This window comes from Micromys minutus (assembly GCF_963924665.1).
Source record: "Micromys minutus genome assembly, chromosome: 11".
NCBI classification, from domain to species: Eukaryota; Metazoa; Chordata; class Mammalia; order Rodentia; family Muridae; genus Micromys; species Micromys minutus.
In genome coordinates this window covers 36,318,830-36,389,740 of record NC_137980.1, presented here as the reverse complement: position 1 = coordinate 36,389,740, position 70,911 = coordinate 36,318,830, and the positions used below count along the sequence as shown (strand labels likewise).

The window sequence follows — 70,911 nt, the reverse complement described above, 5'->3', positions numbered from 1 at the left end:
CTTGCTTTTCCTCTGCAGCACTGTCGATGATCCCCAGGGCCTCCTGCTCAGTAGGCAAGTGTTCTGCTACCGGGCCATGACACAGGTTGTCCTGTATAGTCCAAGATGGCTTTTTGTTTTGGTTTGGTTTTGGGACAGGGTGTCTCTGGGTAACAGAGTCCTGGCTGTCCTGGAACTACCTACCTGCCTCTGCCTCCTGAGTGCTGGGATTAACGGTGTGGGGACACCCAGTCCAGGATAGCTTTGAACCAGCAATTCTCTTGCCTCTCAGAGAGTGGGGTCTACAGGCCTAAGCCATTATGCCCCACCAAAGCGTTGACTTTCTTTTATTATTTTTTTTTATTTTTATTATTTGTGGTGTGTGTATTGTATATGTGTATGGTGTATATTGTGTTTGTGTATGATGTGTATTATGTTTGCGTATGATTTGTGTATGTGTGTGGTGTGTGTTTGTGTATATGTGTGTGTATAGTGTGTGTCTGTATAGTATGTGTGTGTGTGGTGTATATGTGTGTGTGTGTGTGTGTGTATGGTGTGTGTGTGTGGTGTGTGTATGGTGTGTGTGTGTGGTGTGTGTATGGTGTGTGTGTGTATGGTGTGGGGGGGTATATGTGTGTGTATGTGTATGTGTGCATATGTGCATATGTATACAGTGGCCAGCAGAAGGCATCAGATTCCCTGGAGCCAGAGTTTTAGGTAGTTGTGAGCCCCACAGTGTGAGTGCTGGGATCTGGACCCAGCCCTCAACACAGAGCACAGCTCCTAACGTCCGAGTTCTCTCTCCAGCCCATGCATTGGCCTGTGATTAAAAATTGCCACAATTTGGCTTAAAGTGACTCTCATCTGTCATCACAGTTCAGTGAGAACTATACAGTAGCCTGGGATCCCATGAGCACACATTGACAAGGCTGTGTCCCTTGCAGAGGGCTCCAGGCTGGATCCCCATCCTTTGTCTCATGGACCAGGTCTAGGCATGGTCAGCTGTGGGCACAGCAAACATCTGCCCAAGGTAGCCACCCTCCTCCTGCCTCCTTGGTAACCCTTCCAGAAAAAGTGACCGGAGGCCCTGGAACTCCCAACCATCAACTTCCCTCTCTGCTCAGGCTAGAAAATGTCCCCTGCTGTCATATGCTAGGAACAGGTGGGGACATCTGGGAAGGCCAGGACAGTTCCCCATCTAATGTACATAATCAAAATCCCTTCTACAAGTCTCCTCTCCCATGGGATTATACAGTCAGCTGGCAGAAAGGAGGGCATACATATCCCTTACTCTTTTTCCTTTTCAGATTTGTTATATGTTCTGTGTATGAGTCTTGACATGTATGAGTATTGCGTGAGTGTAGCACCTGCAGAGGTCGTTAGAGGGCGTCAAATCTCGGACCTGGGCTTGCAGATGGTTCTGAGCCACCATGTGGGTACTGGGAACCGAACCTGGATCCTCTCCAAGAGCAGCACTTGATCTTAACCACTGAGCCACCTCTCCTGGCCCAAATCTTCCAATTCTTGTCCATGCCTTTAATCTTAGCACTGGGAGGCAGAGGCAGACAAATCTCTAAGTTTGAGGTCAGCCTGGTTTACAAAGTGAGTTCCAGGACAGCCAGGGCTATGCAGAGAAACCCTGTCTTGAAAAAACAAAGTAATAAACAAACAACAAACGAACCATTTTCTCCCCTAATTGCTTCTGTCAGTGTTTCATCACAGAGGTCGAACTCAGACACAGCACCTTCTCTGGTACGGATCAAGGCTGGCCGATTTCTGGAAGAGGTTCTTGCCCCTGATCCTCTGAGGTCTCTTAACTCCATTCGCTCAGTGCAGACCACTCTCAGCACCTCCTTCACAGTCAGGGCGGGGACTTCTACACCCTGCAGGCTTCTTTGACATCCTAAAATGCAGACAAAGTTTGCACTGTGGATAGGACCTCGGGACAGGTCTGTGTGGTCCATCTGTGACAGAGAGCCTGGAAATACAGGAGAAGGGGGACATAGAAGCATGGGACACAGGCACTGGGCTGTGCTGACTTCATTCTTACCCCGTTCAAGTCAGACATGACCCTGGGCCCTGGAAACCTTGTGTGTTATTTTCCAGGACGCAAACATACTCGATGGGGCTCCTGGGGTGCCCCTCCCCTCACTTGCTCACTCATGCCTGCTGCTCCACCAAGGTCTAGCCTGCAGGTGCCCAGAGAACTCTGGCCTGCTTCCTGACCAGCCCCTCCTAACCCCCTATACCCAACTCACTGATCCTCCTATAGAGCTTCCCTACCCTGAGGGCACAGATGTCAGTTCCAGGCTGCTAGGAAATTGAGATCCATTACATTCAAATTTTGCTTGCAATTTAGTGAGCAATACACAGTCCTGGTAGGGGAGGGGGACAGAGTGTGTCACTCCTGGAACCACGATTTAATTTTAGTCCTGTAGATACCACGATGAGGTGATCCTTCCCTACCAGCAGCCCTGCCTTTGCCTCAGGACTGTGGCACCCACTGTTCTCATTCCTGACATGCTCTTCCCTCTCTCCTGCCTTCTGTTGACCAGGATCTCCCTTTCTTACTTCCTCCTTGGCTCCATGTCCTGTATCCTACCTGCTAGCGAACTGCCCATCAAGTGCCCACTGAGGGGGATGGGTCAGCAAGGGTGTCTGGGATGTGCTCCTGACCAGCTGCTCTCTCGGAGCCTAGCATTTAGACTCTTTTGGTCAAAAGAACACTGAGTCACATACACACTGAGGGCCAGAGTGTGCCCCAGCAGCTTCAAGCATGTGTGGGAAACAGAGCCTGGCTCCCAAAGTGGATAACATCCCAGGCAGGGCTCAGTAATGAGGGAGTTCCGGGGTGCAGGGGCAGCAAGAGAGAGAGTGGGAGGGAAGTTCTCTGTGGCTAAAGCTTGGCAAGGGGAGCCAAGAAGACTGGAGACTTGGTGGGGCCCTGCTGGAAGTGATACGTGTGACATACTGTGCCTCTAGTTTCCCAGGGACTCAGGGAGAGAGCCCAGAAAGATGGTAGCTCCCAAAGGACTCTCCCTTGACAGCCAGAGCCTTACCACGCATGACCTTGCCGCTGCTGGAAATGTATTGCCTAAGTTTGAGGTCCCTCCTCACCCTATTCCTCAGAAAGCCTGTCCAGGCTGGAACGGAAAGGGCCCCTTCCTTCCCAAGCTTTACTCTAAAAGCACAGAAGACCTGACTGGGGACCTTCCCTTCCACGAGAGACCACTGCTCACAGTCAGTGTCACAGGCAAAACCAGGACGAACTCTTGGATATAAGCCAGCCTGCCTGGTACTGCCCCAAATGACCTGAGGACATGGGCCAGGAACTAGCCATTGAACATGCCAGCCTGCCCCCCAACTCCCACAAGTCCCTCAGGAAGGGTGCCCAGAGGCCCAGCTGAGGAGAGTTTGTGCCTCTCCAGGCAGATGAACTTAGAGCCAGCCGGGGAGTTCTGTGTTCCGGAGTCATGTCTTTCTGTCCTAGATGGTCTTTTCAAAGTCATTGTGTTGGCTGGCTCTCTGAGACACAGCTGCATGCTCTTATGTACATGTGACTTCATGTGACCTCATGTAACTTCATACAACTTTGTGTGACTTCATGAGACTTCATGTATCTTCATGTGATTTCATTGACCTCCTGTGACTTCATGTGACCTCATGTGACCTCGTGTGACTTCATGTGACTTTATGTGACTTTGTGTGACTGTCCACATTGCTGGATCATGAGGATAAAGAGTACAAGCTTGCCTGGTGTGCTGGTGATTCTGTCATGCACCCTTCATGGGGTCAGGACCCATTGTTTTTGCCATAAGCTGAATGAATGGCCGCGCAGAGTCTTTGGAACATCTCGCTTGCCACCGCCGAGTTCCAGGACAGCTAGGGTTATGCAGAGAAACCCTGGCTTGAAAACAAAAAACAAAAAACAAAAAACAAAAAAAAAAAAAACAAAAAAAAAAAGCCAGAACAAAACAAAATCAAACGAAAATGAAGCAAACTTGGAGTAGATTATAAGATTTTTAAATACATCCCCCCCAAAACGTGGGTGTGTGCTTCTCAAGAGACTCATGGGATTTATGCTTTTGTATGTGAGTCTGAGAACATGTATGTGCATCATATGTGTACAGTGACCATGGAGGGCAGAAAAGGTCTTGGTCCCCTGGAACTGCAGTTATGCACAATCCTGAGCTGCCACACTCAGTCCTGGAACAGAACCCAGACCTTCTGGAAGAGTAGCCAGTGTGTCCCTAACCACTGAGCTATCTCTCCAGCTCCTTGATGTCTTTACAGTAGCCATGTATAGGATTTGGGGACTTTTGAAGCTCTCTCTCAAAGGGTGTCTGAGAGCCCACTGGCGGGATTGTGCTGCTGAGGTGAAACCCTGGTCACGGGAGGATGTGTGTATTGTATACAGTTCAAAGTCTGCCTGTGAGACCCTCAGAAAGTTTATTCCTTGTAAAGGAGTCAGGCTGGATACAAAGGTCAGACACTTAGGCCTTAAGCACAGCTTGTTTCTATTTTTACAGTTTTTTCCAAAACAGTGTTTCTTTCTGGCTGTCCTGAAACTCTGTAGACCAGGCCGGCCTCTGCCTCCCAATCTGCTGGGATTAAAGGTGTGTACCACCATGCCTAGGTGACTCCTGGAATCCTGGAGTCTTGTCCTCAAGAGGCTTCAACCTGACTCTAGAGTGAGGGGCTCTCTTATCCCTTCCCACACCTCAGTCTCTCTTCCTGCCCAGAGGCTTCTAAGAACCAAAGCCTGATCTGATGACCCTCTAAGCTGGTCCCCAGCAGAGAGCCCGCTCTGCTCTTAGGGTTCACTCAGGGAACCCTGCTGGTGTTGCAGAATTAGGTTCCAGCTGTCCCCAGGAAGCCCCTGGACACTCCTGCCTTGCAGTGAGCCTCCCGTTTGTGAGAAGGCCCCAGAACTGGAGGGGTTCGTTTCTCCATTTTCTATCCTGGGGCTGAGAGTGCTCACCGAGGGCTGAACCGCTGGCAATCAAAGCCACCACTTCCTTGCACAACCTATGGCTTATATTTACAGCCTCAGTCTCTCTGGCTCAGAGTCCGGGTGTGGCTGGGCCTGTGGCTGCTTCCTGAGCTGAAGGAAGTTTCCACCTGCTTCCTCTCATGCCTAGGCCAGAGGCACCTGCAAGCTGTGCTAGCAGCAGACCGCACCAAGCACCAAGCCTCCTGCATCTCCAAGCCTCGTGAATCAAAGACTATGTGTCCATGCCTAAAGGAGGGAGTGTGGCCAGGGCATTCCTTCCTCCAGGGACCCTGTGTCTCCTGAGGGTCTTCTAGCCCCCTGGCATGGTGGACCCAGGGTGGAAGAGTAGAGGAGCTAGAGCCCCTGTCCTTGTGAGTCCAGAGCACAGTTGAGGGGGAAGTAGAAATTAAAATAAGTGGTAATTTAAGAGAAAGCCAGGGGCTGATGACTGTTTGCCTAGCATGTACAAAGCCCTGGGTTCGATTCCCTGTGATATATAAACCAGGCATGGTGTATAGCTGTAATCAGGGTACTAGGGGGTAGGGGTGGTGTTGGCAAGAGGGTCAGAAACTCAAAAGTTGACTTTGGGGACATAGAAAGTTTGAGGCCAGACAGGCTGGACCATTAGGAAACTTTAGACTTTTTTTTTTTTTTTTTTTTTTTTTAAGGGAGTGGGCAATATGGCTCTGCGGGTAAAGGCACTTGCTTGCCATCAAGTGTAACTTCCCGGGTTTGATCCCAGGACCCACACAGTGAAAGGCAAGAACTGATTCCCAGGAGTTGTCCTCTGACCTCCACATCCACACCATGACTTGACCTACCTAATAAGTAAATAAATGGTTAAAAAAACAAGAAGAAGAAGAAGATAGGGAGAGTGGAGCAGAGACCTCTGGAGTGTGTGGGAGGAGCTCAAGGCTTAGAAGAGAGAAGTGTGGTGTGGTGGTGGTGGGGGCGGGGCTGCCTGGCAATTGGTCAACTGCTGGAGATAGTTGGGTTCAGCCTGGAGAAGCCTCTGTGGTCACCACAATGGGAGTGACTCCAAATATGGAGAAAGAGCTGCTCTGCCCCCCAGAGAGGCACCAGCCACGCATAGATGGTCACTCTGCCTGGTTAGGCTAGGGTGACAGCAGGAGGGAGAAACAGAGACCGGAGGTGTTTGTGTAGCTCAGGGATTCTCCCAAGGAGTCAGTAGACACCAGTGAAGTCGGGAGCTGTCTGTCACAAGCACAGGTCAACTACTGGAGGCCAGGGACACGAACACTGCCGCAACCCCCCCCCCCCCAATCCCACAAGTTCCCAAATGCTGGAAAGCTGGGTGGAGAAGGCTGGTTTCAGGAGCTTCAGGGATGGGGTGGGGGTGGGAAGGAGTGTGCATGGGTGTGTGGGGACCCGAGGTAGACAGGATGGATGCCAGTGTCTCTCACCCAGGAAAGTGATGAGCTTCACACTTAAGTGCTGGCGGCTTCCAAGAGTGGGCCAGTAATCCCACCAGCATGGGCACCTCGCAAGGAGCACGTGAGCCCACAGAACCAGGGAAGAAAGAAAGAGTTCCCTCACAAGAAAGGGTTCCATTACTGTAGTGAGTGGTGGAGTTGGTTGCTCTGATCTCTGGTCCAGAGACTTCCAGGAGACAGTGGGGGGTGATGGTCCCTGGAACCAGGAAAAGCACAGGGTACACTTGTGGCTCTGGATTTGCTGATCCAAGAGCAGGAGACAATTCCTTTGTCTCAGCTTTGGTAGCTTCGGTTTGTCATGACCAGTATCAATGAAGAACTCACTCAGTCACAGGGTAGGAGGGTCCTCTGGATGGTGTGACTGGGGCAGGCACTTGGCCTTCCCACAGGCTCAGAGGGTTAAGGTATTTGCCACCAAATGACCTGGTGGATGTTGTCCTCTGACCACCACATGAACTTCGAGGTGTGTGTTGCCCTCCCTATAGGAAGAAAGAAATGAATGAATGAATGCATAAATAAATGGATGTAATACAAACTTAAAGACGTTTTTCTCCAGGGGCCCTGCCCTGTGACATTGAGAGATGGAACCCCAGAGGTCGTACAAGCTGCACATCCTGAGGGAATTCTGTTATTCTGTCACTCAGAAGGGGGCACAACCTGCAGCAGGAAAAAACAAGACCTGCCCACGGTGTTTAGTCAGAAGTGGAAACAAGGAAAGCCACAGACTGTGTCAAAAGGAGACAGATTTTGAGGTTCAAACCTGCAGGATCAGACATGCGCCATGAAGCTTCCCAGTTTCTGACTGGCCACCCCATCGCCTTGTCCCAGCCAAGCAAGCAACTCAGGAGCAACAGTGTTCTGAATGGTACTATATAAAAACAGGAGGGGTAGGGATGAGAACCAGCATGAGGACATGGGTTCGAATCCCCAGGCCCCATGTGATATCACATGGGTCCCTGGCTCAGTGGCCAGATGGTCTAGCTTCAGGTTCAAAGAGACCTTGTCTGCAAAACGAGGAGAATGAGAGAGGAAGATGCCTGACAGCAGCCTCTGTGTACTTCCCACATGTACCCCCCCACATGAATGTGTGTGCTCGCGCACACACACACCACACACACATACACATAGAGATACACACAAAGACACACACAAACTACACACAGAGAGAGACACACACAGACACACACAAAGACACACACACACACACACTACATACACACATAGAGATACACACAGAGACATACACTACACACAGAGACACACACACACAGACACACAGACACACACACACACACACACACTACATACACACATAGAGATACACACAGAGACATACACTACACACAGACACACACACACACACACACATACATACACACACACGACCAGACAATACAATCAGCAGAAGACAGTGAGAAGCTCAGGACCCTCACATGTCCCAGTGGTGCCCACACTCTACAAAGTGCTGAAGCAGGTCAGTTACTAGTGCCTCATAACTGTTCATTTATCTTCTTTGTCATTTTTTTGAGACAGGGTGTCATGTAGCCCAGGGTGGTCTTGAACTTGGTAAGTAACTGAAGATGACTTTGAACTTCTGATGACCCTGCCTTCTCTTCCACAGTGCTGGAATCAGAGGTATGTTTGGTACTGGGAATTAAACCCAGGGCTTCCTGCAAACTAGGCAACACTACCAATCCAGCTATAGCCACAGTTCTGAGTTACGGTGCTTTTAACCACACTGTTTTGTGTCCTTCCTGAGAGCTCCAGTATGTTGATGACCAGGTGACACGGTGGAGCCAGGGTTTAAAGCAATCTAGGGAGATACAGACAATTTACAGGAGGGTGATGTCACCACGAGACACCTGCAAACAAAGAAAAAGGGGGCCGTTTTCTTTCCTCTGCTTGGCAGCAAATGCAAGCATGCTTCTGCAGGCATGCCGCAGCCTGCAGCTCTGGGATGTGGACATTGCAGTCCCTGGAGATCTGCCTTTGGTGGGAGGTTCAGAGGGGCTGGGCCCAGGCACTGACCCAGGCAGCTCTCTATGCCCTCTATCCTCACAGAACCGAGTGATCATCCTGCCCCTGGGAACAACTGGACAATGCTCAAACCCAGGGCTTCTCCTTGCCAGTGTCTGCACAGTCCTCACGGGAGGAGAGCAGGGTGTTAGAGTCCAGAGGTTCTCCCCCCCTGCCCCCCACCTCTCTGAGGACACTCTCTGATGGGCTCCCTGCCCTCCTGCAAACAAGATAGGAGGGGACAGCTCACTCAGGTGCCAGAGAACTTCCTCACAAACACACTGAGGTCAAACAAAACCAAGGTGAGGGTTGCTAGGGTTGCTCAAAGCTCTAAAGGTTCCTTCCAGGTTCAAGTTTGGGAGCTATGGCCAAAGCCAGCCTCAGGAACTGAGAGGGTGACCCTGGCAGTGAGGCTCCACCTCCCCCAACGCTGCACTATTTCCTGAGAGGTTGGAATCCATTTCCTCACCATCTCCTTCCTCTTATCTCTTCCCCACTTACTTCTGCCTTTTCCTTCATTACCCACATCCCCACACCCACCCAGAGCATCAGCTCTGATATCTGCCCCCCACCTTCCCTGCTCCCATCTTGCTGGGATCTTTCCTCATGAGGTGGGCTGCCTGGCACAGGACCCTCCATTTCTAACTGTTCTTGCTCAAGATGAGAATGGATGCCTGCTGGCCCTCTGAGGGTCAGGACCTGGCTGCCTCCTGCAGGTGCCTGCACATCTTGAAGTCAGAGCACTGTGGGGAGGGAAGACAGCTGAGGAGCACCAGGGAGAGGCAGCCTGGACCTTTGTCTCTCAACATACCCTACTCCCCATTATTGCCCCAGCATATACCCCGCTGCACACACAGCTCCCCTCCACTTTATAGATCTGACATTGGAAGGCAGGGCTTACACCGGATGTTTTAGCCTCAGGCAGGTCTGCAGGGCCACAGGTCATGGGAGGGGGAGGAGGAGGAGGACTTGGGGGGTGACAGTTTTAGCCTCTCCACTACAACAACCCTGTGACCTGTGGGCCAGATGCTACTGCCACAATTAGTATTAATAAAGCTGCCATAGGACATGTGGGCTGTGCTGGGAGCAGCTGCGGTCCCACAAACTTGACCTACAAGTTCATTCTTAGAGATTAGCAAGGCGGCTAGAAGACAGAGACACCTTCTTAGAGGGCAACCACCCTAGTTTCTCTTCCCTCCCAACATGGTGGGATTTCTCTTTTGTTCAGAGTGCAAACTCAGGCTAGACTTGTCAGTTTTGTTCTGCAATGTGACACATGGCACCGTGCCCAGCGGGTGCCTGACTGGCAGCAGGGATTGTGTTCAGAGAGGTCTGGTTCCTGGGACCCTTAGCGGATAGAACCCTTGGGAGACCACTAAACCCATGATGACCCCTGCTGTGCAGTGTCTGAAGCTGGAAGCCCACATTCTTACTCTGTGTGACCCAGGGAAGCTGTGTCAGCTTCTCTGGGCTCTGTTCTCTGTGTGTACATGGTAGCAGTCCCTTCTCACCAAGATGCACTTGTATTCCAGGAGGCTGCCATGGTGCCTGGTATCCAGCAAGGCTGGCTACTTACTTCTATGCCTTTTTAAAGATGGCCTACTAGCCAAGTGGACACAGTATCTTTTAAGCCATGGAACCTTGGGTCTCAAAAGCAGGCTTAGGGGACTCTAACTCTGCATAGGGGACATTTGCTGGGCCTGTATCAGCTGCACAACAGTTCATTGTCACTGTTGGGCAGTTACATCTGGAGCCAGAGATTCTTTGGCCACCCTTTCTTTCCCAGGCCAGGCAGGGGCAGGGCTCAACAGAGGGCACCTGTCCCCTCCCTTCCCCTAAACTCCAGCTGGGCTGGCCAGGACAGGTACTGAGCATTTTGTTTACCAAGAAGGGAGAGTTTCTTGAGAGACATCCTAGCAGGTTGTCAGGCAGTAGAAGGAGACCGTACGGAGGAGGGTGAAGGGGTAGACAGCAGGTGGGAGAAGACCCCAACCCTCCACATGTACCCAGCCAGTACAGCCACCAGCAGCTTTCCTACCTGGTCTTGGCACCAGACAACATAAACAAAAGTACTCCATCCCTTCTGGGGCCTCAAGTTCCTCTTTGGATAAGGTTGCCCTGCCCCTCCTAGAGATGGGGGAAATCACAACACCCAGAACCCAAAAGCCTGAAGACACAGAATGCACGATCTTGTGGTATTATTAGGTTCCCTGCTTCAAGACTGGCTCCCAACTGCTCCCAGTGAAACCCAACTCCTGCACGGACCCCCATGGTCCTCTGCCTTTGTCTGTTCCCTCTTCCTGCCTACTCTGTTTCAGTCACACTGCTCACAAGACTGGACCAGGCTCTCCCTGCCTCAGGGCTGTGTCTTCTGCTGAAACACCAGCTTCCTCCTCTCCTAGGACCGACCCCTACTCACTTTGGGGTCTCAGCTTAAAAGTTACCTACATGGGGTGGCCTTCCCTGCTGGCCTTCTTTGAAGCAGTATCTACTCAGGCTGGTTTGCTGTGTTGTCTCAGGCTTAAGATGGGGCCTGACCCAACCACAGGACACTCTGCTTAAGTTGTCAGAAAGTAAATAAACCAAGGGCCAAGTCCTTGGCTACCATGTGCAAGGTCCCAGGTTCAATTCCTCAAACCAAACAATGAAAACAAACCCCCTTTCTTCTGAGTCCCAGGCCCCCTTTATCAGGCCCCCAGGGAGCCCTGAGCTCCAGATCTTTCTGAGACAGAACAAGGTGACATAGAGAAGTCTGTTGGTATAGCTGGCCAGTCCTCAGACCCAGGGTTCAGAAGCTCAGCCATGCAGCCAGCATGCCTGTTCTCCTGCATCCTTGGGAGCCCCCTTTCTGTGTAGACAAAGGCACTGCCCCCTCCACTCCGTAAGAAGGTCCTAGTAGCCAAAGCTCTCTGTGCCTCCTCTCTGGTGCTGCACTTGCTGGGACTCCTCTCCCCAGGAGAGGAGACTCCAGCATACTGTCAAAACTGTCAAACAATTTCCCTGCCAGGTCTTTACAAGAACCCAAGGCCTCAGTGCCCAGTGCCAAGCACCCACTTAAGACAATACCTCCAGGGCTCTGGGTCTGCACGGCGCCCGCATCTCTCCTCAGCCTTATATAGGCAAAGGCCAGGGAATCCCTGTCCAGGTCTGGGATGGAGTCCCGAGGGACTCACTGATCCTGGAGCTCCCACCTCTGAGTCTGCCAGCCTCCGGCCAGGTGGGTGGGGGTGGCTGCCCATCCGGTAGCACTAGGGTGAGTCCAGGGCCTTCTGGAGTCCCAGTGACCAGGGCAGCGCAGTCTCTTACCAAATAAGGCCTGGGCAGCGGGGCTTGGCCAGGTTCTGCTGCTTCTCACTCTGCCCCAGCGCTCACCAGCAGAGATTTGCTCACACTGGTTCTAAGAGCCTGCACTGCAGTGACACCCGGCTCTCTTTGTATCCCTTTTGAGAGGAATGTACAGTTGGATGTTTTGGCAATGTTTCACTAGAGCCCTGAGAGCCGGGAAGTGCAAAGGCCCTGGGGTCCTGGCTGCATCAGGGACCTTAAAAATGGTCGAGGCATGACACCCCCTCCCCTCCAAGGATGCAAAAGCATCTGTCTCAGCCCCTTCCCAGCGTCTTCTCTGTAGGGCTTAGGGGCAAGGTTTGCCAAAGGACAGGTGTAAGTAGCTGGTTTCAAAGGCAAACTGAGGTCTCTGGTCTCACCTGTGTCTGCAGCGTGACACAGCTGGAGAAGACTTCTGCCATCAAGCCACCATGGAGGAAGTAGACCCTCCGGTGGGGCCAGTAGGGGAGGATCTGACCAGAGGACCTAGGTGAGACCAGCTGTGTTTCAAGCGTTCCTGTGGGCATGGGATTTCCTGCCCACCTATCTCAGTTCCTGCAGGCAACTCTGCCTCCTGGAGCCTCAGTTTTACCTTCCTTACAATGGTTAGATCTAAAACAAAGGAGCTGGCAGAGGGAGGGATCCGCTTTTCCTGGGAGTTGGGAGTGCAGAGACTCCCCTGTTCCACATCACCCTCCCCAACCTCTTCACCACCCTCCAACTTTCTCATGGTCACAGGGTGCTACTGAGGTATGCCACATCTCTCTGAAACCCCCAGAACAGGAAGTGTGTGGGAGGAGACAGTCCTGCTGTCCCAGTGCCTGTGGGAAGCTGTGTGTGTGTGTGTGTGTGTGGTGTGTGTGTGTGTGAGAGAGAGAGAGGGAGGGGGAGTGGGGGGACTATGTGCACGTGTGTGAACCTGTGTAGATGTGTGTACATATCTGTGTGCTTGTGGGCAGACCTGTGTGAGTCTGGGAGTGTGTCTCTGTGCCCATGTGTGAACCTTTGTGTATTTGTGTAAGAAACTATGTACACGTGTGTCTATGTGAACCTGTGTGCATGTGTGTGTGCATCTGTGTGACCCTCCAGCCCTCAGCACCAGGCCACTTGGTCACTCTAGACTCCGACATGGCAAGTAAGTTCTGCAAGTGCCTGTAAAATGACCCTGTGCCACCTAGCAGTCGGGCCACCCAGCCCTCGCCAAGAGTGTCCTGGCCACTCTGTCCAAGTGCAGAAAGGCCAGCAGCTTTTTGAAGCCTTGGGCTCCAGCTAAGGAGTTGAGCACTGTATTGCAGGTCAGTGTCTGGGACTGGCATGGCCAGATGCATCAGCTTGGGCAGGGCTGAGTTCTGGAGGCCAGGAAGGGCAGGGGTCGTCATTGTGGACTTACTAGGGCAGTAGGCCCTGGTGGCCCTAACAAGCCAGGCCCAGCCACCTGCCCTTAACAGGACAATTAGAGACACACATCATAGTGAAGCACCGGAAGGGGGATTTACTCAGTGTGGCCACACTGAGAGAGCAAGCAGAGGGGTCCGGTGACCTCCACGCCCATCTTCAGGGTCCTGGTACAGGGTTTAGGCTTAAACACAGGGCAGAGAAGGCACAGCTAAGGAGTCTGGTCAAGGCGTGTCCTGCCCGTCACTGACCCATCACTGCCCCCTCCAGTCTCTCCGTCTCCTGCAAGGCGGGCTGACAGGCTGCGCGACTGTGGACTCTTCCTGGAAGACAAGCTTCTGCTCTGACGGCTGCAGCCTTTCCCTCCCCAGCACGGATTCCAGGGACAATTCCAGTGTCTTGGGGTGCATTGGGGTGCATTGTCTCAACAGTCTTGTAGCTCAGAGGAGAGGCTCACAGCATCCTTTTAGGACACCATGGCTTCTCACAGGCTTACCATACCTAGCCTACAAGACACCTTTCTTAGGAGCTCTGGGGTGAGTTCCTTCCACTAGAGGAGACCTTGCTTTTTTTTTTTTTTTTCTAAATATCTCTGTGGTTGACAGAAGTCCCCCCACCCCCCGTCAGCACTGAGGTACGCACTCTGGAACCTCTTGGATATTACTCCGAAGCGTATCTGTAGTTATGGGGGCATGGCACCTGCTCCCCAAGACAGAACATGGCTGGGTTACAGGTCCTAGTGCTTAGGGAGCACAAGCGTGGAGAAGCTGGAGGACAGACAGCGGGACACACCCCCACCCACAGGATGAGCTCTGGGTTGCACTGTGTGGGGGTCAAGCTGCTGTGAAGTCATTGGCTCAGGTTTTTACATGGGAGAAAGATCCATGGGTGGGCTTGGGGATTTGTGGACGCTGGCCCTGTGCTCTGCAGAAGCATCCAGCCAGCGCGGCTGCCACCTTCCCAGCATCCTTCTAAAGGATGGACATGGAGAAGAGCAATGTGATCCCCCCAGACCGTGGACCCCAGAGCTGCTGAACCAACTCCTGAGCTCTCAAATAAACGTGTCCTTTCAAGTAATGAGTCAGATGAGATATATTTAAGTGAAGGCCCAAAGCCAGAGCTTCCTCTGGGAGCTAGGAGTGGGGGGGGGGGGTAAGTGGGGAACTGGACAAGCTGAAGTACGTGTGCCCTCCTGCAAACAGGCCTGTTTTCTGTCTTATAGATGTGGACAGCGAGGCTCAGAGAGGCTGTGTGAGTTATGTCAGGCCACACATTATATGATAGCCTTTGGCCCGTAAGGCTACCGACTGTAGAAGCAGAGATAGAAGCATGGCTGTCATTAGCTGTGAAATCGAGTTCGGGCATTGCCTCTGACCTTGGGTGGAACCTTTCACCCAAACTTGGGTTCCCTCTAGATCCAAGAATTGAACTCTGACCCTTTCCAGCTACCCTCAGTTTTAGTGTCTGTCGAATGGGAACACTTACTACTGGCTCTTTCAATTGCTGAAGGAGTGTTTGCCAAGCACCTACTATGTCCTGCTGACATTGTGTGCATGATATTCTAGGTGCTGGCACGTGGCTATGCATCAGACACTCACCACATTGTGAGTGTGGGGCTGGGGGCAGGTGGTACATCAGACCAGAGCCCTTCAGTCAGCTGTGCCGTGAGCAGGTCCTGGCTCTGCCTCCACCTTATATGGGGTGGGGGTAGGGGACACATTGCTGAGGAAGCAGAGAGGGGGACGAGGCAGAGAGCAGATCTGTCGGTGTAGGGTTGGGGTGAGGGGAGGAAGGGCCAGAGCTTCCCTCCCTCCCATTCATTTTAAAGAAGACAGGAAATGGCTGGGGTTACAGCCTAGCATGCACAAGCCTCTGTGTCAGACCCTCAGTGCCACATAAAACTGGCTGTGGTTGCACGTCCTAACATCGGGAGATAGAGACAGGAGGTTCAGAAGTTCAAAGTCATCCTCTGCTACATGACGAGGCCAGCCTGGGCTGTACAACAATAGCTAAACAAACAAAAACCTCAAAGCCCCACAAACAAGATGAAAAAGGGCTGTGAGGAAGGAGGAACACATCTAGGTAAGGTGCACCCCCCTGTCCAGGGGCAGAGGCATGTGTCTCTGCCTATAACCCGCTAGCGTTGTGACAACAGTGGTTGTGATCCAGGCACCTGGGGAGTCTGTTGGAGAGTCAGAGGTCCACAGGCTTTCCGGTGTCTGGAGGGGAGAGAAAACTAGGCTGCAGGTGTGTTATGGTCTGGTCAACCCCTAACTTAAAACCTCACAGAGGAGGGCTGGAGAGATGACTCAGCAGTCACCTGCTCTTCCACAGGACCTGAGTTCAAATTCCAGCAACTACCTGGTGGCTCACAACCATCTGTAATGACATCTGATGCCCTCCCTCTTCTGGTGTGTCTGAGTTCAGCTTATATATAATTACTAAATAAATATTATTTAAAACAAGCAAAAATAAAAAGTCTAACGGAGGACAGGACAGGCGCAGTTACCCTGCTCACTCACCCCGACCATGTGTAGACCCTCGGTCACTTGGTGGCGAAGAGTTGACAGATGGGGAAACTGAGGCTCCAGAGTTGAGATCACTAGCCTAAGGTTACAGTTCATAAATGTTGCTCTGCAGCCAGGGGGTGTTGGGAGAGGACAGAAGACAGGAAGAGGGGAGGGGCGGCCCCTTGTCTGCCCAGGCTTCTAGCTCCTAGTTCTATCTGATTTCTTATCAGCTGCCCCTCAGCTCCAGTTAGGCCAGCGTCCTTTGCCCCTGCCCGAGGACTTTGAGCACATGACAACAGCTGCTCTCAGGGACGATGGTGGCCCCACCTTGGTGTGGGATTCTCCTCTCTGAGCCAGGGACCTGGTATCTTTGGCTGCCCGGGGCGGGGGGACTATTTTTAAACCTCACGGGCTGGTTTTGGTAGCAGTGGCTGACGAGTGTGTGTGTTGAGCGAGGCCCCTGGGTCTGTGTGGACAGATTTTGCACAGGAGGAGGGATGAATGGGAGGGAGTGGAGCCTGGGGTGTATTTTCACTGACTCAAAGAGGGAAAGGGACAGAGAGCCAGCCTCCAGCTGGGAACTTTGGGTGGACAGGAGGGGTTGGACATGGTCACAGATGTCTGAAGCCAGGAGAGACATGCAGACATGCAGGATTTATTACGGGAGTTATTAGAGTCCACGTCAGGACCCTGGCAGTCTGATGAGACAGGCTAGCTCACTTATCCTCAACACGTCAATCAAAGAAGCAGCAAGCAAAAAAATCACAGAGGAGAATTATTCAGCATGGTCCCATCAGGAAGAGGAATTTATAGAGAGGTCCAGTGCTGCGCCCCCCCCCCCCCCACAAAGTTCATCTTCGGGATTCTCACTTGAGGTTTAGATTTAGAGGAAAAGAGGTCTGTATAGCTTAGCCGCCCTGGTCGAGGTGTGTCCCGCCTACCGTTGACCCATTGTTGCCTGGCTCTAGTCTCTCCTGAAAGGTGCTCTGGCAAGCCGTCAGACCTGTGTGTGGACTCCCTCCCAGGGAGACTTTCCCCTTCTGCTTGGCGGAAGACTTCAGCTTTCTTTTGTCCAGCATGAGATTCCTGAGGTAACCCCAGTTTCTATGGATACATTGTTTTAAACATCTAAAAGCCCAAGGAAGGGACTCTCTTTAGACTGTCTACAATCCTGCCCAGGGCTCTGTGGGGCGGGGATGGTTCTGAGGCCTAGAATCCAGCACAGTGGACAGTCCTTAGCATCTGGGAGATGTGGATAGATCCCTGGCTACTCAGAGTAACAAGCCCTGGGAGGCATGTGTCCTCACAAGGATGTCACCATTGTGGAGACTTCTGGCCTCCCCATGTGACTCAGAGGTAGGGTCCCTCAGCCAGGGTAGGAGTTGGGGGGAGCTGCATGAGGCCTAGCCTCACTTCTGTCCTCATCCACTGTCCCAGCCTCTCACTGCTGCTGCGCAGGTCACTGTGGGTGCTGGGCACTGCTCTAGGAGGTTCTGGGTTCATCTGTGATGAGCCAGCATCCAGCTTCGGTGTGGCTCCTCTTGTCAGTCATCTCATTGTCTGGGTGGGAAGCCGGCTGCAGAGCTAAGCTGTCTGCAGAGCTAGGCAGTGGTCCAGGAGTGAGGGGAAGGAGTAGAGACCACGGCATTCCTGTTGAGGTACCAACGGGTGGCTTAAAAGAACAGAAATCGAGATCTACAATCGCGGTGTAAATAACGCTGGTTCTTTCTGCCCCAGGTCTCATTCTAGTTGTGTGACTTGCTGGTGTCCTGGGCATTCTGTGGCTTGTGGCCAGCATTTCTTCCTGCTTGCTGGTCACCTGGGTTCTCTTGGATCTCCGATTTCCCTGCTCCATGTCTCTGTGTCTCTGACTTCCCAGTCCTCTCTCACAGCACTAGCATCAGATTTAGAGTTACTTTAATTTATCCTTTGAAGATCCTGTTTCCATATGACGTCTCCTTCTGTCCTGGATGAGCAGGAATCTGGGGGGCATTGTTTGATCCGTCAGCCACAACAGGAATTGTGGTAAGGCTGAGACACCTGTGCACACAGACATGCTTCGATGGAAGTCAAGATACTTGGGATATCTCACCCAGAGCAGTATTCTGAGTTCTCACACTCTCTGGGAGCAAAGAAACAGGGCCACACGGTGTGACTGTGGTCCTAGTGTTAAATGACAATGTAGTCTTAAATTTGGACAAGTAGGAATTTCAAGGCTTACCAAACCACAGAAACTTCAGCAGGTAGAGTGCTTTGCCTGGAATGTAGGAAGCCCTAGGTTTGATCCCAGCACTACAGGGTGAGGGGTCACGTGCCTCTAATTCAGGCACTTGGGAGGTGGAGGTAGAAGGCTTAGGAGTCCAAGGTTATCCTTAGCTACATACTGACTTGGAAGCCAACTTAGGCCACTTGAGACCCTGTCTTAGAAAAGCAATTGGGCAACAACAACAACCCTGCCCCCCCCCATTATCAGTAAGACATTTATTTTGGATAGAGACAAAGAGCATTAGGCAGAGACAGTTGCTTCAAGCTTAGGGCATGGGTCACCATGAGAGGCTGCTGGCCTGCAGTTGGGGCCGAGCCTACTTCTCCCTTTAAGAAACTAAAGATCTTTATGTAGAACATTGAGTTTGAGCAGTAGTACTGTGTGCTACTCTCTTGCTGGGTCCGTGTGACCCTGGCATGAGGGTCTGTACTCCATCTCCCCAGCAGCCATTAGGCCATAAACATAGCTTTGCAGGCATGCCAGACAGGGAAGCTGTTACCCAAAGCCCTCAAGGGACCTAAGTAACCTGAGCTTGTGGCTATTGACTTTTACCAGTTGTTTGAGCCCAGGGAGAAGGTTCCTGTCTGACCCCCAGACTCCTCTTCTATAGATATACAGGCACAGATGTAACATGTCACAGACCAAGCCTAGGGATGAGCTTAGGTGGAAAGCAGTATGGAGACAGCCCCTGACTGGCACAGTGACTGTTGGAGTTTTGCATGATCTGGAATGCAGGCGACCAGTGGCCCATCTGTCTAGGTATCATGCAAATAAGCCACCCCAGGAAGTTCAGGCGTGAGGCGAGAAGCTTGGCTCTGGCTTCCTGTTCCCTTGTCCCTTGTCGACCCATCTCCTGCCTTCTCCAGTGACAGACTCCTGTTGCTCTATTCTGAGGGACTCAATCCCAGGGTGATCCTAGGACCTAAACTTCCATTGCTCACCCAGTTCTCAGCTTCACCCTGAGGCACAGTCAGGTGAGCAAAGAACACAGACAGCTCACCAGTGGTCCAAGTGGAGCTCCCTGACTGTAGGCCACAGGAAACAGAGCGCTGTGGGGTCTCACAGTGAGCATCTGGCAGCTTGCTGGCTACTGGCTACTGGCTACTGGCTACTGGCAGCTTTATCTCTAGTAGCCCCTGATGATAACTTGACTGTTCCCAGAGCACCTCGACTCTCCCCCTGTCTCCTTCCATATTGCTATGGGCCACTCTGACCTCTAAATTGAGTTACACTTTGACCCAAGGAAGGCTGAGGGCCAGGCCTGTGACAGGGAAGTTTGTGTCCTCTGAAGAGACTCTGAGCTGCTGCCCTGATGTGAATATTGTCAGTTCTCTTGAACAGAGTTCTTCAGTTTTGCTTCTGAACAGGACCTGAAAAGCTCGAAGGGGCCTTGGTACCAAGCTCGCTCCTCAGACCCTGGCAGGGAAGAACACAGGATATCTTGCAGGCATTCAGGACCCATTGCTTCTCCAAATAGATGTCCCAGTGGGGCAGTGTTTCTGAGATAGCTCATTCGTTCTGGTCTCTCCTCGAGTCATCTTGGATCTCTCAATACTGTCTCACCACCACCATGGTTCAAATCTAAATGTCACCTGTGGGTGTGATCAGCAGAGAAGAAATTGGTCACCAGATATGCTAGGGTTCTGGAAAGGTGTGTGTGGGACCTGGCAAGAGGAAGTAGGGTACTGGAGGTGTGTGTGTACCTTCCCATTTCTTGTCCACTGTGAATCCCTGAACCTACCCTCCCTCCCCCTCCCCTCCCTCTCTCTCCCTTTCTTCCCCCTTCCTCCTTCCCTCCCTGTCCCTTCCTCCCTCTCTCAGCTTCCTGTCTGCCTTGAGGTGAAGGGCCACCTCTGCTGTAAGCTTCCCCTCCATGATGTGCAGCCTCCATAAACTATACTTCCTGAAACCAGAAGCCTAAAAAAACCTCCACGGCACCTCTCTGAGAGTAGCCCACAGTCAGGGAGCTCCTCTTTGAGCCATTTTGTCACACATTTTGGTCACATGATGAGAAAGGTAGTTCATGTAGCCCCATGCTGTGGCTCACACTCTGGGCCATCTTCCCAGCAGCTTGGGTGACAGCAGCCGTCGGCTGTACAGAGTCCAGGAAGGAAGGTACATGCATCAGTGTGCCAATGCCAGGGTCGCAGGAGGCAGAGACGGCCATACTTCAGCTGCAAAGCTGGATCTGTATGGTTCCTGCCATGGTGAAGACACCTTGCCCACAAGTCCTCTTGTGCTTGCTTTGTGCCCAAGAAAGCAGAAGTTCGGAGATCAGGGGGAAATGGGGCCCCTGTGGGACCTCTTGTGGTTAGAACTGGGATTGGCCAGGCCTCAGCACAGTGACTTCATGGAATCTCCAGGGGCTAAGAAGGCCAGACTGGGCTCTAAGGTGGCTGTCTAAGGTCACTTCCAGGCTACAAGAGGAAGAGGCCTCTGAGGTACATGGATGAGGCCAAAGGCCAGGCAGTCTTGGTAATGGAGTTCATGGCTGGTTCTGCCTGTCCTCTGGAGCGACCGGTCTAGGATCTCTTGGTTGTCACAGGACAGTGTGGCCATCCACTCCCAGGAACTGCTTTTATTGTGGTTGACTCTGAGACTGTGCCTTTCTCGTTCGTGCCCAGTTGGCACCTGTGGTACCTTCTACTTTGGTACTTTGAGGGACAAGACTGTCCAAGCAGAGCTCACGTGTCCTGTAGACAGAGCTAGGGTTTGCTCTGGGAGATACCCAGGCTGTCCCTGACCACTGGCAAGAGGGTCTGCCAGTTTCTCAGCATACCTCCTGGGGCTGTGTGTTTTCCCAGAGGTGTCCATGTCATTGATCTCTCCTCTGGTGTCACTGTGCTGACAAAGCTTGGGCTCACTGGGATGGGACTGTGACTCAGTGTGAGGAAAGAAGGCTTTTAAGCCCTGGTGGATACCACCAAGGGCCCAAAACCTCTGTTGACTTAACCCCACCCCTGTCTCCTGAGACAGGGTCTAGCTATGGAATCAAAGTTGTTTCACATGTAGCTCAGGCTGGCCTCGAGCTCATAGCATTTCCCTTGCCCCATCCTCTCCAATTCCAGGATCCCAGGCATAAGTCATAATGAAGTCTCCTTTTCAACTGAACTTCCCACTTGCTGGGATGGTGTGAGAGGAGAGGATCTGGGACTCAGGATGCTCAGGGGTGTCACAGGGCTCTCTGGAGAATTCCCAGTGCAGGACTTCTCCTCAGAAATGGTCTCCCAGCATCAGGGAAAGTTCTTTTAAAACACATCCCACAAGGTGTTTTCATAGATGGACTGGTAGGGCTTTCAGTTTCAGGGAGATCTCTCTCTCTCTCTCTCATCTGTCTCTGTCCTTCCCTCCTTCCCTTCCTCCCTCCCCTCGTGTGTGTGTGTGTGTGAGTGTATGTGTGCACGTGTGTGTTTTCTTGTGCTCTTGAACTTTGAAAGTTTTATCCCCAGCAGAACAAACTGCTGAGAGTCCCTCCCCGAGCTCACTGTTCATCTTCTAATGTTATCTTCTTGTGTGACAAGGTCTATTTGTCCTAGCCAAGATGCCAGCATGAGCTTATGACTGGATGTGGGTGTCCAGGGCCAGCGAGATGACTCAGTGGATAAACTCACCTGTCCATAGTTTAAGAAGCTGAGTTTGGTTCCTCGGACCCACCTGCTGGGGAAAACTGACTCCCACGAGTTGTCCTCAGACCTCCGCACTTTCAAAGACCCTAGAGTACCCACTCACACATCACACACACAGCAAAGTGTGATGACTATTTCAGGACAAGAAAGACGGAGCTCCAGTCTGTTTTCCAGGGATTTCCGTATCCTGAGCAGATCTATGATGGCTAATGTTGATGGTCACCTAGAGGACCTAGAATCAGATAAGAGATAGAGTTCTGGGTGTACCTGGGAGGGAATTTCTAGGTTGTTTTAATTAAGGTGGGAATTAATTAAATGCTGAATGCAGGCAGCAGCGTTCTGTCAGCTGGGTTTCCCAACTGAAGGAAAAGGAGGACATTCATCTCTCTGCATCCTGACTGTGGATACAGAGTGACCAGCCTCACGCTCCTGCTGCCCTGCCTTCCCCACCATGACTGACTAGATACTCACACTTGCCCAGAACCAACCCTCCATCCCCTAAGTTGCCTGTGTCAGTGAGTTGCCACCTGTCCTGCCTCTCTGGGTCTCACCACACTCACAGCAAAGGGATAACATCATGGCTGGCTGCATGGGCACTGGAAGAGCCAGTGAGGTGGTTTTGGTGGTGTGGAGAAACCAGCGTTGGGACCCTAGAGCTGGCAGGACAAGCTTCTCAAGCATTTTGTTGTAACAATCAGGAAGTAAGTACCATACTGCCCGAGATTGTGTGTCCACCGCAGCCACCACACCCCCTCGGGCTCTCTAGTCTGTGGGTGTCTTCCCATTGCCCCTTGCTTGTAATGATTTTGACCATTTTGGGGAGCACAGTTCAGGGGGTTGTGACTTGCTCTACAGCCCCTGTCTGTTTGATGCTGGGGGGAGGGGCTAGAAGGCTGCAGAATTTGGAAAGTGGGGAGAGGTGAAGGTCCAGCTTCATCCAGTGAGGTTTATACATTGAATTCGTGTGCTTGTGACTGCCACAGGCCACGTGTAGAGGTTAGATGGCAACTCGTGAGGAAACACTTGGCTCCTTCCACAATGAGGGTTCCAGAGTGTTCAGGTCATCAGACCTGGTGGCCAGTGCCTTCACCAGCTGAGTCATCTCTCGGTTGTGCCTCCTCCCCCACTTTCTGTCCATTCGTGTATGAGTCTCAGGCTGGCCTCAACCTTACTATATACCCAAGGATGACTTTAAAATTCTGGTCCCCCTGCCTCCACCTCTAAGGGATGCGATTCTAGGCTGTCTTAGAGTTTGCTGTGTTGAAAACCAAAAATCAAGTTGAAGAGGAAAGGGTTTATTTGTCTCACACTCCCATATCACTGTTCATCATCAGAGGAAGTCAGGACAGGAACTCAAGCAGGGCAGGAATCTGGAGGCAGGAGCTGATACAGAGGCCACAGAAGAGTGCCTTGCTTCCCTGTGGTTTGCTCAGCTTGCTTTCTTAGAGAACCCAGGACCACCAGCCCAGGGATGGCCCTACCCACAGTAGGCTGGGTCCTCCCACATCAATTACTAAGAAAATTCCCTATTGGGTTGCATACAGTTGGATTTTATGGAGACATTTTTTTTAAATTGAAGTTCCCGCCTCTCAGATGACTTTAATTTGTCTCAAGTTGACATAAAACAATCCAGCACATAGATACATACCAACATATCTGCTTTTATGTCCCTGATGCCTTTTAGGACCCCGTCTTTGAGGGATAGGTAACCACAAAGAGGCTCGGCCTCCACTGCTAATGATTTTTGAGGAAGCTTTTCTGACATCTGTGTTCTGACTTAACCAATTTCTTGCTGAAATCCACTGTGGTCACAACCCAAAGCTTCACACTGTGGTCTGGCTTCCCTTGGTGTCCCCTTTTCCCACGGGGGCCATGTAGAAAGACACCAAGTTCAGATGGGTGAGCCATCCTGGGCATTTGGTCTGGCTGCTTCCTTGGAGACAACCCCTCTCCTAGGCAGGAGAGGACCGTGATGAATGTGGTAAGAGACCGTTCCAGGAGGATTCTGCTGTGAGAGAGGGAAGAGGGCAGGTTAGGAACTGTTCAGTGGCTGACAGACCTGGGTATGAATTCCCTCTGTATACTGATGACTAATATTGAGCGAGTTGCCACCTGTACCGCCTCTCTTGGGTCTCACCATACTCGCAGCAAAGGGATGACACTGTGGCTGGCTGCATGGTGGTGTGGAGTCACTAATGTTGGGACCTTGGTGCGGGGCAGATCAGGTTTCTCCAGACAGGCATTTACCAACTTGGAAGATTGACTATGAGTCATCTCCTGGGGCTCCCTGTGGAGACGTTTGGTGGCCCTATCAGCCCGTTCGGCATGGCTTTGGTGGGGAAAGAGTGACATGGCTCCTGCCCCAGAGACGGGCCGACAGACGTGGGCCTGTATGCGTGTCAGTGGCTGCCAAGGGCATATGGCTTGTTTGTATAATAATGTACATATTTTACACTCCTCCGTCAAGGAACTTCCTCCAGGTGAAGGTTAGTGATGATTAGAAACTACACAAGTCTGGGAGGCAAAGGAGTGGCTAATGCCTTAGCAAAATGGTAAATGCATAAATGCAGCAACCTCCAGGACAGCCCTTGAAGTTGTGGAGAAGAGCTCTAAAAAGATGAGTTTGAAAATACATAATCTCTGAACTCCACAAAATATATATATATATATATATATATATATATATATATATATATATATATATATATATATGGATTCAATATGAATTACATGAGGGACTTCTGGAATCTAAGGGAGCAAAAGCAGGTGTGCAGTCATCCAACTTGTCAGAAAGATTCTAAGGAAGGAGATAGCAGACAAAGAGACTTAGGGAGTGGTGATCACAGTTCTCAGCCAGCTAAGGCTTTGGTTTGTGCTTACAAGGGTTTGGACCACGATTTGACTTCAGGTTGTTCATTTTTACTGCTCCCAGACATCCTTTCTCTCAGAACTTCTCTCCAAGCCAAGGCTGGTCTTTGGCACCTACCTTTCCCTGAAGACTGCAGCTGTCCCATCTAGAGGTCATCCTAGAGGAGGCCCAGGCTCCTGGTTTCTAAGACTGCATCAGAAGCTGGATCTCCCTCCGTCATCCTGGCCGAGTCCCTCCTGGGCCTTCAGATCTTGCACTCAGCACTTTCTTCTGAGTTTCTTGTGGCCACCCTGAGCCCTTGTGTCCCTCTAGGCCGGACCCTTGGAAGCTCATGTTCTCTCTCCAAGTATTGCACAATGTCATTTGCGTCTCAGCTGTTTTCCTTTCCTCTTGGTGTGACACGTGGGGGGACTGTCTCTAGTGAGGGCTGGTGTTAGTCTAATCAGGTGCCCACAATGACTTAAGATTTTAGTTTGTATACACTGTGCTCCAGCTGTGAGCTCTCCCCCTGCCTCAGTGGACTGCTCTGGGTCCCAGCTGCCTCCATCAGTCTTGCCCCTGAGCTCCGTGCTCTAAGGACCTGTCACAGAAGGCCTGTCCCATCACAGGTGGGACTCACCTTCAGTGAACTGTTTAGCCTGTTACATCTGCCTGGATCTCCTTGGCCTCTGTGGCACTGGCTGAAACTTAGTTTTGTTCTCTAGTTGACGGTCCCCACGTGTATTAGCTCCTTAAAATCTCATGGCGTCCTCGTCAGATGGTTGTGCCAGTGTTACCGAGACCCACTGTCTGGGGGAAACTGAGGAGAGGTGTGGAGAGATCACCTAAACCCACGAGCCAGTGCGGGGAGTAAATGATGGTTTTAAAAGCTTAATATGTTTTTAAGACAGGACTTTGGGTGTTCTTTAGACCAGACTGGCTTTTAATTCAGAGATCTGCCCATTTCTGTCTCCTGAATGCTAAGATTAAAGACCACCATGGTCTGCTTTATACAAATATTTTAATTCTGTCTGTCTCTCTCTGAGACAGGGTCTTCTTTTTTAATTTTTTTAAGTTAATTTTTATATGAGTACACTGTAGGTGTGTCTTCAGACACAGCAGAAGACACCAGATCCCATTACATGTGGCTGTGAGCCACCATGTGGTTGCTGGGATTTGAACTCAGAACCTCTGGAAGAGCAGCCAGTGCTTTTAACCGCTGAGCCATCTCTCCAGCCTGAGACAGGATCTTCTATGTTGCCCTGGCTAGCCTGGTTCTCACAGAGATTTCCTGCTTCTGCCTCCTGAGTGATAGGATTAAAAACATTCATCACTGTGCCCCCAACACAGTTCTTTTTTTATTTAATATTTTTATTTATGCTTTGAGAAATTTATACTTGCATATGATGTAATTTGATAAATTTCACGCCCCCAATCCTTCTAACTCCTCCTGGGCTCATCCTACACACCCTCCCCAACTCCATGTCCTTTCTCTCTCTCTCTCTCTTTTTCTTCCTTCCCTTCTTCTTTTCTAACAATCCACTGAATTCAGTTAGCGCTGCCAATCTGCACACAAGTGTGAGCCACCCACAGGAGCACGGTCAACCTGCTAGTGACAACACCCCTACAGAAAACTGAAGCAGGGGCTTGTGGGACCCTACTCCACCCAGGCTGGCCTGCCTTGGCCTGGGGCAGGCGTTCACAGCTGCTTCGAGTTTCATTTCAGGAGATATGTCCACCCATCCTTCTGATCTCCAGCTTCGATCTTTCCATCTCCTCTTCCTGGTTGTCCCTTAAGCCTTGAGGGGGATGGGGAGGTGATAGAGTGTCTCACTTGTGACTGAGGACCAAAGTCACAGCCTAGACCTGCCTCCTGCTTCTGCACTTCAAGGACACCCCACCAGCACTTAGCATCACAATCGGGGCGCCCCCCCCCAACAACTCAGATAAGGTCTTATATATCTCAGGCTGGCTTTAAATTAAGTAACTGAAAATGACCTTGAACTTCAACTCCCCCTGCTTCACCTCAGAGAGCTTATGCTCCTGTGGCTGGATCCTGTGGTGTTGGAGAGCAAACTTAGGCCTTAATGTATGCTGGACCAGTACTCTACCAAGCCAGCGACTTCTCCAGCCCGGAAATGGGGCTTTGTTGTCTTATGGTGTCTTTCTGAGACCGGATCTGTTACACCAGGTCCACAGCCTTTCTTGAGCTCCCAGGAGGACTTGGGAGAAAGAAGGTTAGGCCAATTTATTCTCTTAGCTGCTCAAGAGAAACACTATTTGAATGTAAAAGCAAAGCAAATAGTGGCTTGGTAGGATGGCTCAGTGGGTAAAATTGCTAGGACCCCAATTCTTGGTTGAATCCTTGACGACTCAGAGCCGGAGGAGAACACTCACTCCTGAGAAGCTACCCTTCATAATTCACAGTACATTAAAAACAGAATTAAACAGTAGGGCATGGTGCTGTAGGCCCTTGAGAGGCTGAGGACGGTTGTGAGTTCGAGGTCAATTTGGACTGCTTAATAAAATCTTGTCTCTAAAAAACCAAACCAAACCCAACCCAAAGCAAATAAGTAAAATACTGAAATAAAAATTTCAAAGCTCTGAGCACAAACCAGCAGATGTTAAAGACAGCCCAGAGCCCACAGCACATGGTCAGCGCAGCCGATTACCTCCCTGTCCCTGGCTTGGAGGAAAGCTGTTTATGAGAACAGATGTCTGCCCTGGGCTAAGAGTTGGGTTATTTGACTTTCAAATCCAAGGTGCATGCTGCTCTCCCTGACCCTAGGTGTGTGGGAAAGCTGACAGATGAGGACAACACACACTTGTCAGTGGAGCTCAGGGGAGCACCACAGTGTGCAAGGGGAGGATCACTACATGCAAGGGAGCACCACAGCACTAAAGGGAGTGCCACTGCATGCAAGGGAGCACCACAGCGCTCAAGGGAGCACCACAGCACATCATTCCTTGGCCTACATGACACATCTCACATACGGTCTCCCCTGTCGTTCTCTGGAGCCTAAGTCTGAGATAGGCTCCCACTGAGGTGCTCATCAGTGAGCATCCAGAGCTGCCTGTCTTTAGGTTCACACAGAAATCCATGTGATGCTTTCAGCAACATAGTGGTGGCTCTCAGTGGCTGCTTTTGTTCCCAGGGGACATTTGGTAGCACCAGCAATATTTGGGACATGTTTCCTCTAAGTATTCAATATTTGTACTAAATACAATTTTCCTTTTTTCTTTTTCCTACTGAAACAAGGTCCAATGTTAGCCCAGGACTACCTTAAACTCTCCATGTAGCCTAAAATAGCCTTGAACTTCTGATCCAGTGAGCTGGGACTCCAGATGTGTGCTGCCACTCCTGGTTTTATGTAGGGCTCGAGATTAAACCCAAGGCTTTGTATGCTGGGAAAGCACTCTACCAAGTGAACCACAGGCTTGGCTCAATAACTTGTTTGTTTGTTTGTTTAATTCAAGTTTAATTGAGAGGCCACTATGTTACTTACAACCTATATCCTGCTTCTTGGACACATTCCCCTATCTCTAGCATTATTGCTTTAAAATTATTTTTGTTACTTTTATTCTCTTTTTCTTCCCCTTCTATTCTTCCTCCTTACACCCCCCACACACACAAGCACATACACAGAGACATGTGTATATATTTGAGTGCATGTGTGTGGGCATGTGCATGCTACAGTGTGCATGAGTCACAGCACACGTGTGGAAGTCAGAGGATACCTGGGGAGTTCTGTTCTCCCCTCCCACCATGTGTGTCCTGAGGATTGAACCCAGGTCATTAGGCTTGGCAGCAAGCACCCTTACCCAGTGAGCCTTACTGGCTTTATGGCTAGTCTACTGAAGCGTAAAACAGGCATATAGGGAAATGTGTAATACTTGGATGAGTTTCCGCAAAGTGAGCATCCCCAGGGATCCAGGGCCCAGACTGAAAGATAGAGACAAACTGTGGCCCTGAAGTCGTCATGCCTCCCTGCTCCTCACCATCCACTTAAGGGCAACCATGAACCTCCGTTTGAACACCTACATTGACTTCAGATGCCCATGCGCAGAAGGAACATCATAGAACAGTCTGTGCTCACACAGACTATAAAGTCTCATCCCTCTACTCTCCATGCTCATTGGTTCTCATGCAGACCCTGCTAGTGAACATTTGATCCAGGCTTTGCCAAGTGTACCACCGGTAAGAACGTTCTGGAACGAGATCCTCCTTTAAGCACTACTCCAGTGCTTAATGCCGTTCTCATTGCTGTGGACAGACAGACACCTAGAGTTTAACATTAGCCAGGCACCGAAGCACTAGGTTCTAAACGGGGCAGTGGTGATGTGCCCCTTTAGTCCCATTACTTGGGAGGCACAGGCAGGCAGATGAAGTTAGCCTGGTCTGTGAAGTGAGTTCTAGGACAGCCAGGCTACACAACCCTCACCCCACCCCCACCCCCCAAAAGACCATAGTTCTATTGCTTAGGCACCCAGCCTTGAACATGCTGGTAGACAGACAGTAGATGATTCATACACACCCGAGAGAGGAAAGGACAACAGCTCCTTCCTGCCTGCCGTCATCAGGACTCTTTATGGCCATGTTATCGAGGGTTGATCCCAGATATTGGACTTGTCTTTGCATGTGCTTTGGCTAAGACTCTAGCAGCAATCAGGCAAATGTTAGGGAAATGGGCTCTGAGCTTGAAGACCGAGCCATGGATGGGGAGGTCCGGAGTGGTTGCTTCCTCCCTGAAGACTGTCTACCCTGCCCATCACCTGCGTGGGACGTGTTATTTATAGCCGCCCAGGCTGCCCCGCCGGCTACCAGACAGCTGCCAGAAAGGACATTCCTGGGGCATTTCAAAAGCCTTTGGTCCTTCTTTCCAAAGCTCTGGGCTGGCTACTGAAGGATTCCAGGGATGTTCTGTCAATCTTACAGGAATAGACATCTCCTGACTGCCTTGCACCTCAGACAGTCACAGGGAGACAGGCTGTCCTGAAGGTGAAGAGAGGACCCAGAGCAGCTAGTCCAGAAGGGGAGACTGAGGCCACAATGTTCCTGGCAACACAGGATTCCACGTCAACATTCCTGTTAAGTTAGCAAGGAGCCAGCACATGCCCCCCTCACAGCCTCAGTCAATGATCAGGCCCATAGACTTAACAATCACCTGCTCGGTCCCAAAGGCCCAAGCGTTTGGGTTGTGGTCAGTGGCCTGGGACACGTGGTTCCAGATGGCCGGACGTCTCCCATGTGGGATGAAGTTTTGACTGTAACACAGGCCATTGTGTTTCTTCAGGTTCAGCCTTGTTCCCCATCCTAAGGGACAGGGTGCATTCTTACCTAACAGCATGCTCATGGCCCTGGAAGAGCCTGGGCAACCCAGGGCAGCGAGCGTGCTCTCCACAAGCACAGGTCTGAGCCGCGAGTGGCAGCCACACACACCTGATTTGCACTGCTTCTTGGCTTTGCTCACTGGGGAGGGCTGCATGCTGAATCACAGTCCTCTTCCTGTCCTCAAGCCTCAGTTTCTCCATCTGTGGACCAGGATGGCGGCTCCTTCCCAGGTAGCTGAGCATTAGAAGGCACTGTGAAGGGTGAGCCATCCCCTCCCCCACTTCTAATCTTCCCTTCCAAATGGCTCACTTTAAAAACAGAATGGGATAGAACCGGATCTTTGGTGTCCCAGGGTGGCCTAGAACTTCCTGTGTGTCCAGGGATGACCTTGAACTCGCTCCCCATCCTGAGCATTTGTTAGTGCTGTGCTGTGTCTCATAAGTGCCAGACAAACATTCTGCCAGTGTCACAATGCCCACCTCTAAGAGTATTTATTTTATAATAATTATTTATTTTATTTTATGTGAGTACACCATCACTGTCTTCAGACACACAGAAGAGGGCATCATATCCCATTACAGATAGTTGTGAGCCACCACATGGTTGCTGGGATTTGAACTCAGGACCTCTGGAAGAGCAGTCAGTGCTCTTAACCGCTGAGCCATCTCTCCGGCCCCTTACATATTGTGTTGGAACGGTGAGAACCCTGTAACTGCCGCCACCTTCCCGGCTGGCAGTGCTCCATCCTAGGACTTGAACCCTTGTGGGGAGAGGGCATCCCTGAGCGCTCTTCCACAGGCCGAGTGGAAGTGGGAGAACCCAGACTGTCCTGCAGTTGAATGGCACCATGACAGAGACTTGGGTTTGTGACTAACCTTGGCATCCGTTATTTTTACAGTAAGTGGCCAGGGCTGGCCATCAGGTTCATAGGACAGGACTAGACCATGTGGAGTCTGGCCACGGTCACCCATCTCTCTGGCCTTCTGTTCATCACCAGAGGAACTCCAGCACGGGGTGGAAGGAGACACCCCGGGTTCCCACCAAAGTCAACCATCCAGGTTCTGAGGCAGAGGAGACCATCACCCACACTTCCACTACTTACAGTGCCCCGTCTCTGTGGGAGGCTCTGGACTGGCTGGTTAGCTGGACATCTTGGAGCTCAGCTGGCTGTCCCTCTGGATGGATAAGTCTGGTGGCTTACCCGGGCTCCTAGTCTCCTCTTACCAGATTGTGGCTCTGACGTGGGAAGCCAGGGCTCTACTTTCAGGTCAGGGAGGACACTGTTAGCCTGTGTGTGTGTGGGGGGGGTGGCTACACTCAGGCAGGGATGAGATAGAACCCTATGGCCTGAGCTTTCAGACTGCAATCTCCTGAGCTTCCTGAGTTACCCAGCACCCCTCCCCCCAGTCTCACCATTTGTAAGGTCCTCTCTCACTCATCCTTGACTTCAGGCACTGTGAGAACCCCACCCTTTCCTACAACACCTCAGGGCCTGTGCACCTGCTGCTCTGGCTGGGCCCTCTCACCTTGGGACTCTCTTTTCTACATTCTCATTCCTCCTGAAGCCCCCCCACTGCTCACTAGGTAGCACATTATGTGTATGTCATCTTTATGCCCTGTTTCTGTCAGGATCTTGGTTTAGACCAAAGGCCAGCTCTGTGTCCTACTCACATGTGCCTTAGAATGTCACTGACACTGTCTCTGTCTGTACTGGCTGGCTTTGTGTGTCAACTTGACACAAAGCTGGAGTCATCACAGAGAAAGGAGCCTCCCTTGAGGAAATGCCTCCATGAGATCCAGCTGTAAGGCATTTTCTCAACTAGTGATCAAGGGGGGAGGGCCCAGCCCATTGTGGGTGGAGCCATCCCTGCGCTGGTAGACCTGGGTTCTATAAGAAAGAAAGCTGAGCAAGCCAGGGGAAGCAAGCCAGTAAGTAACATCCCTCCATGGCCTCTGCATCAGCTCCTGCATCCAGGTTCCTGACCCACGTGAATTCCAGTCCTGACTTCCTACAGTGAAAGACAGCAATGTGGAAGTGTAAGCTGAATAAACCCTTTCCTCCCCAAGTTGCTTTTTGGTCGTGGTGTTTGTCACAGGAATAGAAACCCTGACTGAGACGCTGCCCACAAGCACCCGCTTCCACTGAATCCACGCGCAGTCACGGCCTGCACAGCTCACAGCTAGCAATGGAGCCTAATCGTAAGTTCTAGAACATTCAGAGAGCAGAAAGGAATGAGGCCAGTTGGAGCCACAGAGAGACTTACTCATATGTGTCCCCTTTGCTCTGCGAAGCTAAGAGATTACAGAAAGCAGGGCGCTGTGAGTTCCCCAGGGTGCCTGAGGAAGCCCTTGCTTCTTACTGATCAGTCTGGGGGGTCTAGCAGGCCACAGTCACCCGTTGCAGGAAGTGGATACTGGAACTGTCACTGGTGACTGTCATTGATGGTTTTGCAATGTCCCGGTTTGCCTGTTGTGTGCCTCTCTTTCTCTCCTTTCCTCTCTGCTCCCTCCCTCTCCCCTCCTCCCTCCCCTTCCCCACTCCACTTGGGAGTTCTGCTAGCCCTGAGCCAGGTTCCACCCCATGTTTTAGAATAGCTAGTCTAGGAGTAGCTGGACAACTTGGATTCTTCAAAGGTCCCCGAGTGGCGCACACCTGTAATGGTGACATCCAGGGAGGGAGGTGGGAAGACCCGGAGTTCAAGCACAGCCTTGGCCATATAGGAAGTCTGAAAACCAAACTGGCAAGACATTTCAGTACGTAAAGACCCTCGGTGCTAACCTGGTGCCAAGACCGGAGACCTGAGGCGAGTTCTCTACCTGGGCCTGAGTGATGGAGGAAGGGAACCTAAACTGGTTCCTACCCCAATTTTTTTTTCTTCCCTAGGGAATTCCAGCACTTAGCCAAGCTTAGCCAAGATTGCAGTAGCTTATAGGTACCGAGGGCTCTGGGAGAGCCCTTTATCAGACAGCTTTTCCGCTTTTACTGGCTGGGAGCTCCCTCCAGGGGCCAGAAAGGGCAGGCCACTGAGAGAAAGGAGTGAGAGAGAAACGTGTGTGTGTGTGTGTGTGTGTGTGTGTGTGTGTGTGTGTGTGTGTGTGTGTGTGTGTGTATGCAGAATTGGGGAGCCCTTCTGAGGTGGGGTTTCTTTTTTCCATTCAGCAGCTCCTCTGACCCGGTGCACTGCCTGCTGCATCTGTCTGGATTCATTCATTATGTGAATGAGAATGCCCCACCCCTGCCCATCCCCCTCCGGTCTACTGACAGCCTCTTGAACTGTTTAAGAATTGAGAGGTGTGGCTTTGTAGGAGGACGTGTGTCACTGCGGGTGGTGGTGTGGTGGTGGTGATGATGGTGGAGCAGGGGTGGAATTTGAAGTTTCAAAAACCCACTATCACCCTCTACCCCCCCCCCCACACTTGTAGAGAAGAATGTAAGCTTGGTGCCAGACAGATGGCTCAGTGGTTAAGAGCACTGACTGCTCTCCCAGAGGTCCTGAGTTCAAATCCCAGCAACCACACTATGGCTCACAATCATCTGTAATGAGATCTGATGTCCTCTTCTGGTGTGTCCGAAGACAGCTACAGTGTACTCACATATAAATAAATACATCTTTAAGATGCGCATTTGTGTTCTGCCTGCATTGTGTCTGTGTGAGGGCATCAGATCTCCTGGGACTGGAGTGAAAGACAGTTGTGAGCTGCCAGGTGGGTGCTGGGAATTGAACCTGGGTCCTCTGGAAGAACTCTTCACCACTGAGCCATCTCTTTAGCCTCTCAAGACATAAGAAATGTTTTATACAATCAGGATTGTGTGTGTGTGTGTGTGTGTGTGTGTATGTGTGTAGGTATTCAAATAAATGCTTACTGATAATAAATCATAAAGCTTTATTTTAAGGCAATTCTTTTGGTGTTTATACAATTCTGCACCCCTCCCCCCTTTAAAGACAGGGTCTGACTGGGTGTCCTGGCTGATCTGAAGCTCTCTATGTAGACCAGGCCTGCCTTTGCCTTTACAAGTGCTGGGCTTAAAGGCAGCTTCCACCGCTCCCACGGGTTACAATTTCTGTGTTCGACAGTTACTGCCCACCTTAGCTTTGGGACTGAATCGCTAACTAGGACCTGTAACTGAGCAGGCTAAACCCACTGGCCATCCAGCCCCAGGGATCGGCCTGTCAGTGCCCAGGGTCACAAGCACCAACCAGAAAAACGGCATTTTAAATGTGTGCTGTGGTCAGTCCCAGTCCCGTGTTGGCTAGCAACTATATACTGACTGAGTATCTCTGCAGGTCCAGGTGAGTCTTGTCATGTGACAACAGAGGCTCAAGAGGATATGGCCAAGACGGGACTGCTCAGTCCTGGTATGCCCAGGGAAAGACTGCCCCTGCCCCAGCCAGGATGACCTTTGTGAGTTCAAGGCCAGCCTAGTCTATAGAGCAAGTTCTAGGCCAGTGAGGGCTGCTCAGTGAGACCCTGTCTTAAATATGGGTGTGCTCTTGAAGGGATGTTGGCCCTATCCCCTTTCTCCTTTTTTCTTGAGAGGCGGGGAGAGCAGGTTATTATATGGCTCAGGCTGGCCTCAAACTCACTGTGTAGCTGATGATCACCTAGAATTTGTAACCCTCCTGCCTCTACCTCCCCTGTGCTTCGTGCATCACCACACCCGATTTTATGAGATGTTGGGGGTCAGACCCGACGTGTCCTGAATGATAGGGCACTCTACCAAGTTGCCCACATTCCCGGCCCCGATTTTACTATTAAAGATGAAAGCTAGTTTACACATTAATGAGGTGAATGCTTGTCTAATACAGTGCAGAGACTGGAATGAGCAGATGGATGAGGGAAACACAGGAAGCAAGTTCAGACTGACTCACCTGGGGTGGGGGTGGGGGCTTTCCCTAGGCACACCAAGGCTGAGTGGGTGGGCCCATGCTCACCACATCCTGAGCCTCTGCTGTCAGAAGAATCACAGGAGCCTGGAGAGACCGCTCAGTAGTCAAACACCAAGATCTGAGTTTGACCCCTCTGGGACCAATGTAAAGAGTTTGTAATCTACCGCTTGGGAGGCAGAGACAGATCGAGGACAATAGACACGCTTGCAGAGGACCCAGGTTCAGTTCCCAGCCCCGGCTGTCCTGGAACCCACTCTGCAGACCAGGCTGGCCGAGATCCACCTGCTGCTGCCTCTCAAGTGTTGAGATCAAAGGCGTTGAGATTAAAGACGCTACCACTGCCCGGCTATAAATAAATCTTTAAAACACTAACACGGTTTGCGAACGGTTTGAAAAGATCCAGCCAAGCAAAGGTGGACAGCGTACGAGGAGACACCCGAGGTGACTCCTGGACTCTCCATGTGCACCCACAGACACCCAACGAGGGTGACAGTCGCTCAGGCCTGCCAGTCACCACCAGCAATGACAGTTATTAGTCTGTTGTGTGTCATCTACACAGCCGCTGTCCCTGCAGACAGGTGGCACTGGCTTGCCATTTTCTAAGCAGCCATCGGTTGTGCCATTTTATTTATAAAATAAACATGGGCTGGAGAGGTGGCTCAGCGGTTTAGAGCACTGACTGCTCTTCCAGGCGTCCTGAGTTCAAATCCCCTGCAACCACTTGGTGGCTCACAACCATCTGTAATGGGATCTGATGCCCCCTCTTCTGGTGTGTCCAAAGACAGATACAGTGTACTTAGATACAATATATAAACAAATCTTTAAAAACATATATGTATGTGTGTAACTTATATGAGTACACCGTTGCTGTCTTCAGAGCATCAAGTCGTATTGTAGAGAGTTGTGAGCCACCATGCAGTTGCTGGGAATTGAACTCATGACCTCTGGAAGAGCAGTTAGTGCTCTTAATCACTCTCCAGCCCCTCTTTTTGGTTTTTGCCTAGGTTGGCTTTGAACTTACTATGAGGCTGAGGATGACGAACCCCTGCCTCCACCTGCTGAGATTACAGGCCTGGACATAACACTTGGTTCATGATAGGAATGGAACACTCTGTCAGCTTGCTAGTGTGTAGCTCAGGCTGTCCTCAAACTCCTGATTCTCCTGCCTCAGCTTCTTCAGCATTTGCCTCTTGGGCTGCGGTACAAGCTACTGATTTTTTTTTTTTTTTTTTTTTTCATTTTAAGAAATGAATGGAAGGTAAGTCTCACAGCCTGACCCTGGGGTGCAGTCCAGATCTGGAAATTAATCCAGAGTACCCGATCCTCTGGGACGGCAGCTTCTGTGACCTGTGTCTTGCTCCTTAGGATGGCCATGGTTGGTCATTCCACAGTGTAGATGCCATCTAGATAGAGCAGGCTGTGGAAGGAAACAGGACACGTTGTCTGCATTCCTGAGATCCCCTCACCGTCCTCCACCCGTACTGTGTGTAGCTTCCACCCTAGACCTGGCTGGTATTTTTAGCTCACAGAGCGGCACCCTGCGCAGCCCAAACACTGACCAAATTTAGAAATCTCAAGAGTCTCAGCTGGAAGGCGCGATGAATGAACAGGCCCTGGTGAGTGAGCTGACAGGACTCTGCTGGTGGTGGGGAAGCCTGGAGATCCTGAGCAGCCAGAGAGGAGCAGGACAAGGTCACCCCTGCACTCCAGCCAGCCTTGGGAACAGCGACGCTGACACAATATGGGTGCGCACCAGAGCCTGGCAGGGTTGGAGATCTGGGAGGTGACCAGACAGGGTTGGGGTGAGGGTGAGGATGAGGCTCCAGGGCCGTCTGGGGAGGAGGGGGGACATGTCCACATTTATGTTCACTTGCCAAAGTTAGTGTATATTTCATCTGAATTAAAAAACTGGAGTCGGAAGAAGTTTAATATTCCAAGACCAGAGATTAATTCTCTCTCTCTCTTTCTCTCTCTCTCTCTCTCTCTCTCTCTCTCTCTCTCTCTCTCTCTCTCTCTCTCTCTCTCTCTCCTAGACAGATAATAGATATGTTTGACTACATCCACCTTTAACCTCCACGTTGTCAATATTCACAGACCCGATGAATATTGAACGACACAGCCCCCGGTTAAGGAAGGGGCTTTTCACCCAGCCAGAGGTTCAAAGGTCAAGGAGTCTCCAGGGAAGACCTAGGCTCCTCCCCTTGGTTACGGCCTCTGGTTCTTATTGTCACTGGTGCTGGGGTTGGGCCCAGCATAAACTAAGCTAAGCGGCAGGCTCTCTCTATCACTGAGCTACCCACACTCCCAGCCCTACATTACTGCGTTTCCTACTTCAGGCCCTAGAATATAATCACCGTCTGAAAAATCTTAATCACGCTTGGATTGCTCTGTGCGCTTACAGCCTGATTAACAAGACATGACAAGCACAGCTGCAACTAAGGGAACTATTTAATTTGTTTTTTAGATTTCTTTTTCTTTTTTAAAAGATTTGTTTATTTCACACATGTGAGTACACTGTCGCTGTCTTCAGACACACCAGAAGAGGCCATCGGATCCCCATGACAGATGATGATGAGCCACTATGGGGTTGCTGGGAATTGAACAACAAGGCTTCTGGAAGAGCAGTCAGTGCTCTTAACAGCTGAGCCATCTCTCCAGCCTGATTTATTTGGATTTTATGTATGTATTTTTCTTGCCTGGATGTCTATTCACTGTGCATGTGGCTGCTGCTTGTGGAAGCGAGAGGAGGGTCTCAGATCCCTTGGAACTGGACTTACAGGCAGTTGTGAGCTATGTGGGTGCTGGGAATTGAACTTGAGTCCTCCAGAAGAGCAGCCAGTGCTCTTAACAATACAGACACCTCCCCAGCCCCAAGTCAGCTGTTTTAGCAGAGCCGTTTGTATGACGTCTTCAGTTTCACAACAGGTCCACAGGAGACTGTTGTGGCCAGCACAAATTAGCCCCCTGTTCTGTACCCTGCCCTAGGTAGAAGCGGAGGTAGCCATACTTTCTGGAAACACTAGGTTGTGCAGGGTTTCAGAGATGATTAGCAGTGATCATGTTCATGGCAGCCATGCCTAGGGAATGATGGGACAGCTGGTGCGAGCATCTCATACCAGGTACTTGGCTACAGATCGACTTCCTCGAAAGGCTGGGTTGAGGGAGTGTGGGCCGGGATGAGCCCCACATTCCAAGCTGCTGGCTGTGGCTTTCACTAGCACTTAACAGTGGCCTTAGAGACACTAGGACCACTGATACCCTGAGGCCTGTCACGGTCATCAGAAGAGCCGAAAGTCTGACCTGGAGACAGGATCTAGGAAAAAAAAAAAAAAAAAACCGTTCTTTCCAAAAGTGAGTCATCAGGTATGGGAGTGGATGCTCACAGCATTACCTGCAGGGCTCTCTCTCTCTCTCTCTCTCTCTCTCTCTCTCTCTCTCTCTCTCTCTCTCTCTCTCTCTCTCTCTCTCTCTCTCTCTCTCACACACACACACAGTCTTTGTAGGAGAGAGTACGGTCTCCTGGCAAAACAGGCATGAACCCTGCTGATTCCTCAAATCTCTACAGGAAGTTTTTCTCAGGCAGCTCCCCCCACCCACCGCCTTCACTGGCAAGTTCTCCAAACAGTCTTAAATTAGCACCACAGTCCCATTTCTCTTTTGCTCTCTCTCTTTGGGTCCAGCACAAAGAACTAGTTAGGACTTTGCCCTCATCGAAGCCTCGGACCACCGCTATCAGCGTTTGAGAAGGAGACGCCTGCCCTCTGGTGGTCACTTGGTGCACTGCAGCTATCTCAGAGCCCAAGCTTTGGCTCCTGTGTGCCTGTGCCATCCCAGAATGGGATTTGGCATAGAACAGAGTCAATGTTCCAGCCAAACTTTGCTGTCTGATCCAAAAGTCTGTTTATAAGGAGATCTTGACTGCTTTTTAGAGACATTCTGGGCTTGTTTTAAATTTAATTTTATTTTTTAAGACAAGGTCTTATATAGTTCAAGCTGGGTTTGAATTCACTATGTAGCTAAGGATGACTCCCAGTCTCTTGTCTCCCCAATACCTGGATTACAAACCCTGCACCACCGCACCTGTTTATTCTGTGCTGGGATCAAACTCAGGGTTTCATGCTAGACCGCCGCTCTACTAACTGAGGAACAGCCTCATCCGAGCCCCGTAGGCTAGCATCTTAAGAACATGTTCTTTGTTTTGCATGCTCTTTAAAGAGGCTTATTTCTATTTTATGCGTGAGCATTTTGCCTGTCTGCATGTCTGCGTACAATATCCCTGGAGGTAAGAAGACGGATGTCAGATCCCCTGCAACCGGAGTTACTAACGGTGGTGAGTTGCCTGCCACGTGCCTGTTGGGAACTGGACCTGGACTCTGTAACCACTGAGCAACCTCTCCAGCCATATTTGTTCTGAAACTAAGAACTTTAAACTGCCATGGAGAGTTCCCACTGCGGTAAGTCTTCTTTTTTAAAGATGTTTATTTTATGTTTGTGAGTACATGGTATGAGTGTGTGTGTGTGTGTGTGTGTGTGTGTGTGTGTGTGACACCACCACGGGAAAATTAAAGGACAGCCTATCAGAAGTTCATTCTTTCCTTCCTCAGTGTGGGTCGTGGGGACTGAACTCAGGCCAGCAGAACCCTAACTCACCGAACCGACTTACTGGCACAACAAGGCATTAAAAACAGAGTTTTGTTCTGTTTCTCACTTTTGTTTCTGTTTTCTAACAAACGCCTTTAACCTCAGCACTCAGGAAGCAGAGGCAGGTGGATCTCTTGAGTTTGAGGCTAGTCTGATCTACAGAGTGAGTTCCAGGACAGCCAGGGCTACACGGAGAAATCCCGCCTTAAAGACCAACAACGATAATGGATAAACAACAGGAACAACAGATCGAACTATATTTATGTGTGTCTATGCAGTGGGTTTATATGTGCAGTTGTGGTACCTGAAGCCGGAAGAGGGTGTCAGATCTCCTGGAGTTCGAGTTGGTTGTGAGATGCTCAGCGTGTGTGCTGGGATCCTAATTCGGATCCTCTGCAAGAGTGCTGTGCGCCCTTAACTGCTGAGCTACGTCTCCAGCCCCCAGAACACTTTAAAGACCACTGTTAGCTGGGTTTCTGGCGCAGGTGTAACCGCAGTTACTCGAGGGGCTTAGGGCTGAATCCCAGATCTGCCTGGGTCCAGAGTGAGGTTTAGAGAACATTGTCAAAACAGAAAGGATGGTAGTGTTGTCCTGGGTGGTGGTGCCCTGCCTAGCGTGCCTGGCATTCCATGAGGCCCTGTCCCATCTCTAGGACAGCAAGGATGAAGAAGACTGCCTACCATTCACACATCACAAAGACAGTTTTTAAAAGCCTTTTCATTTTATTGAAATATGCAAAAGTTCTTCCAACTGTCAAAAAAAATAAGAAAATATAAAACCAAGTCACAATGACAGCAGATGACAGACCACAGAGTAATTCTGTTTCATGTCACTTGTAAACGGAATTCATTTTCAGCAGGAGAGGACACAGTTGCCTGTCTGTTGGGGGATTGAGCCTGTGCCCACACCACAATGGCTTCATGCATGGGTTGTTTTGAACAGATCAACATTTTAAGAATTTGAGCTTGGAGCCTATTGGGGACTCAGAGACAGGGCAGATAGGCCCATGGCAGAAGTGCTCTATGCAAAGACAGGGACTCCGGTTACTGTAACCAGTCCTGGCTAATCTCAGCTGTACAGTGGTACCTCAGGCACCAAGTGCCAGAGCAAGGGCTGGAAAAAAGATATTCTACAGAACTTGGTGAGAATTACAAAAGCCCTCAAATTTTTCACAAGTACACATTTCATTTTCAGATTTCTAGGTTTCTTTTCACAGCCAATCAGTTTAAAAATATAAATAAAATATTTTTTTTTAGCAAAACAAAAGGGCCAGAAACTGAAATACCGAGAACTCATATATATATTTGAGAGACAATCTCATGTAGCCCAGGCTGATCTAGAGTCTGCTATGTAGCTGAGGATGACCCTCCCAACTCTAACTTCTGGCTAAGGGACAAAGCTAGTGCTAGTGACAATGACAGGGCATGTCATAGCTGGCAAAGACTATAAGTAACGAGAAGACAAGCCCAGCCTGGTGGCAAAAGCTAGCCATTCCAGCGGCCTTCAAAACTGAGGCAGGAGGATAGACAGTTCAAAGTGCAGCTGGGCTACAAGATGAGTTCAAATCCAGCCCAGAAAATTTAATTAAAAAAAAAAGTTGTGTGGGGGCTGGGGTTATAGCCTGGTGGTGGGGAACACTTGTCTAACCTGTGCCAGAGCTTGGGTTCAACCCACAGGTCTACAAAAGTAGGGTGGGGGGGAAATTAAAGGTGAGCCTTGCTCTATGCAAAAGTAAAATCTGATATTTTTTTTCCGGTTAAATGAGCGGTTCGTTGTTTCTATTACTCCGTCTTTTGGATAAGATCCTTGGGTTGAATTTAGAATTCATTAAAAGCACCGCAGTGGCTTCAAATGTCATGGACAATTCATTGGCATTAAAAAAAAAGAAGAATTCATTCTAGTGTTTTAAAGTCATAGTATTGGAAATAGTAAGGGTGGATAAAACAACTCAAAAGATTTTCCTGCTCTAACCAAGGTCTTAACTGGTCTGAGCTCCTGTGGGAATAAATATTACCTAGAATCTGTCCCTGGCTCATGCCGGGGCCACCTGTTAGTGCCCAGAGAATAAGCCCACATTTCTGAAGTGTGCCTTCACTCCAAGCTCTGACTCTAGTCTTTAGGGAAAAGCTGCAGGTTTGTTTTGCTTCTTCAAACATGTCTACACACTACCTCAAACTCTGGGGACACTGGATTGCTGTGTCTGGGAACTCATGTCTAACTCGTTTCTTCCCTTACAGGCCGCAGCGCGGAGAAGCTGCTCACTTATCCATCATATTGAAGATCATCTCACAGGTAAGGCCTTGATCGGGGCTCTGACTCCCGGATGCACTTTCTCCTTGGTGACCCAGAGCCTGTTCCCCAGGGCACTGAGGCTCCCCTGAGGTGGTTCTCTCCTGGGCAGTAACATCTTGAGAGGGAAAAGGGACACACAGAGAAAGTGTGAGAGAAAGCCAATATATGCAGATTGGAAAACCAGAAAGTATGTATTGAAAACAGTCGCCGCTGTCTGAGCCCAGCTGCGGGCATGTCAGAAGCACAGCATGGTTCTCAAACACTGGCCTTCCTGTCTCTCTGCCCTAGGCAGGGCTCCTTAGTGGGGGCACTGCGGGTACGGAAGATCAGCAGCTTCTCATCCATGAGATGCGTGTGGCACACTTCTTTTCAGATGTGGCAAACAAAAATACCACCAGACACCACCCAGGAAGTGGCTCAGCAGGCAAATACTCGATCTGAGTTTGAGGGGTAAGTCTGTGCAGAGAGGTAACCGTCGTGAAGCCACTTTGATTAAGATTGCTGAGCCCTCCTGTGACCGCCCTCCCATCCTCACTGATTCTCTAGCTGGGGTTAACGCCAGGGGAGGGATGTCACATTGAAGTGGTCGGAAAAGACATACCTTCCTCATGTTCTGCTCCTCCCTCAGAGGCCCGGGTCCTCGTCACTGGTCTTCCATTTTTGGAGGGGGCTGACTTCTCATGCTCCGGGTCACATTTCTTTCTGTGTCTCTGCAGGTTACTCTGTGGAAGGTGACACAGGCCCCTAGTGAACATCAGTGTCCCCATGGGCACTTTGCCTGAGGCAGCTCAATAGCTACAGAGAGGTAACTTGTCTGCTGGCCTGAGTTGGAGCCTGGGGACCCACGTGACAAAAGGAGAGAACTCACTTCTGTAAGTCCTGAACTCTGCATGGGCTGTGGTACCCTCTGATAGGACACAAGACGCATCAGTAATAATGTATATTTTAAAAGGTGGCCTTCAGAAAGATAGCAGGCAATGTGCACCTTTTAGATTTTGGTCCCAATACAAAAAAAAAAACAAAAAACCAAAAAAACCCAAAAAACCAAACCCAAACAGAATGCTTTTAAAGTAAGTGTGTGTGTGTGTGTGTGTGTGTGTGTGTGTGTACATGCGTGTATGTGTATGTATGTGGGTGTATGTGTATGTTTGGTTTGTGTGTGTATGTGTGTGTGTATGTGTGTATGTGTGTGTATGTGTGTATGTGTATGTGTATGTGTCTGTATCTGTATATTTGTGTGTGTATGTGTGTGCATGTGTGTGTATGTGTGTGTGTGTGTGTGTGAATGTGTGTGTGTGTAAATGTGTGTGTGTGTGTGTGTGTGCGCGCGCGTAGGTATCTGCACCCGGGTAAAGATGTCTCTGGCAGCCAGAAATGTGCATCAGATCCCCTGAAACTGGAGTAGTATATGGTTGTGCACCATCTGATGTGGCTCCTGGGAACCAAAATTAGGTCCTTTACAAGTAACACATGCTCTTCACTGCTGAACTGTCTCTCTGGCCCCCTAAATGACTTTAAAAAAGACATTAAAATTTGTTTTTATGTGTGCACGCACTGGTGTTTTGCGAGCATGCACGTCTGCAAAAGTGCTAGATCGCCTGGAATCGGAGCTCCAGTCCGCTGTGAGCTATCACATGGGTGCTGGGAATTGAACTTGGGTCCTCTGAAAGAACAGCCAGTGCTCTTAACCACCGAACCATTCTTCAACCCCCTTCCAGTGTTTTTTTTTTTTTTTTTTTTTAAGGCTACCCTCCCTCTTATAATGAACTCTAGCCAAAGGTAACTTGTTTTAATTTTTCAAATGAGAGCTGTTGAGGAGAAGACAGGATTTATCTTTCCTTAATGCTTACGCTTAGAAAAGCGAGGCCTGACAGTAAACTCACCACACCACCGACTTGTAGGCTGTGGAGGCCTCTCACCTGGCTGCTCTCCTGAGACCCGAGTGCAGGACACAGGCCCGTGTCTGAAGCACAGCAGGACTCAGAAAGGACAGCCAGGCGTGGTGATCATGTCCGTAATCCCAGCCGAGGGGGAGCCAGGACTAACACAGTCAGATATAAAAGACAGAACCCATTCTGGCTGAATGTGCTAGCTAGCTCAGTTTGGGTCCGTTCGGGCTCATCCTTCCTACAGAAAACACCCTGCCAAGCTACGTTCAGTTCGTGTGTCCCTTTGTGTGATGTGGAGAACAATTTGATGGCCCATCTAGGCTTCAAGTTTACCTGGGAGAGTCCTGGGAGAGTGTCTAGACCCCCCTCTTGGGGCACGCACACCCCACTCTCATTGTGATGACACCCGGGACAGAAAGTTTCTCAGTGACAGATGGAGGGCAGAAGAAAATATCATGGTGACCAGGAAATACTTGTCCCCAAAGAGCATGGAAGTGCTCCTTGGTGGCTGGGGTGGGTGGCCCTTGGGGTCGAGTAAGAGAGTGAATGAGATACACTGTTGGCCCAGTGTGGAAGGAAAAGTTGGATTCGCAGCTCCACATGTGCCCTTGGTGGATTCTGATTGTTAAGAAGCATCTTACATGGGAGCGCTGCCCTGTTGGGCAACTGAAGAAGGAATCAAATGCAGACAACCAGGGACCTTCATCACCACAGGCTGAGATGCAAGGGGGTTGAAACAAGCTCGGGGGATCCAGGACAGGGAACAGTTGGGTTAAATAAGGCTGTAGAGAAGTGTGTCCCGCAGTAGGGGGGGGCACGGTTTGTCCTCTCCACTTCTTCCTGAGCTCCTGCCCCAGCACCAGCTTGTGTCTAGGAGCTGGAGAGAGATTAAAACAGTCCGAGGCCTGGAGAACAGTGCTGGGCACTCATTTAGTTATGCTTTGTGCTAAGACATATGGACTCCCGTTTCTTGCTATGAGAGCATGAAGTGCCTTCTTTGTTTAGTTACTTTTTTTTTTTTTTTCAACGCCTGGGCCACATGTACTGCCTCTCCCTAAAGCCGCGTTGTCCTGACTTGGTATCTGTCTTAGGGTTTCTGTTGCTGTCGTAAACAACACGACCAAAAGCGACTTGGGGGAACTTTGCTTGAATGTTCCTCTCGGGGGAGGGGAGACACTGAGCTCATTCGTTTCCCAACATATTTGTCTGCTGTGAATCTGTAGCAGAGGCTGCCTGGGAAGCTGTATTTATTCTATTTACAGAGAAGATGTGCAGTTGTGTATAAAGTAAAGCCTGTTCTCAGCCGCGTACAGTTCAGGATCCCTCCGAGCATCTGAGACAAGACTCGGGCTGCTCCCCCAAGCTGTGGAGGAAGCAGCGACTGACCTGCCTGCCATGAACAAAGATTAGGGCCGGGACCCCCTGGTATATATGCTGAGTCAATACATACAAATACAGACCTGCCAGCCTCCAAAAGTATCACACCAAGGATGCTAAGTGCGGCATATTTAGACTATTTCAGGACACAGAGAGAGTGACATGTGACAAATTCCTGAGCTGAGAAGGAACATCACCTGGCTCAGCATTAGGTTCACCACAGTCAGGGCAGCCGTGTTGCTGGCCGGTGACATTCAGATACAGAGACAAACTGGTGTGTGTGTTAGTGAGCAGATACTTGTGAACATGCTTAGATTGAAGCTTGGGACAAGTCAGGGCACAGTTGCCTGCCGTCTCCTGCTCTTGACCAGTTTCCTTCCGGAGAGCAAATGTGAGCATCTGTGACAGGTTCCTGGGGCCAGGACTCCAGAAAGGAAATGTTAGATTCCAGGTCAGGCAGTCCCTTAAGTTGCCCATCTATGGTCCGGTCATCCTCTTAGTTAATCCTGAAACTCCCTGCTGCCTCCAAGACAGACACCCTACAGAGAGTCTAACACCTAAGGGCTGCCAGTGTGGGCGTACATGTGTGGAAAACACCTCCATTAGGCAGGCTCCTCCTCTCTACTTTAGAGAAACCTGGCCACAGTCTCCTGTTGTGAAACGCCCCACCCCATTCTTTCTTATCAGATCCCGTGGCAGGCTGCTGTCTGTCTGTCCATATGGTATTGATGACTCTCTTAACAGAACTTATCCAAAATTCACTCCTGCATCGCCCTTGCGGCTCCTAACTGAGACTTTCCTCTTAACCTCAAAGATAAATTGGATTCAAGTATCCCAGTGCACTTGAGTTTTTAACAGATCCACCCAGCCACCCTGCTCTACAATTCCAGACTCACACTCGCCGTAATGTGATGCATGTTTGTTAAGCCCCAACATTTGGAAGTCATTTGTTATGCAGAAATGGAAAACAAATACAACAATCAACAGAATCCAAAATGAATGTGAATCCATAGCCTGATTTTACACCCTGGGAACGCCGGAGAACGGAGTCGCTCAGTTGGAGAAGGCTGCGTTTAGCTCACTGACTACTGTGAAGTAGCCTACTTTAAAAGCTAGGCTGCGCCCCACATGCGGCACACCAGCCTTAATCCCTACACACAGGAAGCAGAAGCAAGTGGTTCTCTATAAGTTTGAAGCCGGCCAAGTCTATACAGAAGCTAGTCAGGGCTATACAGTGAGTCCCTATTTCAAAAAGATAGAAACAAAAGAACTCAGGTCTCAGGTGTCAGAGAACCCCCTGGACGGTTTTCAGCATGTGTGGACAGTCTGCCTCAGGGTCCCCCAGAGCTGTGTCTGACGGAACAGTAGTTTTAGCAAAATAAAAGAGGTTAGAAACAAGAACACTAATAAGTAACCATGGGGTAATTCCATATCCCCCCAAAGAACATGACTAACAGACCATGTGAGCTACCTGGGGGTCCAGTCATCCCGGCTTCTCAGGAGACTTATCCAGCAGGAGCATAAATTTAAGGCCAGAATGGTCAATTTAGCTAAAGCTGGTCTCAAAATAAGAAATAGGGTACCCAGTGCGGTGCTTGACTGGTACACACCTGGCTCAGGTTCCACCCCCAAGGGCTGTGTGAATGGGGTTCCCTTTTGCCCTTGGAGGGGGAGTGTGTATTTACAAAATGTGAGTTTTCCGATGAGTGGAAGAGGAGGTGGTCACCCAAGTCCTGGCAGCCTTTGAGGCGGATGGATGCTTACCCAGCGGGAAAAACCTTTACCACACTTGACGCATAGGTGCACACTGGGGACGAAGCTCGGGTCATGGTGCTTCCTCAGGTGTACGGTAAGTAGCTGCTTCTGCCGGAAGTGCTTGTTACAGGTCAGGCAGGAGAAAGGCTTCTCTCCAGTGTGCGTGCGCATGTGCGCCGTCAAGCACCGCTCCTGAGGGAAAGCAGGGACATGGCTGAGGCAGGGTGGAAGTGGTCCTTAGAAATGTCTGTCACTGTCATACGTCCCTCCCTCACCAGAGCCAGGGCCTGCTGTCTGCTTGGGGACCAAGGTCATTCTTCGCTACATGTGCAGGTCAAAGCCAGCCTGGTTTACTAGAGACCTGCTCAGAAAACCAAAAGCAAAGCAAACAAAAATTCCCTATGGTCCACACTTTGAAGATTTATCCTCCAGGGCTGGAGAGATGACTCAGTGGTTAAGAGCACTGACTGCTCTTCCAGAGGTCCTGAGTTCGAATTCCAGCAACCACACGGTGGCTCACAACCATCTGTAATGAGATCTGATGCCTTCTTCTGGTGTGTCTGAAGACAGCTACAATGTCGTTTTATATATAGGAAATAAAAATAAATCTTAAAAAAAAGGTTTATCCTATTTCTTAATCAATTAATTTGTATTATTGTGTGTGAGTGTGTGTGTGTGTTCATGTACGCCTTGGGTGGGGCTACCAGAGGAGGGTAGAAGAAGGTGTCAGAGCCCCTGAAGCTAGAGTTACGGACAACTTTGAGTCATATAGCCTATACTTGGAAAGACGTGAGGGGAAAATCCTGCCGCTGGTGTCACTGGTGAGGTAATCACCAAGCATGGAGACACACTGAGGTCACCACACACTCTAAAGTGCTTCTGTATATGTGGGTGGGTTGTAGCAGTGTTTACTGTGAGAAATCTAAAGTGAAGAACTAACAGATATTTCTGAAAAATTAAAAGAAAACCAGTACATTTAAAAACAACTCTACATCCTAGTGCGCCAGTGTGGGCTGGAGTGTTTAGGTCTCCATACTTTTTTTTTTTTTTTGTTTCCTGCTGGGTCTGAAACCCTCTTCAGGGAACTCAGGAGAAGCCTGCCTCCGTTCTTTCTGATCTGTGGGGTGTGGGGTGTTTGTTCGGTATATGAGGAGAACCCAGGAGTCCAGACACATTAAAAAAAAAAAAAAAAAAAAGAACCAGAAGAAGCTGGGGCACTGGCTCAGTGGGTAAAATGCTTCCTGTCTAAACATAAGACTCTGGTGTTTGGATTCCCAACACCCCTGTAAGAGCTGGGGTGTGGTGATGTGTTCCCGTAACCTCGGCTTTGGGAGGAGAGAGACAGGTACCTGGGGCTCTCTATCCAGCTAATCAAATCACAGAACTACAGGATCCCCGAGTCTGTCTCAAAATGTATGGTAGGAAGCCTCAAGAAAGAGACCTGGTTCTGGACACGGGCATGGTTTATCCCACAATCAGATGAGAGCCTGCTTTGTAGACATCGCCTGATCGGAGCTGCAAAGTTCATCGTGGGGGAATGACAATGCTTCCAAAACCTGAACTCTAGTTTTCTTTTGAGAGCCTACATTTTATTGGTGGCAAAGTGAGTCCCCTGAACTTCCCACTGTGCTAGTCCAGTTGTCAAGAAAACGCCCCCTACCCCGCCCCCGAGTGCTTGTCACAAGCAGAGTCTGTCTGCCGAAAACTTCTTCAAATGAAAATGGCAGCCACAAAAAAGTGGCTAAAGCTGCCGGCTCAAACTATCCCACTCATGGGCTTCAGAAGGCAGGGGAGGGGCTGTCGGCAGCTTCATCCTCCTCCCACAGGACATTAAAGACTGTTGTGTCAAGATTTACTACTGTAAGGACCTTGACCGCATCTCTGAGGACATTTGAAGTTATTTATCATGCTGTGCGAATGGTGTTGGAGGATATCTCTGTGGAGCTGGTTCTCCCTTTCCACCTTTGTATGGGCTTGGAGAATGGAACCCCGGACATCAGGGTTCCACACCTCACCGGCTGAGGGAGCACTTACTTGCCTTCTCACAGCCCCTCAGACATTCTTGAGTGCCTTGCCCTTTGATTTGGCTTCCAGGTATGAAGATCACATCCATACCCAGTTCGATTTTGTAGGGTGTCACTGCCAGGGTTAGGGAAGACATAACACTGCCCTGACAACAGATGCCCACAAGGGAGGAAGTGGACTGCACTGGTACCTCCTTGATGCTGGCTTGGCTTGTGTTGGGCTTTGAGTATGGTGTGGTGAGAACCTCAGCTCTCTCTGTAGATCCAGCTGATGCCTCTCTCTCTCTCTCTCTCTCTCTCTCTCTCTCTCTCTCCCTCCCTCCCTCCTCCTCCTCCTCCTCCTCCTCCTCCTCCTCCTCCTCCTCCTCCTCCTCCTCCTCCTCCTCCTTCTCTCTCTCTCTCTCTCTCTCTCTCTCTCTCTCTCTCTCTCTCTCTCTCTCTCTCTCTGTGTAAGCTCACGGAGCTCTGAAGATACATTGGATCCTCTGGAGCTGGAGTTATAGATGGCTGACTACCACCCAACATTCCGTTTTTTAAAAAATTCATTTACTTATATTTTACTTTAATACGGACGAGCATTTTGCTTGCTTGTGTTGTGACCCGCCATTGGAGCCTGGCCTTATTTTTCCACCCCCCACTTGTTTTGCTAAGAACTCCTTCCTTGTATTTATTGAACATTTCGTCCAAGCTATCTTTACCCTGAAAACATCCTGTTTTGTACACTCTTAACTGCACCTGGCCTCCCCAAACTTTGTTGTTCTCCCCATATAAAAGGAGTCCCGAGTAAAGCCTAGTTAGCATCCACCCATTATTGAATGACCCATGTGTGTGTCTGTGTGTGTTTCTTTTTCAATCCCCTAGGGCTCTGTCCAAGGCTTGGTGACAGTGGTGGCACGGGCGTCCTCAGCTTGCAAGTGCATGCACCACGTGTGTACCTGGTGCCCAAGGAAGTCAGACGAGAATATCAGATACCCTAGAACTGGGGTTACCTCTAGTCATGGGGAGTTGTAAACCACACTGTGGGTTCTGGGAGTCAAACTCGAGTCCTTTGCAAGGGTGACAACTGCTCTTAAGAGCTGAGCCCCCAGCCTCTTTCTTAAAGAGGCTGTCTACTCCCACGCCTGCCTCACACAGCTCACCTGCGTGTGTGAGTAGTCACAGTACCTGTTTGCACGCATAGTCACACTGCTTGCACTTGAACTTCTTCTCATTCTTATGGGTCCTCTGGTGCTGAATGAGGGCGTAGCGCTCGTGGAAGCCAGCGGGACAGTATCGGCACTTGATCTCCTCGGGGCTGTGGCTGTGCAGGTTACGCAGATGGACACCTGGAAGAGCCGCAGGAGACGCCTTGCTGACCTGTGGCACTGTGGATGTTCAGGGACCTCTCCAGTGTGGTGGGAAGTTCTGGTCACCATAGACTGTCTTCAGCACCTCAGGGCTCCCCCACCACACTAGCCTACCTCCCTCAGAGATGGCAGACCACCGCCATATCCAGGTGAATGCCTCCTAATGTCATGAATGTCCCCTGTGAGCACTACTGCTGGGAAGGAACTAAGCAGAAGGCTCAGACTAAGATCTGTTCCACAGGGAGGTCACAGCTATAGAAGGTTGGTCACGAATGTTGAGAACCTTAGCACAGTGCAGGGGGTTCGGAACGTGGCTAAGGGGTTTTCCGTAACAGCACCATGACTATTGTCCTGATGGGAGACCAAGCAGCCTTGTCCCATGATCCGAGTAATACTGGGCACACTGTCTAGGAAGCTCTTTATGCGACTAATCCTCAAGCTTAGTGTGCATGTGGCACTATGTCAAAAGACTCTGGTGTGTACCTCCTGACTCAGAGATGGCAGACCACCTTGTTCTCAAGGGAGACAAACAGGCTGGACTTGGCAACTGGCTAGTCCTTTGGTCCTAACAGACCCCAGTGGGCAGTGCTCAGGAACCACAGAGGCACTGATAGAATATTCCAGATGCTAGGAATATGTCAAATACCTTTATCCCTGCAGGAATCATTCCAAAATCTCTGGAATTTTCCAAGGCAACTGGTTGGACTTCTATTTTTGCTGACATTTTTACTGTCTCTTGTAACATAATTTGGGGGGGGGGTAGAGAGAGAGAGAGAGAGAGAGAGAGAGAGAGAGAGAGAGAGAGAGAGAGGCCACAGAGACCTAAGGGCTCCTTTGCCAACTCTCTGCTCTTGGCAGCTCCTTGTCCTAAATAAATTTGGCCCTCCATAGCTTCCTGCCCTCCACACTCCCTGTCCTGCTATGCCAAAGACCGCCCTCTACTCACTGCAGGCTTTCAAATGCAAGCACAGAACCGCCTGCAAGTCTCAACCAGGGAGTCCTGTGTCACAAGGGCACAAGGGCTCACCACAGGAGAAGGCAGACTTTGTATCACAGGCTGTCTCCTACTGAAGCAAGTTTCTCAGGGAGAGCTCTGCCTCAGTTTCTCCTCTATACCCTCTGCTGCCAGCAGCGTATACAAAGGGCAGGCTGAGGAGGAGACAGCGACAGAGCTGAACTTTTAATGCAGCTGCATTGTGACACTCAGATCGCCAGGACTGCTGCCCCTGTGTCTTTCAGTCTCAGTGTCCTTATCTGTAAGAGCAAGTTCTACATGAGAAAAAACAACACCCACGGATTTGATCACACCTTCTGTGGACTGGCCGTGCCTGGACTAGGCTGGCCAGCTTCTGAACTGCACTTACTAGGATCAGCCACCAGAGGGCGGTATAAGACCTCTGTAAAAACATTTCTAGCAAAGTTTCCCAAGGTCCAGGGAGGGACTTCAGGAGTCAGGTTTCCAAACTGAGGGGACACGGGTTAAAGTAGACACTCACGCAGGTCGCTCTTCCTCGCGATGATGGTGGCACAGCGGGGACACTCGTGTTTGGACACATTCTCACCATGCTTCTGTGCCATATGGATTTTCATGGTCCCGCTCTGGGTGAACCGAGCATGACAGGTGGGGCATTCGTACGGCTTCTCACCTGTGACACAAACAGTGTGTGACTCTCTGGAGTCCAGCTTCCCCGTGAGCCCTGGGCAGTCCCAAGGGATGCTTGTGTTGGGGTTTCTTTTCCAGGCAAGGACTTTCTGCAGGTCTTAGCCTCAATGGGATACATAGGACCAGGAAGCCAAGTCAGACAGTCACAGGGCCCCAGACATGGAGTTTTCCTGACCCTGGTGGCCCCTCACCAGCTCTGAGTGGGTGCGCGAGGTTGTGTGTGGGGATGAGGATGTTCATGCACGGTCCAGCCGGGCAGGTGTGTGGCTCTCACCTGAGTGTGTCCGCATGTGGCGTTTCAGCTTGTAGGTGTCCTTGCTGGCATAAGCACACTGGCAGCACTGGAAAGGACGCTCACCCGTGTGTGAACGGATGTGACGCTTCAGCTTGCTTGCCTAGGACATGTGGAAGGGTGTCGTTGTGACGGGGACCCGAGGGTGGTCAGGGCTTCCGTTAACCCATTTTATATGAGGGATGAGAAGCTTGCATGGCAGCTCATCCCTGCGGCCATGACACTCAGGAAGCTGAGGCAGGAGGATTGATGTAGTCCAGGCCCCATTTAAGGCTACATCAGGAGAACTTATCTCAGACCTAGGTACATGCCTGGAATCCCAACTTCGGGGAAGTTAAGGCAGGAGGATTGCTGCAAGTTTGAGAACACCCTGGGTCATATAGTGATCCCAAGGCTAACCTGGACTACAGGGACCTAGTCTCGAAAAAGCAAAAGGAAAAACGTAAGGTAAGCAGACCCCAGTCTAGGGGCGTCTTATTAAACAGAACTGGCCAATCTGCCGGAGATTTACGTTGTCACTGGCTGTGTGCACAAGGTCCTTAGGAGTTAATGAGCAACGGCGGAAAGACTTATACTAAATATCACTTTTACAGACGGAAACGGAGCTCTTTGCTGTGCAGTTTTTATCTTTATTTCCCAGGCCTGGTCTGCTCACAGCAGTAAAGTTTAAACCACTTGTAAACACGCAGGCCGGAAAAGCCTTCCGAAGTGGAAACCAGGACCATTAGGTAAATGGAGAGTCAACTGCAAAGTGCCTAGAGACAAACCCCTTGCCGTGGAGTTCTGCGTGATACTGGTCTCTTTCACAATGTTTTTGGGACAGGAACTCAGCTCTGCAGTTCAGGCTGGCCTCAGACTTGCAGCGAGCAATCCTGCTGTGACAGAGGCAGGGGGATCTTTGAATTTGAGGCCAGCCTGGTCAACATAGTGAATTTTAGGCCAGCCAAGGCCACAATGTGAGTACTGGACCAGCCAGTGCCACTAGACTGCTCCAAACATAAAAGCAACCAAGAGGGAAGTTTAAACAGACAAGGATGGATCCTATTAGGCTTTGGAGGCCATTCCATAGGGAGCAGCGCGGACTTTCTCATTCACCACGGCAGCAGGCTTCACTGTCTTCTAGGACATTCCAATGCCACACACACACACACACACACACACACACTGCAAACCCTTCCTGGGGAGCCAGGCCATCAGCTACATCGGGCTGGAGTCTTAGGAAGCAACAGCAATTCTGATTCCCTTCAGAGACTATGAACCCGCTTCTCGGGATACAGGAGGCACACAGAACAGAACCCAGGAACAGAAGAAGAGGATTTCCAGTGAGACACAGCATCCAAGATGAGCAACTCAGTCTGGATTATTATTATTATTATTTAAGGAGAAATGTGGAAGCCAGGCTGTTGTGGTGTTTGTCTTTAATCCCAGCACTCGGGACAGGTGAATCTCTGTGAGTTCAAGCCCAGCCTGATCTACAGAGTGACTTCTAGGACAGCCAGGACTACACAGAGATACCCTGTCTCAAACAAACAAAGCAAAACAAAAGAACAAACAAAACCAAAACGACAAAGAACCAAAACCAAAACTAAAAAGCCAAAGTAAGAGTAGTATGGGAATTGTAGCAAGGAAACAGAGAGAATTTTTAACTCTGCAGCGTGTGTGTGTGTGTGTGTGTGGGGGGGGGGGGCATTTAGGGCTCAGTGAGGCACACAGTAGGAGGTCAGAGGTGGTGACATGGGATGTCCCTGCCCAGCTTCTTGAGGTAAGCAAGTGCTGTGCCAATGAGCTACATCTCCAGCCCCCTTCTTACTCTTTATTTTGAGACCGTGTCTAAGTTGTGCAGGCTGGTTTTAAGCTCTCAATGTGGTCCAGGCAGGCCCTGCCCTTGCCTGCAAGATGGCTCAAGAGAGTGCAAAAGCATAAGAAACGGCTGCGCCTAGTCCAGTTTCTTGCTCAGGGGCCAAGGGTAGGGCAGGAAGGGTATAGCGCATCACCCCATTTCAATGGTAGCCTACTGGTCAGTGCCCCATGGGCCATCCCTGGGTTGCATGGGCCATGGACCCTTTGTCACTGGGCAGGCTGGCAGAGCCTTAGTGTCGCCTTGTTGTACACCTTCTGCAACCTCACACTGCTGCCACAACCTTTGCCTCAGATAGGAAAGCTCCTTCTAAAATTAGCCACGGCGGAAAGAGGTTCTTGGAATCGCATTCTGACCCGTCTGCGAAATCCCCCAGTTTATGAAACACACTTGCGTCACTGCTCCCTTTAACTTAGTTCCTGTTAGGAGCTGCTGCTTTGCCCTTCTGTGCCAAGCTCACCACCAGGATGCAGCCAGCTTCCTCACTCGATGTGGAACCTTGGGCATGGACTGCTAGGAAATGGACCCGACCAGGAGACGCCCGCCCCGTGCTTTTCTAAGGGAACTGATGGCAGGCAGCACAAGCCGTTATCCCTGCTACTCGGGAAGCTGAAGTCAGAGTTCAAGGCCTGCTTGGGGTGCAGAGTTCAAAGTCAGCCTGAGCAACTTACTGAGACCCTGTCTCAAAATAAAATACATTGCTCAGAGGGAGAACAGTTTGAGGCCCTGGGTCTAAACCCCATTACCACATATAACACATGCATACACCACACACACACACTCGTGTGCACACACAAACCACACGTATTTGCCATGAGCAAAGCATGCAGTTAAATTCATTCCGAGACGCTGATAGGGCAGTGTGTGTGGACAGGGATGCATCTTCAGTAGCCCTGTCTGTCCAGGTGGCACTGGGTAAAACTCAAATGCTTCAGGCCAAATCCCCAAGTTCTGTGCTAGGGGAGACGTTCTGATTCGGGGCCCCAGCTGTGACGTGAGATACAGGGAAGGCCTTTTCAGCAAGTCTGAGAGTTCTCTCCTGAGTGTCTACATTTTCATCTGGTGCACATGAGTGTTCTGCCTGCACGTATGTTTGTGTACCATATGCATTCCTGGTACTCGGAGGCCAGAGAGGACACAGAATCCTCTGGAACTGATGTTACAGACAACTGGTTGTCAGCAACCACTTGGGTGCTGGGAATCAAACCCAGGTCCTCTGCAAGAGCAGCCAGTCCTTGGAACCACTGACCATCTATCTCTTCAGCAGCTAAGAGCATGCAAAAGCCTGCAGAGGCCCCGGATTCTGTCCCCAGCATTCCTGTCAAATGGCTTCCAACCGCTGTACCTCCAGCTGCAAAGACTGATATCTCTCATGTTTCTTCTCCTTAGGAACCTGAATTCACATGAACCTTCCACTCTCCACCCCCAATTTAAAAATAACAAATAAATACAGATAACTCTTGTTTGAGCGTAAGCAAGATGACCTGTCTGGGAAAGGCCCTTGCTGCCCACTGAGGTCTGAGCGTAATCATCAAGAAAGAGAGAACCACCGATTCCATCAAATTGTCATCTGATGTTCACTATGTAGACCAGGCTGACCTTGAACTCACAGCAATCCTCCTGCCACAGCGCTGGGATTATAAGTATGAGTTACTATACCGGGCATTCGTTGGATGATAATGCTGGCGGCTTCTAGGATAGATTTTAAAATGTGTCTTTGGTGAATAGTTGGGTTGGGGTCCCTCAGGGTATACGGGGCTGACTGGGTGTCCCTCAGGGTGGTGATTTCTGTCGTGAGGGGCTGACTGACTGCAAGGGCGCTCACCTCGACGCTGGCATACTTGCACAGGGAGCACTTGAAGGGCTTCTCGTGGGTGTGTTTGTAACGCCTGTGGCGAACGAGCTCTCCGCTGGTGACGAATGCCATGTCACAGTCCCCGCACTTGTAGGGCCTGGTGCCTGGGAAAATCACGCGGTTTACACTTTTCAAACAGGCCTCAGCTGTTAGACTTCCACTGACTTTCTGCTTCTGAAATGGCAGTCTGAAAGGCTGCAGCAATTAAGAAGTTCCTTGAACTATAAATATCAGAGATGTACGAAGACAGAACTGTGGGTAACAGTCGGGGCTTTTAGCTGAAATCCAAGAAGGCGTTGGGGGTGGGGGGTGGGGTATAACTAAGCTGGGGATGGTAAGGCAGGCTGGTAACCCCAGTACTCAGAAGGCTAAGGCAGGGAGACTGCTGGTTAGAGATCAGCCTGCACCACAAGAGACACCCTATTTCCAAAACCAAAAAAAAAAAAAAAAAAAAACCAACAAAAAAACAAAAAGCAAGCAAAACTAAGCATGAATGCATGCACAATGGAACCCCCTTCTTGGACAGCAAGGCCCAAGTGCTCCCTGAATGCTTATGATAAGGTTTAATTAATAAATTGACATTAAAAAGCAGAACCAGCAACGGTAAGAATCTGACAGTTGGATGAGTTGAGTCTGTCCCCAATAGTCTAACTTACTCCGGGAGCTGAAACTGAAGGATCTCGAGTCTCAGGCTAGCCGGGGCAACTTAGACCTCTCAAAATAAAAAGGAAAGGTCTGGACGTACAGGCCAGTGGAGGTGTACCTGCCCAGCACGCTTGAGACCCTTGCTTAGCCCTCAGTGCGACGGAAAGTGAGTTTAGCAGGTGCTGAGAGAGTATTGACAAAAACCTGCTTAAGTCCCACACCGAGAGGGAAATTATCCAAACGTTTGAGTTGCTTCCTTCTGTGACTTTCCTGTCTTTTTTTTGCAGTGCTGAGGATGGGCAAATTCTACCCTCAGATTCTGGGACTTTCTACAGAGAGTGAAGCCCCAGGTGAAGAGAGGACTTGCTGGGTCTCCCTGCACCTCACTGAGATTTGTGGTGCATCTGCGACAGAAACCCCCCGTCCCACCCCCACCCCACCCTCACCCTCACCCCCACCCCGGGCACCTCACCTGTGTGGGTGTTGACATGGTTCCGAAGGAGAGTGACGGTCCTGAAAGCCTTCAGGCACAGGTGGCACACGTGTGGCCTCTCGTCGCTGTGAATTTTGATGTGACGATTGAAAGTTGAGAGTTTGGAAGTTGTGAACGGGCAGGAGTCGCACTGAAAGGTCTGGGGTTTTTCTGTAGAGAGAAGACACACAGCAATGTGATTTGATTAGATGTCTCGGAACCTAAGGACACTCTGTTCTTGAGGAAGAGCATCTTGTTAGGAAATACTCAGCTTCTGTTTCCTGCCACAGGGATGTCCAGGTCCCTAACCCATCCTCCCTGTTGTTTTCAACAGTGAGGCCTCGAACATCTGTAACTCCAGTTCCAGAGGATCTGGTGCCCTCTTCTGACCACCACTGGAACTGCACACCATGCAGTATCTGCGCACACCTTTAATCCCAGCACTCAGGAGGCGGAGTCAGGCAGATCTCTGTGAGTTTGAGGTCAGCCTGGTCTGCAGAGAGAGTTCTAGGACAGCCAAGGTTACAGAGAGAAACCGCATCTTGAAAATCAAGAAACAAACAAACAATCGGTCTTATGGAACCGTCCTTTAGAGTGTGGTGTAGTTTGTGGAGGACAGGAGACTAAGTGTCTGCTCAGAGCAGGAAGTCCCAGAAGCAAGTCTCCCATAAACATGGACTCCGTTGGGTAAAATGAAGCCCCCCCCCACACCCCGCCGCCAGCGCCTTTCCTGAATCCACGGTCCAAGCCAGGGGAGCTCTGGGAGACAGGCATGAAGCTGAACAAAGCCACAGCCCACAGCCACATGTGACTATTTGAATTTGTATCTAAAATAACTAAAAACAAAACCAAAATGTGCCTCCGCATCTGAGCCGCCAGCCAGCCACACATGGGTGGTGGCTACTGTCCTGCACACATGCTTCTCCTGTATCTGAGTTTTCACTTGGCAGAACCAGAAGATGTCCTCCCCACCCCCCAAGAGAGCCTTGTAGGAGGGATGCAGCCTCAGCTAGCACTTCCTGACAAACTCTCGGGGAGCTGGCTGAAGGCAGTTTCTAGCTTCCGGTGCTACGGGGAATCATATCTGCTGTTTGACAGGAGACACTGAATTGCTGACTTTGCTTGCTGACAATAATTGACACAAGCAGCCAAGGCTGCGAAGGCGTTTCTCCACAGGGGACACATAGGTGGTCAATCCATGCTCAGAGAAACACCCATTAGAGAGATACGAATAAAAGCAGCGAGGTTCCCTCTTGCATCTGGTACCTGCAGAACAAGGAACCTGGTTAGGGCGCTGAGATACAAGCCTCCAACACTGCAGGTGGCTATGGAGATCATTTGGCAGTTTCACAGAAAGCTAATGTGGAAGGGTGCTTTGGAAGCAAGTGTGAGGACCTTAGTTCAAATCCCTAGCACCCATGTAAGAAGCCAGGCATGGCCACTCATGCCTTTAATATTAGTGCTGTGGAAGCTGGAGACAGAAGTAACACTGGAGTTTATTGGCCTGGTTAAAGAGAGATGGTCCGAAGAGAGTAAGGTAGAGACTGATACAGCAGAATATTCCATGACCTCTTCCTATGAGGTCTCCATATGCATTCATGGGCATGCACACACCCATCACACACACACACACAGACACAGTTAAATATGGAACGATGATATAGTCCAGCAATTCCACTCCGTATGCACATTCCCCTAAATCAAAGTACATAAAAATAGTTATAGCAAAACCATTCACAATAACCAAAGAGCAGGAACCTCCTCAACCTCCAGCAAAGGAGGAAGGGATGAATAATTGTGGTATGTCCATTCAATAGAATACTAGCCAGCTGTGAAAAAGGAAATGCTAATATATGCTACAATATGGCTGGACCCTGAAACTATACTAAGCAAAAGAATAGAGGGACAGAGGGCACATGGTTTCAATGTATTATTATGGACATATTTATTCCACATGTCCATATCAAAGTATGCTGATGGTTTCCAGGGCATGGAGGCCAGGGATGGAAAGTACAAAGATGAAGGAGATAGATAGGGTAATAAAAATGCTCTGGAGGACTGGAGATATGGCTCAGTGTTTAAGAGCACTGACTGTTCTTCCAGAGGTCCTGAGTTCAAATCCCAGCAACAACATGGTGGCTCACAACTCTCTGTAATAAGATCTGATGCTCTCTTCTGGTGTGTCTGAAGACAGCTACAGTTATATATAAAATAAATAAATAAAATCTTTAAAAAATGTTCTGGAAAAAGAGAGCTAATGGTTTAAAAATAGAATGTGAGCTAGAAGGGAAATTTGGGGCTTCAATCTCCTGATTGACTGTATGAGCCATTACCATGAGGCAAAGAGTCAAATCTCCATTTCCAGAGGCTGAAACCTACAGGAGGACTCTGGCCATGTATAGGGCAGTGGAGTGGCTAGTCCGCCTCCCTCCCTACCCTGGCCACTGACGACTGGAAGAGAAATGTGCTCTGTGCTGTCACAGAATGACTCTTTAGTGGTGGTTTCTGTTTGTCTGTTCGGTTTTGGTTTTATTCTGGCTGCTCTGGGGAAGAAAGCCAAGGTCTCATACATGCTGAGAAAGCCCTGAGCCACTGAGCCATACCGCAGTCAGACAGAACTTTTAAAAAGTCACCTAGAAATTGAGATAATGGGATGAAATGTCTCCATTTGAATAAGTGAGAAATTACTTTGAAAGAGCAGCCCACTAAACTGCTGTGAGAATCAAATGCTCCCAATGGGTTGCTAGGATGCTTCTATTGCAATATTAGAATGGCCCCTCCCTGCCTCTGAGTGCTCATCACTGAGATTCCCTGACAGGGCTGCAGATGTCTGTCTGCCCATGACTCTTTCTTTCTTTCTGCTCTCTTGACTCTTTATTCCAGATTCTAGGCTGGCTTCGTTCTCCACGATGGTCTCTAGGCTGGCTCTCCTTCCTGTCCTCCAGTCTCATTCTGTTTGTCTTTCTGACCCCCACATTTGCTGGTCTCCTTTTCTAGACGATGCTCTGGTTATTCCCTAAGCCCTGACTCTTCTACAGAGCTTGCTGCCCTGGTGTGTAATTACCTCACTGAACACTCCCAAGAAATCTCAAGCCAGAAAGCAGGGGCTAGGGCCTTGCCTGCAATTTATGTGTGTAATACTTTCTGGAACGTTTAAAAACAGCTTCTTAATTGTCTGAGTATAAAACGAAAACAAAAACAAAAACAAACAAACCAAAACACTTTTGGGATTTGATTTACAATATAGAACATCAGCTTAAAATTTCTTCCACTTTCTGATGCTCGGAAAGAAACTTTTAGAAGTCAACACTTTGAGACTTCAATAATTGCCGCCCTCCCACAAGAGAAACAAGGGTTTCTCAGGGTGTCTCAGGGTTGGCCAGCCTACCCTTGGTCTGCCTTCGAGGTTTTGGTTTTGCGGTTTTGGCTCTCGGCACACTTGTCTGCTTTGCCGCTGGTGGTTCTTGCTGCTCTTCTAGGCTCAGATGGGAAATGGTCAGAACAATTTCGTCTTTTCCTTCTTTTGGTTTCATTTCCACAAGGAGGAATCTCTCTTCTTTCTTGTCTGTCCCTTCCTGGGGCAAGAGCTGGTCCTTTTCATCTTCTTCAGGCTAATAAGTCAAAATGAGCATTCAGAGGCAACACTGTTAGTTACAATCGGATAAAATTCTTCACTCTGGCAAACGACGCAACACAGAAGGGAAAGCCAGCAAATAAGACGGACATCAAGCGCTTGCTAGAAAGCCATCGGGGGCTCTGTGGGGACTCTCATCTTTGCTGCTGTTGTTGTTTTCCCTTCCTTTTTTTTTTTTTTTTCAGGGAGCAGAGGCGGAGTCTCAGGTAGTTAAGCCAACCTCAAACTTACCATATACCTAAGGATGAGCCTGAAGGTCTAATCTTCCTGAACACCAGAATCACAGGGTACCACCAAGCCTGGTTTGTAAAGTGCTGGGGATGAAACCCAGGCTGTGTACATGCTATGCGAGCACCATACCGACTGAATTATGTCTCCAGGCCGTGATATTTCATTTGTAAAAACACAATGTACCTTACATTAGTAGCATCATTTCCTGTAACTTTTTAAAGTCTTTAAAAACACACACACACACACACACACATTTATGCATCTTTATATATGCTCACTCACACACACACAGAGAGAGAACAATGTCTTGTTATTTTACTGTATTTTATTTTCCAACTTCATATATATGGTCTATCCATAATATCGGTCAAAGCCTCAATCTAAGAAAACTCAGTTTTAATTTGCTCTATCCCACAAGGCATCAGTGTGTAAAAATGAACCAATGAACCGTACCTTCTTCTGGGCTGTGCTTTCGTCCAAGTTTGGCGTTAACCCTTGGTTCTCCTCGTCCGCCAGCACATTCTCTCGCAGCAGGTGAAAATGCATCAGCCCCAGCTCTTCCGGTGGGTGCAGCTCTTCCGGTGGGTACAGCTCTTCCGGGATGCTGACCGCCACACAATGCTGAAAGCTGAGCTGGGGATCTGGGTCCAGCCACAGCACCGATGGCAACTGCAGCATGCCTTCCGTCTGTGGTACGGTCTCTGGAAGCTCCTCGGAGTGTGGCATGCTCAGCCATCCCAGCCCCTGCAGGTGCACATCTTGGGATGCTAGGGGCACGGTTTGAAGGGTCAGGCTCCGCCTATCGCTCTCCATCAGGACCCTCGAAGGCAGCTCCTGGGGCCTGGCATCCGGCAGCAGGCAGCTGTCCTCGGCCCCCTCGACAGCTCCCTCCTGGGCTTCCACTCTTTGTACCTCACCCTCCTCTTTTGCCTTCTCTAGGTCTCCAGGCTTCAACTTCTGCTCTTTGATCTGGGTGAAGTGCCCAGAAGGGACAGGGACCTCAGCGGCAGCCATGGTGGTGTCCCCTGATGGAAAGAGAGGATGCAATCTTTATGGGGTGCAGGGGGCTGGGGCCTAGTTGACATGGGCTTTGATCAAGGCACACAAGATGGGATCAACATTCATGGCTAGTTTGGACTCCGTAGTGAGACCGTGTCTCAACCCCACTCACACACCCTGCAAAAGTCTCTAGCGGGGCTTAGCTGATATTCCAACATTCTAAGTCCCAGACTGGACTAGGGATGGTGAAAGGTGGTGGTTTGTGCTGGCATGGTCCAGGGCTGAGCAAAACCGGGGTAAGCCCCCCAACTCCGCGGGACGCTCGAGGTCTTTAGGGCAGAGCAACCTCTCGTTGGGCCTCGTGGCTCTTGGCAGTCATGTGCACACGGCCCACCGGCCTCCATGCTTGCCTTCCAAGATCTTGCCCCGCCCGTCCTGCCCCGCCCAGCCTCACCCCACCCGTGCTCCCTAGTGCTCCCCAGGAGGCATAAGCACCTCAGGGCCTCACCACGGAGGCAGGGCCTGGACTGTCGACTGCGTGGCTGCCACCTTGCCACCTTGTGCTAAGTTGCTCTTCGTGCAGCAGCCGCTGCCACCGCCTCCCTCGACGAGAGCCCTGCGCAGGTGCTGGCGGGAAAGGGGTGGAGCCAAGGAGAGGAGGATGGTGGAGATAAAGGGGAGTAAGGGACACAGGACCCCAAGGGGGCGCTGGAGTCCTGGGGGTATGATGGACAGAGAAGGAAAAATGGAATCCTGGGAGGGGGTGGAGTCCTGGAGGATGATGGACATAGTTGTGTAGTCCTGAGGGGGCTATGGAGTCCTGGGTGGGGGCGCTGGAGTCCTGGGGGGATGATAAACAGAGATGGGGCGCTGGAGTCCTGAGGGGGGGATGGTGGACAGAGAGGAAGAGATGGAATCCAGAGGGGGCGCTGGAGTCTTGAGGGAGCACTGGAGTCCTGGGGGGATGATGGACAGAGATGGGGCGCTGGAGTCCCGAGGTGGGGTGATGGTGGACAGAGAGGGAGAAATGGAGTCCTGAGGGGGCGCTGGAATCCTGAGAGAGCACTGGAGTCCTGAGGGGTCGCTGGAGTCCTGAGGGAACACTGGAGTCCTGAGGGGGCGCTGGAGTCCTGAGGGAACACTGGAGTCCTGAGGGGGCGCTGGAGTCCTGAGGGAACACTGGAGTCCTGAGGGGGCGCTGGAGTCCTGAGGGAACACTGGAGTCCTGAGGGGGCGCTGGAGTCCTGAGGGAACACTGGAGTCCTGAGGGGGCGCTGGAGTTCTGGTGGGACATTGGGCAGAGAGTGAGAGATAGAATCCTGAGGGGGCGCTGGAGTCCTGGGTGGGGGGGGCGCTGGAGTCCTGAGGGGGCGCTGAAGTCCTGAAGGGGCGCTGGAGTTCTGAGGGGGCGCTGGAGTTCTGAGGGGTCGCTAGAGTCCTGAGGGGTCGCTGGAGTCCTGAGGGGGCGCTGGAGTTCTGAGGGTCGCTGGAGTCCTGAGGGGTCGCTGGAGTTCTGAGGGGTCGCTGGAGTTCTGAGGGGTCGCTGGAGTCCTGAGGGGGCGCTGGAGTTCTTGTGGGATGATGGGTAGAGAGGGAGAGATGGAGTCCTGAGGGGGCGCTGGAGTCCTGAGGAGGCATTGGACAGGGAGGAGTGGTCCTGAAGGGAGTACTGGAAGTATGGCAGTGGATGAGGGGTAGGAAGGTCGAGGAAAGAGAGGCACTGAAGTAATTAAGGAGGAAGTGGAGGGGAACTGACCTGGAGACGATGGGAGGACTCACAAAGTAAGTGTGCTGGAGAGGAAGGTTCTGCAAGAGTCAAGGAGACCTGTGTGTAGAGGGTGCTGGATGGTGGAATGGGGTCTGAGAAGAATCTTGTGATGTAAACTGAAGGGACGCAAACCTCATGGGTGCAGTAGTGGTAACGGGGCTGTAAGCGGGAGACAGAAGGGACAAGGGAGGCCAGAGGGAGACCGATGGAAACAACATTCTGTTGAAATTTTGGACTATCGCAAAGGTATAAAATACACCTAAAAAAAAAAAAAAAAAAAAAAAAAAAAAACCAAAAAGAAAAGAAAATAAAAGAAAAAGAAAACATCAGCGGGCCTCAAATATGTTGTCTTCGACCTTCAAACTACCTTCAGCCTTTATCGGACAGCTCCTGGGTGCCCTCGGGAGGGTGGAGCCAGGGCAGAGGTGTGCAGATGGAAGGCAGGAAACCTGGACCTCCGTGGGACCTTAGGTGTCTTTCAGCTCTTTCCACTTGATAATGTTCTCAGCAGAAACATTCTTCGTGGAAAGGTGGGGGGGGGTGAAGTGAAGTGGATGAAAAACGAGAGTGGGAACTGGGGGGGGGGGCATGGAAGACATGAAGGTCAACAGGACCTTTTCTTCCCTTAGAACCCCGCCCAGTTGCCCGAGACTTTTTCTCTATTCCACAACTAGGTGTTTTGTTTTGCCTCTTTAAAGCCATGGCTTGTAAGTCTCAACATTTAGCACATTAAAAAAAATATAGTGTAATCTGGTTTGCTGGTTGTGAGGAAACATGTTTATTTGGTGGGGTAAGTCTCCAAGGACAGCACACAGTTTGAGGAAAAGGCTTTTAAAAAATTAAAGTGACCTAGCCAATTTTTGAGCAGTCTTGATTCAGACATACTCCCCCAAAACCGGGTGTGGATCCCCTTCCTCTCTGTAGCCAGGGAAGTTTTCGATGTCCACTCGTACTTTCTCATAGCTATTTGTCTCTTATTCGCATATAATATATATACGCAAAGATTTTAAAAAATTTTAGTAGTGCAACAGATAGAACTTGTCAAATTAACAGACACTCTCATACTGTTCATGAGTTAGATTCTTGGGCCACTGTCTTTCTTCTCACATCTGAGATATAGATGATATAGATTATAGATATAGATGATATAGATTATAGATATAGATGATATAGATTATAGATATAGATGATATGGATTATAGATATAGATGATATGGATTATAGATATAGATGATATGGATTATAGATATAGATGATATGGATTATGGATATATGCCATGGGGAGTGTGCAAAGCTCTAGGTAGGCAAGGATCTCTTTCCTTTTCACTGGACTGGTCCGGACAGCTGTTGGTGAAAAACCTCACACTAAAGTCAGTCCTCGGGCTGGAGAGATGGCTCAGTGGTTAAGAGCACTGACTGCTCTTCCAGAGGTCCTGAGTTCAATTTCTAGCAACCACATGGTGGCTCACAACCATTTGTAATGAGATCTGATGTCCTCTTCTGGTGTGTCTGAAGACAGCTACAGTGTACTCACATATAATAAATAAATAAATCTTAAAAATAAAAAGTCAGTCCTCTAGCCCTTTCTGATTCTTTCTTGCCCCCTTGCTAACATGTATGAAGAGTACATATGATTTACATATAATCTGAATAGCCTACAAGTTCACAGGGTGTCCTGGTGGGTGTGCTCTCATTACCCTATGGTGGTAAAACCTTCCAGTGCTTTTGACTTTTTCTAACAGCTAGCTTTCCCTTCAAGCTCTAGGCAGTTGTGGTGACCCTGTGTTGTGCTTTAAGGACCTGTATCATTGGGAAGTGAGTACCCAAGAGACTCTGGCATCCAGTATCTCTGACATGGACCTGTGTGTGTTGTTTCCCAAGATGGACTTGGAATATGCACACATTTTACCAGGAGGAGGCAGCTGTCAGGGCTGGGTTTGTTTGCGCTGCCTAGGCTTCGCACACAGCCTCCGTCACCTGCTGGTATTTACAGGAAGAGACGCTTCTATTTCTATTTCTTGTTGCTCTGAAGCTGAAGGAGCGATGGGTGTGTGGATTATTAATTAATCGACATTTACATGGAAAGTTTGGTCCTTCTAAGTGCTGGAGATAATTTGTACTCAAAAACAGCAAATAGCTTTTGCCCAAAATGTTCCTGAGGTCACTCTGACTTCAGCCCTAGGTGGCCGGGAACTGAGTGCGTTGGCATGTGTTCGTGGCCTGTTGGGCAAGCGCTGTTGTTATACACGGTGTTATACTTTGAACTTTGACCTAAACATGGAGAGAATGTTCTGACTTCATGAGCAACTCAGCCCTGCCTTGGACTTGGACACTTGTGGAGACTTTGGGGACAAATGAGGCAAAAGATCCTCCAAACCAGAAAGTTCATGAGTCAAAGAGGCACTGCACTGGGGGAACTGTTATGTAAAAGTGTCCTTGCTTTCCAGAATTCTCCAGAACTTTATCGAGAAAGCCTCCATGTTAAGCTGTTTGAAAGAGAGCTAGCTAGTCTACAGACCCTGATGACCAGCAGCCTTGAAGGGGGTTTTCCAGCCCATACCTGGCAGACAGTTCTAGTTTTGGGGTGCTGAAGGTAGCTCATGCTGTGTGCTGAAGGAATCTCCATTTTCCTTTGCATAGGCTGGTGCAAATGGCTGTGCTCTGAGATGAGATTCTCCTGAATTGGCCTGCTGTTTTGGGGAGGACCTTGTAGGGCTAGGGGTGTTATGGACAGAAGATGTAGTCGGGGAAATACGGAGAGAAATTCAACACACTGTGCTCCAGGCTTTGGAAGTGGAAAGATGGACTGGGAGAAAGGAAAGAGGTATCCAGAAGCTTCGTACAGAAGGAAAGGAAGAGATTGTCCTCAGAGCCTGTAGAGAGGACGAAGCCCTGCTCACCAGTTCTATAATGCCAAGGTCCAGAAGACATGTGCATGTCCCCAGAGCCACCCAGTCTGAGCAGGAAGACACAAGTGCAACTTACATCTGAACGTCCAATGCCCCTGGTTCTCTCTTTGGGGTTTGGAGTTATATCAGTCTCCCATCAGCTTCCTGCTTTCCTTACCAGCCCCACCCCCAGCCCCAAGGGCCAAGCAGGGCCCATGGTTTGCTCCTTGGATTGGCCTACATAGCCTTGGGAATCTCAGTGTCTTGGTGCTTTTAGTGAACCACATGGGTGGGTTCTGTTGGGGGGTTCTCACCCCCTGTCCAAAGCAGAATTCTTCGTTCTCCACTCCACTTCAAATCCTACCCAACCCCAAATTCTGCCTTCTCTGGGCTTCTGTTGTACTCAATAAAGATTCTTATAGGTATTATTAGATGCTTTTGGAAAACATTGTAGAGACTTTTCCCTCTCTTACAACAACATCCATTCCTTCAGCAAATAGACTCACCTCACAAATCTCTCCAGAGTCCGCTAACCCTGTCTCTGTAGCCCTAACCCAGATCTGGCCAGTACCATGCTATACCTCCACATTTCGTCATGCCCCAGGCAGAGCTCCTAGCAGCCTTCAGGACTCATGAGAGCTGATGCCCACTCTCTCTCTCTTCTCCAGCTGGACTCCATGATTCCCATATGCTCTGCCCTGCTCTTCCACATGGCCCCTTGTTGCTCCGGAAGTCCCCAAACCTGGTGTTCCCTGGAGGACTCTGCTCCTGATTTTCCTTCTACTACAGGAGATTCTGGTCTTCAGAGTATCAAGACTGGCTCTTTTATCTTATGCAAATCTTTGACCATTTGATCTCCTCCCCAGGGCCTTCTTAATGTCCCCTGAGGTAAAGTTGACCCCCCCCCCCATTCTGTTGTGGGCGCCTCAGTGGTTCAGAGATAGAAAGGGGCATTTCTCAAGAAGGTGGAATTTTCCAGCTCTGCTGGCAGTGACATCCAGGTGACATGTGTGCCATTCCTGTGCTAGGTCACTGTCCAAGCAGGAGAACAGTCCTCAGATATTTGCTGACTAACCAAACCCAGGAATAGAGTGGCACGGTCACTTTTTTTTTTTTTTTTGGTTTCATTTTGTTTTCTTGAGACAGGAGCTTGCTATGTAATCCAGGCTGCCCTTGAACATCTACCCTTCTGCTGAGGCCTCCCTCACACTGGGATCACAGGTGTACACTCAGCTCAGTGAGGTAGCCATCTGCAATCAGCTTGGTTCTGAGTAGCTTTTCCCACCCCTCAGTACAAGGGATCAAGTCTAGAACTTTTCTCCTTTTTTATAAGAAAAAAATAGATATTTTCTTTATTTACATTTCAAATGTTATCCCCCCTCCTCCTGCCTCTATGAGGATGCTCCCCCACCCACCCATCTACTCCCTCCCACCTCTCTACCCTGGCATCTCTACCCTTACACTAGGGCATTAAGCCTACACAGGACCAAGGGCCTCTCTTCCCACTGATGCCCGACAAGGCCAGCCTATGCTACGTGTGCAGCTGGAGCCATGGGTTCCCCCATGTGTGCTCTTTGTATTCGTGAGAGCTGTGTGGCAGTCTGGCTTTTCTTTACTCATAGTTGTGTGTATTGTATTAGTCAAGTGTAATGTGCATCTTAAAATGTTAACTGCCAGACTTGTAGAAGTTATAAGACTGTATACTGTAATCAAACAGTGTGAAACCCAGTTCCCAGGGAGAAGCTGCCAGAAAATTCCTGGCCAACTTCTCTTGCTGAAATCACCCTTTGCTTTAAGGGGAAAAAAAAAAACCAAACCAAAACAAAACCATTTTAAGGGATCATGTGTGCTTTGCCTGCATGCATGTCTTTGAACTACGTGTGTGCCTGCTCATGGGGGCCAGATGAGGGCATGGGATCCCATGGAAGTGGAGTTACAGACAGTCATGAGTAATCATGGATGCTGGGAATCGAACCCAGCTCCTCTGAAAGAACAGCCAGTATTCTTAACCACTGAGCCACCTCCACGGTCCCTGAAAACACTCTTGGCTTTCTGTGAACATCAGTTCCAAAGCAGAGGAATCCCAAGCCCGAGCCTGGAAAGGTGGGGGAAGAGAATTCACCTCTTGCACAGGACACATTCAGGGATAAAGGGCTGAGTGGGGACATTCTCTCTGACAGTGGGTAGCTTTTGGTCTGCCTTGCTCTTAGGAGAGTTAGCCGGAAAGCTGGGAAGAAAAGAGAGCAAAGCAGCCAGAAAACTGGAGGAGCAGGAGTGGGGAGAACCTGGCTCTGTGCTGCCGAGCTTGGCCACACCTCTCAAGGAGAGAGGTGGCTCAGCTCAGTTTACACCAGTACATTCCTTGGCAAACAGATTACCCTGGATTAGGACAATTGGAGGAGCTCCTGGTGAATGGGAGCGGACCCTGATTGGTTCTGGATAGTTGTACCACTATGCGTTAGAGAGGAGGTGGTCTTGGGGACATGGCTCAGTTAGTAAAGTCACTTTACTTAGCTCGCACAAGCCCCTGGCTCCCATTGCTAGCACAGTGTAAGGTAGATGTGGTGGGAAGTAAACAACTCTAATCCCAGCACCCAGGAGGTGGAGACTGGAGGATCTGAAGTTTAAGGTCATCCTCTGCTACATAGTGAGTTCCAGGTCAGCCTGGGCTACTTGAGGCCCTGTCTCAGAAAGAAAAAGAAAAGGAGGAAGAGGAACATATTAGGTTATTTCTCTGTGTGTCTTGTCTTTGTATGTCTGTCTCTGTCTGTCTCTGTCTCCCTCTCCCTTTCCCTTTCCCTCCCTTGTCCTCTGTGTGTGTGTGTGTGTGTGTGTGTGTGTGTGTGTGTGTGTTTAGACAGACACAGATGAGGGGAGAGAGGCCAGGGCAGAGCAGCCCCACACAGACAGCTGACCCACTGCTTTGGTTGGCTTGATGTAGTGTCCCTCTGCTGGCCCACTGGCTTGGGGGAGTGCTGTGAGGTCTGCATGTGTACACATGCCCTTGTGTGCAAGGTTCTCACAGTCCTATGCAGAAGGGTTCCTTAAACCATACCTCATGTTACACTTCACCACCTTCTCTTCTCCTCAACTCCAGTGAAGGATACAAGAATCTGACCCTCTGGGGACATGCCTGGGTCTGGGAGGAACACTGCCTGTTTCCACAGACTCACAGGGAGGCCTGCACCTGTCTTATCAGGACCCGAGGGCCTAGGGCGACAGTACCCTCGCACATGCTGGTGCTGCCTGAGACGGCGCTGATTTTAATCCTGAAGATACTTGCTCCAAAGTCCTCTCACTCCTGGGGCCCTCTCAGTCACTGGGGCCCCAACTTCTGCAGGGGGGCAGACATTGTTTGAGGTGTCATTTCGAGGCTCAAGCCCAGGATGTCTGTAGAGCAGCCCACTCACGTGTTAGAGAAGCCCTGGTCCAATCTCCCCATAGTAGCACAGGAGTTCCCAGGGTTCAGTTGCTTGGTTAGAGTGACCCCCACAAGAAGCCTGTGCAGTGGATAAATGATGGATTTCTCAATCTAAGATAAAGGTTTCAAAGTAGCTTCCCCGGAGGGGGGGGGACCAGGAAAGTCCTTTGGATGGAGGTGGGCAGGGTCTTGCTCACAATAACAGTTGATCTTGGGTCCAGTAGACTGCAGCAGGAGAGGGTTTTTTCAGGTGTTTATGGGTGCACAAGTCAAGTCACCCCAGTTTAAAACTGTCAACAAGTTCAAAGATCATCAAATTTTCTTGCCTACCAAGAGATGTGTGGAGCAGGTCTGGTGTAAACCGGTGGTGACCTGTGTTTGGGATACCTGTTCACTGACCCCCAATTATTTTCCTAGGTCCCAGAATGAGAAGAGCTGGAGGAAGCTGGGTGGTGACACTTGGAAGTACTTTAGTCATTCATTAAATTGTTGCTTTTCTCAAGTCCAAGTTCTGGAAACCTTAATGATTAACATTTTCCAGGGTTCTTCAGGCTACCAGTGGGAGGCTGGGGTCTATTTCCCTGGTTTCCCCCCTGGGGATATGGGATGGGCATAGTGCAGTCAAGGTCTGGAGTCTGGGTAGCTTATGTCGTTACCTGAACTCAGCCCAGAGTAGCTTCAGGGTTTAGTGCTGGTCCAATACTCTGGAAGGGTCTGTTGGCCTTTGTGATTTCTACCCACCTTGATCAACCCTGACATGGAGGGTCCAGGTCATTGTCCTACTAACTGTCTTGAGACAAGAACAGCAACACAGTTTCTGGCAATTGTGTGTGTGTGTATGTGTGTGTGTGTGTGTGTGTGTGTAAGACAGATCATGACCCTGGTGTCCTCAGGAATATTTGACACATAAGACTCTTACTGGCTGGGGGTAGTGTAGGCTGGGGGAATCACAGAGCTGAGACATCTCCCCAGCCTCCCACAAGAAATATTCTATTATAGTTCCCTAACACAACTGACTGTAGCTATCTTTCTCCTATACTCAAAGATAGACAATGGTATGTATGTGAGTACACACACACACACACACACACACTCACACACATACACATATGCACAAGTACACATACACACATGCACACATGCTCACAAACATATACATATTCACACACATACACACAGTTACACACACATACACACATGAACACATACTCACACACATATACACACA

The 70,911-nt window shown here is 50.1% G+C and overlaps 1 protein-coding gene and 2 long non-coding RNA genes across 4 annotated transcripts; all 3 read right to left on the bottom strand.

The window, feature by feature from the left end:
• Positions 1-22,842: 22,842 nt before the first annotated feature.
• Positions 22,843-28,699, bottom strand: LOC308427217. Its single transcript, XR_013975244.1, has 2 exons — positions 24,550-28,699; positions 22,843-23,571 (listed from the first exon to the last, which is right to left on the bottom strand). It is a non-coding gene; the product is annotated as an uncharacterized lncRNA (long non-coding RNA).
• An 834-nt stretch (positions 28,700-29,533) lies between these two features.
• LOC308427215 lies at positions 29,534-30,956 on the bottom strand. The gene is made up of 3 exons (XR_013975243.1): positions 30,846-30,956; positions 29,852-29,977; positions 29,534-29,725 (listed from the first exon to the last, which is right to left on the bottom strand). It is a non-coding gene; the product is annotated as an uncharacterized lncRNA (long non-coding RNA).
• Positions 30,957-41,532: 10,576 nt separating this feature from the next.
• CTCFL (CCCTC-binding factor like) lies at positions 41,533-61,621 on the bottom strand (the record flags this gene model as incomplete). Of its 2 annotated transcripts, none has more annotated exons than XM_080925264.1 (10): positions 41,533-41,681; positions 42,168-42,288; positions 46,597-46,779; positions 49,776-49,936; positions 51,454-51,603; positions 51,895-52,015; positions 55,596-55,729; positions 56,743-56,913; positions 60,131-60,353; positions 61,061-61,621. In XM_080925264.1, the coding sequence occupies 10 exons, from the start codon at positions 61,619-61,621 to the stop codon at positions 41,533-41,535; spliced, it is 1,974 nt and encodes a 657-aa protein (XP_080781390.1). The 2 variants fall into 2 exon arrangements, with proteins under 2 accessions (XP_080781390.1, XP_080781391.1); XM_080925265.1 differs by having other exon boundaries at positions 41,533-41,651.
• Between the last annotated feature and the right edge of the window lie 9,290 nt (positions 61,622-70,911).